The 60948-nt window shown below is 42.0% G+C and overlaps 5 protein-coding genes across 6 annotated transcripts in view; 2 read left to right on the top strand and 3 right to left on the bottom strand.

The window, feature by feature from the left end:
• Positions 1-3823: 3823 nt before the first annotated feature.
• LOC146633206 (CCN family member 1) lies at positions 3824-12473 on the top strand. The gene is made up of 5 exons (XM_085351379.1): positions 3824-4034; positions 5259-5472; positions 6156-6599; positions 7072-7250; positions 10078-12473. Exons 1-5 carry the CDS (start codon positions 3984-3986, stop codon positions 10381-10383), a joined length of 1194 nt encoding a protein of 397 aa, XP_085207505.1. The 5' UTR covers positions 3824-3983; the 3' UTR covers positions 10384-12473.
• Positions 12474-13020: 547 nt separating this feature from the next.
• On the bottom strand, positions 13021-18818 carry ddx39ab (DEAD (Asp-Glu-Ala-Asp) box polypeptide 39Ab). The gene is made up of 10 exons (XM_085351378.1): positions 18748-18818; positions 17672-17888; positions 17205-17332; positions 15258-15534; positions 15020-15138; positions 14754-14885; positions 14505-14614; positions 14203-14347; positions 13912-14059; positions 13021-13574 (listed from the first exon to the last, which is right to left on the bottom strand). Exons 2-10 carry the CDS (start codon positions 17877-17879, stop codon positions 13558-13560), a joined length of 1284 nt encoding a protein of 427 aa, XP_085207504.1. The 5' UTR covers positions 17880-17888; positions 18748-18818; the 3' UTR covers positions 13021-13557.
• Positions 18819-20004: 1186 nt separating this feature from the next.
• Positions 20005-23874, bottom strand: LOC146633204 (volume-regulated anion channel subunit LRRC8D). The gene is made up of 5 exons (XM_085352070.1): positions 23530-23874; positions 22309-22890; positions 21949-22199; positions 21233-21610; positions 20005-21127 (listed from the first exon to the last, which is right to left on the bottom strand). The coding sequence occupies exons 1-5, from the start codon at positions 23872-23874 to the stop codon at positions 20005-20007; spliced, it is 2679 nt and encodes an 892-aa protein (XP_085208196.1).
• Positions 23875-40137: 16263 nt separating this feature from the next.
• Positions 40138-42894, top strand: LOC146633203 (uncharacterized). The gene is made up of 5 exons (XM_085352069.1): positions 40138-40396; positions 40643-40812; positions 42186-42329; positions 42427-42592; positions 42698-42894. Exons 1-5 carry the CDS (start codon positions 40138-40140, stop codon positions 42892-42894), a joined length of 936 nt encoding a protein of 311 aa, XP_085208195.1.
• A 4814-nt stretch (positions 42895-47708) lies between these two features.
• engl (endoglin, like) overlaps positions 47709-60948 on the bottom strand; it is a 16424-nt gene continuing 3184 nt past the window's right edge. Inside the window, exons 3-16 of one of the 2 annotated variants that reach the window (XM_085352066.1) lie at positions 60364-60501; positions 60108-60282; positions 59672-59843; positions 57579-57723; positions 57146-57338; positions 56382-56551; positions 56124-56279; positions 53550-53630; positions 53205-53456; positions 52560-53048; positions 50979-51120; positions 50805-50906; positions 50341-50348; positions 47709-47810 (exon numbers count right to left, since the gene is read on the bottom strand). In XM_085352066.1, the coding sequence (XP_085208192.1) occupies positions 47709-47810; positions 50341-50348; positions 50805-50906; positions 50979-51120; positions 52560-53048; positions 53205-53456; positions 53550-53630; positions 56124-56279; positions 56382-56551; positions 57146-57338; positions 57579-57723; positions 59672-59843; positions 60108-60282; positions 60364-60501 (2325 nt within the window). Of the gene's footprint in view, positions 47816-50340; positions 50349-50804; positions 50907-50978; positions 51121-52559; positions 53049-53204; positions 53457-53549; positions 53631-56123; positions 56280-56381; positions 56552-57145; positions 57339-57578; positions 57724-59671; positions 59844-60107; positions 60283-60363; positions 60502-60948 lie in introns of both variants that reach the window. The other variant, XM_085352065.1, reaches the window with a different exon arrangement.

Below are 60948 nucleotides of genomic sequence, written 5' to 3'. Positions count from 1 at the left end.
AACTTGCTGTTCTGTGAAGACAACGTGAACACTGAAGAGTATATAGAAGGTTTTGGAGCTGCTATCCAGCCTCAGGAGGTAGGTCGTCTGCTAGCTGATTGGTAGTTTGATCCCCTGGCAGTATGTCCTCACAAGTGTGTGCAAGTGTTTTGAGTGCACCTTATACATCACTCATGCTCAATAAAGTTTTTGATACTTTGCTAAAAAAAAATCACAACTTTATTGCGTTATGCTGAAAAATAAACCGATTGCCCCCATATGATAAGAAGCCATGGTGACACAGGTGTCATCGCCCCTTTACACATTGAGGAAAGTTTCTGTTAAAGTTTCAAAATTGACTTTCCCATAGTTTTCCTGGCAGTAAAAATGGGTCTGGGCTCTTATGAGTTAAACTTATCAGCTACAAGTGATCCCAAATAAGTAGGAAAGCTCTACTCAAACTTCTAAAAGGGTACCTGATGTTAAAATATGCCAAATAAAATATGTGGAGCTGTGCGCTGTGGCGACTCCTTGTGGATAAGGTGAAAAAATCAGTCCATTTGCCATTCAGCGGGTCTCTTTTCAGAGAAGGCCTTGCTTATTTCAGCAAGACTATGCCAAATCCATATTCTGCATGTTTAATAATAACATAGTTCTGCAGTAAAAGAGTCGGGGTATCAAATTAGCATGCCTGCAAGGAGCCCCACCTGCCTGCGGTTTAAACCTTCTGTTTGAAACAGACAGGCAATCAGAAGGAAGCTGGCAAAGGGAGAGTAGCCTAAAAGGTAAAGGAATTTTAAAAAGGCTTGTTACAGACTGAGGATAAAAAGACGGCATCAAGGCCCAGTTTGAGATATATATGAAAATTTAAAAAAAACCATTCTGCTGGAAAAGAGCATAAAGGAGTCCCTGTAATACTCAGTTTACCGTGTTATTGAGATCAGACACCTTTGGCTACACCCTGAGCACCAGCTGTATCTCGAATTTCTTGGAGTGTGTATGTCCACAATTCTGTGAGTTGGCCGCGCCACTGAAAGAGTAAGAGGAATGTCGTGGCAGGTGTGGCAGGAGCTCTCCTAAACAAACACTCCACACCTGTCTTCCTCCCTCCTCGTCCTCCTCCTCCACTTCCATTCCCCTCTGTGTATAAACACACGCTTTCTCACAGACACAGAAAGGCGTTTCGTGGCGTTTCGTTCTCTGCAGCAAAGAATCACGTGTGAAAAGTGAGCTGCTTTTGTTCCACTGACCTCACACTATTATCCTGTTCTATCTTTTATTTCTCACTATTTAATATTTCCTTGGCCCTTTCCATGTGCCTTACACCTCTCTCTCTGTCTCACACACACACCCTGTCTGTCATTTATTTCCACTGAGTTGTTTTTGAAGGTTTGATGTGTTTCTCACCTGCCATGGCTTGCCTTTTTTTTTCTCTTTTCCTTATTACCCTCCTGTCCTTTTGCACCTTCCCTTTTTTAATAGCAGCGACAGGGAGCTTTTCCAGCCAACTCTTGTAGCAGTTTGGGTGGGTTTATGGGCTGACGTTCACCGTTGAGCTCAGAATACAAAGGTCACCACTTGCTTTGATGACTATGCCTTCCATCTCCAAGAGACCCAACAAGTTTGTTTATTACATCTGCTGCAGATGAGACTGAGACCAAAGTGGAAAGTACAGATTCTCTGATGAGTCAATGGAACCTAAAAATTCAGAACAACAACTGTATTTCTCAGACTGCAGCGCATATGTGTGTGTGCCTTTTTGTGAGGGTCGGTGCACACACAGAAGCTTCAGCAAAATCCCGTGTTTTTTTCCCTCTCTTCATTTTCTCTCACCACGCTGGGCTTGTTTACACGGGCCTGTTACATCACCTCCGTGCCCTGACAGAGAGAGATGGATTGTGTGGGAAGAGGATGGAGGTTTGGTGAATACATAATTTTAGTTTTCTGTGTAGGCCTTTGTGCGAGTGAGGACACACTGTGCATATGTATAATGTATGACAGTGCATGCTCCTGCTTTGTGGAACGAGCTGCTGACATACAAATGTAAGCACACTTGCACAAGGGGGTGCATGCAATATGTATAATCTACCTTAATTGATGCTTGAAGACTGAAATTGTGTTTTTTAGATGAGAGTTTTCTGTGTTTATAATCATATAGAGTGTGTAAAACAGTGTCTAAAAGGATAAGCTAAGAGCAAGCAGGTGCTTTGAAGCTGCATTATTTCTACTGGCCAGCAGGGGGCAACCCCTCTGGCTGCAAAAAAAGTCCAAAATTGTGGGAGTCTATAGAAAACATGACCTTACTTCTCACTTGATCTAAAAGTGCAGTAAACACTTTCCTGAGGAGTAAGTGTTCTAACTCAGTACTTTCAAATATTTTTGAATACATCATGATGTTAACTTTTTGAATTACGGTCCTATTTACACTAAAATAGACAATAAAGTACGGTATACTTTACGGCGAGCCTAGTTTCTGCAGTATAAGTAAATGGGCTGGTACTTAAACAGTACGTTTCTACTCAACCTGAGGACTCAGAGTGATTTTTACTACAAGCCTCATTCATCTGACCACACACAAGCATCTCCAGAGGAAAGGCATGCAGTGGTTCTACTATTGCTCCACCTATTGCTTGTGATGTTTCAAAACAGGAAAATGGCAACATGATAACCACGGTGATGTCGTCCATCGTTTATTTACAGTTCATAATGATAACGTTTGGCTTTCATCTATTTGGCTTTGACTCCTTGGAAAGGTGTTTCACATATCAATCGATAATTGATTATCATATTTATACTATTAGCACAAAGAGGTAACGGGACAATTTCTTCTCCCGCTGGCACAAATGACCACAGGTTTGCTTAACAATCATTGTAGAGAACAACAAACCCTTCTCACACCTTTCAACTAGCAACCTACTCCATGCATTTGTGTCTCCAGTGAACAGTTTCATGTCTGAGAATGTACTAATGTGGAAAATGTCTACAGTGCTTCTAAAGAGAACAGCAATGTGAGTCCCTAAAAGGGACTTGTTACCTACAAGTTCAGGTACTGAGAATGGCTGGTTTTCCTGTGTCAAAATGACACAGAGACTGTCCAGGCACACATCCCTGGCCTCTCTAACACTCTTACAGTGTACAGATACAGAACTGTTTTTTATTGGTACTTGCTGGTGCAAGTACCCATGAAAACAGGTTGTGTGTGGGAGACATGAGGTCTAAATAGGAACTGATGAATTACACTGATTATTTCAATGATTTTCAGACATCCCTCTCACTCTGTTATGCAGTTAAACCCAGCTCCTAGGAACACTCTGTTCTCCATGTGTTTGCATTTGATCTGCCCAACTCTTGTCTAATAGTATTTTTATAAAGTGGCAGAAGGAAATTCCTAGCTGTTTTCCATGGCTGCTCCCAGTATTAATGTAGCGCAGACGAGCAGCTGCGTATATTTATTTTACTCCTCACAAAGCGGCAGCCGGACAGAGGCTTGCGTGTGAAAAGGACTTTAAAGCATCGAAAATATTATTTTCGCTCGAACATAAATAAATAAACATCCCAGAGCCAGCTCCTCTTTGGAATGTAGTAATTCTGATTTTTTATGAATGAGTGCATTCATGGCTGGCCACGCCCCCTCCCGCAACCAAACCTGTGTTGGAGGTCCAAGCCCCGCCTCCTTCCAATGCCCTCCCGCCCTGTTTTTCTTTTTTTTTCCAACTTTGGCCGCGCGCCTGTGTCCTAATTGGTTAAAGGAGGACTGGGGTGGGCGTGGTTGCCATAAAAAGAAAGGGAACGATATAAAAACAAGGCTCAAACTTTTGGTCTGTGAGAACTTGAGAGATTGGTGGAAGACGTGTGAGGATACATAAATATATATATATTTTTTGCGAGTCGGATTTTACTGTTGTGGACCAACGCTATTGCTCACTTGAAGGATTTGGGCTTTTCCTGTCACAGAGCGCTGTTTTTAAACGCTCTCCCGTCTTCCATGTGAGCACGCTGACAGCATGGGGACGCTGCTATTATTTGCTGCCTTACAAGTGGTTACAGTCGCTTCGGTGAGTACGTGAAGTGTTCTCCCTTCATGCAAACGCACGAGCTCTAAGGTCTCACGCGCCCGTGCTGCTCTCGTGCTGTCAGGGTCTGCTCTTCATGCTGGTGTTAGCGCTGCGTGCCAAAATAATAATGGCCCAGTGGCTCCCAGCACTGTTAAGATTGTCATCGCTTATTAATACGGCGGCTACTGTGCTTTCTGGTTGGCTGGTTTCCAAATTGAGGCTTGAGGAGCAATAAGAGGTCTTGAGCGGTGTTTCAAGAGGTCCCATGTAAAGTCAGTTGAGTCATTTTACGATTTGTTTGGCGGTTTATTTCCATTACATTTTGTAATGTTACACTACAAATGTGATCACTAGTGTCCGAAGCATATTCAAGTAAAGGGGAAATATATGCAAACTATATAAATGTAATTGGTTACACTCTCTTCGCAGTCTAATTAAATTATCTGACAAGTAAAAGTAATAAACCCTACTATGTGTACACCGGCTTCCATCCAACTGTAGGTCTAAAATTATACCACAGTAATTTTATCCAATGGGTATAAAAATACACTTCGATATGAAGTCGTTCCGCTCCATAAATATCTCAAGGAATATTATGTGACTTTTGGCTGGGAGATGCTTTAACTTACCATGTTATGCACGGTGATTCACGAGTTATTGTTCAGTCTTTGTGTAATGTAATTTTAAACCCTCCCAGGAACCTCAGCAGTGAGTGAAAGCAGTGCCAGTGCTGGTTCTGGCACACCAGAACTTGGCCCGGGTTAAGAGAGTGGCGGCGGAGTCAGGAAGGGATCACTGTAGGTGATCTGACTGCGGACAGTCAGACTGACAGCTCCCTGTGATCCACAGGCTGTGTGATCCCAATAAATGCTGGGAGTGGTGAGAGTGGCTTGTGTGTGTGTCGACACAGAAGGGGGTCAGAAACAAAAGATTTAGAAGCCGGGAGGTGGGGGTCAGTGAACGTACCTTTCATCCCCTCTTGCCAGGCGAATGCCAAGCGGAAGGCGACAGAGGGCTACAGATACCCCTGTGGGGTTCAGGACAGTGCCGAGTATTCAGGCAATATTTTAAGCCACACACACACACGCATTCATACATACACGTTGAGGACTTTCTGTGATCTGGGTAACTTGAGTCAATCTGTTGTCCTGCCTGGTTCCAGTGTGATTTTTCTCTTTATTCCTTTTGGTGCAGAAGGTTAAATTACTCTGTCCCTTCCTGCAGGTGACTGCTGAGTGTCCAGTAGTGTGCGAGTGCCCAGCAGTGCCCCCATCTTGCCCCCCAGGGGTAAGTTCAGTCCCAGACGGATGCGGCTGCTGCAAGGTGTGCGCTGCCCAGCTAAACCAAGACTGCCATGAGGGGCGCCCTTGTGACCACCATAAAGGACTGGAGTGCAATTATGGCAATGATGTGGGCCGAACCCATGGCATCTGCAGGGGTATGTACCACAGAGGTGGCAGAGCAGGGATGGTGGGGGTGGGAAGGGTTGAGAAGTGGTGAATTTTTATTTTATTTTATTTTTTTTTATTTTTTTACCCCTGCTTTAGATCAGGCACAGCTTTGGGGGTTGAAGTAAGGCAATGTGTAACTTCAGGGTGGGGAATCTGGCTTCTGAGCCAGGGCGGCTGGGGTTTCTCTTTGATAGGGGCTTGAGGTTTGAAGCCTGTGCCACGTTTCAAAAAACAGAGCACCTTCATGAGCCTGTGACTGAAACCCAGCCAGCCCCGGTATTTATATAAGTGCTGCAGTGTGTACACAAACAGGCCCGTGAAACACACAAACACACATGCACAGACAGTGGTATTTTTATATGTGTGTTTATTTGGGGGTGTTGCTATATAAAGGGGGGTGGGGGTATCCGGGGTGTTGTGTGGGGAGTCCCACTCAGGGTGTTAAGGGAAAGGACGTTGTAAACAAGTCAACGTTCCCTTTCTGGTCTAAGAATAGTGTTTGCTTCTTAAATGTGGAGATGTTGCGACTGTTCTCTCTCTCCTTTCATCTGTCCACCACACACATTAAATACACAGTCACATAAAAGTCTTGCTATTTGATGTCTAAAGACTAAGTGTGTGCTATTAAAAGCGTTCTGACCAGCTCGCCTGTCTTCTCTCTTCCTCCCAGCGAAGGCCGAGGGCCGCTCCTGCGAATACAGCGGTCGGATTTATCAAAACGGCGAGAACTTCAGAGCTGGTTGCAAACACCAATGCACTTGCATCGATGGAGCAGTAGGGTGCGTGCCTCTTTGCCCCAGCCACGTGCCCTTGGCGTCACCTTCCTGCCCTGCCCCGCAGCTGGTCAAGGTGCCCGGGCAGTGCTGCCTCAGCATCGACTGCCACAAGGGAACCACGGTCGTGCCCCCGGTGTATCGCCGACCCCAGCCTCCCGCTTTCCCTCCGTACCCTCCATTCATTCCCTACCCAGTGTATCCCTACCCAAAGCCTTTCCCGAAGCCTTACCGGAAGTTTTACACTTACAAACACAAAAAGGAGAAGGATACCCTTGGCAACGAACTGGTGGAAGCGGTACGCAAGTGGGGCAAGCCACGTGGAAACAAGCACCTGGCAGGTGAGGAGTTGGTGACCTGCTGTGGAGTGCGCCTGTTTCCACTACACAGTAAAGTGTCCTGTTTACGCTTTATTCACTTCAGCCCGCTGATGCACAAACGGCCTCGCTGTGAGCCGTCTCCCCGGCGTCCATGCATGTGTTTTGGCATTTATGTGAAGCTTGTTTTCCACTGGCTCCTTGCACACCAGAGGTGCTCTTGGTCGCACTCACACACACTGCTCTTTCACAGCACATGCCTCCGTCACCCAGCTTTCCCTGCTCTGTAATCATCCTCTCTGTGCGTCAGTGTTGCCTGTTCAGTGAATAAGGCCAGTGTGCTGTGCATCTGTGTACCTCTGCTTTTCCCTCAAACTTCCCAGTAGCCACTTCACTCCCCCTGCTTAACTCCTGCTGACCTGGCTTCTCTCTGGCTCTCTCTCAATATTTCCCATCATCGCTCTCCCTCACGTGTCCTTTCTTTCATCTCTCGTAGCCTGGAAGCAAACAAGTGATGAGTGCGTGGTTCAGACCACTTCCTGGTCCGAGTGTTCCCGGAGCTGTGGGATGGGCGTTTCTTCTCGTGTTACAAATGACAATGCTCAGTGTAAAATGATCAAGGAGACGCGCCTGTGCAACATTCGGCCCTGCAGCTCCATGTCCATCCCAGTCAAGGTGAGGAATGCATGAGTGTGTTTGGATGCTTTAAAGATCCTTATAAAGGCAGACCTTCTTCTCATGACCCCAGCCACGGAGTTCCAGCAACCAGACTAAATAAGATTCAGGAAAGAAGCGTCTCTCGAGGGGCAGTTTGTATTAATATCATGGCATGTATAAAGCCCCCTCCCCTCGAATCCCTCTGTTGCTGGACCCCTTTTTGATCCATTCTGTCTATTCAAAGTCCTGTTGCTGTGTGAGATGAAAACAGAGGGGAACGAGACCTGTGGCTTCAGCTCGTTGTAGATCAGAGTATATCAAAGTATATCAAAGTGTAGCTAATTAGTTTGAAAGTTTTGAAAATACCATTTCACATTTCCTGCCAGAGGGTTGGTTGTGATGATTGACAACACTCTCAATACAGTAAATGTCTTCATACAGTAAATATGAAAACTAGAATGAAACTAGAGAGAACAGCCTGGCTCAGTTCAAAGATCATAATGAAATCTAATGAAATGAATCTAATGAAATCCTGCTTTACTGGAACTGAATTATAAAAGTAAAATTTCAACAGGGCTAAGATCAGAAAGCCTTGCCTGGTTAAACGGCAAGTGCTCAACGCCAAGAAGTAGGCCACAACACATCCTGTAGCTTCATCACAACCTCTGAAGATGCAGAGCGTCAACAGACATACTTAATTACCTACACTTTGGAGTCATTAGAAGACATTAGGAACGTGTAACTTGTAATAAAAAAGTAACTGGCAACGGCCCTATCCTGTACATGGTACAGCTCATGTCATCATCACTTTGATCTACCCAAATATAATAAACCTAATTGGCTTAATTACTACTAAATATGATGACTACTAAAAAAGTTAAAAGCGCAACTTTAAACATTTTGCTACAGGTCAGACACTTTAACTTTTGCATTAATATGAATAACAGGGGCTTTTAATTTTAAACACAGAATTTAAGATGGAAATAACTGCAAAGGCAAACTGTGTAAAACAAACAAACAAAAAAACCCCACCATAGATCATGCAGTTTGTTCGTACAAATACACAGTAAAAGAAACCAAAAAAACATCATGGTGGTGACCAAAATGCTAATACAGAGGCTTCAAAATGCATCTTACTGTGTCTGTTTTTTTTTTTTTTTTTTATATACAGTCTATAATTAATAGATTGATACCTGCTAATGCGACTTTCAGTTGCTCCTTTATTCACGAAGCTGCACTTTTTTTACTGGCTTCATGTTCACGTTTGAACTTTGACTACATAAGTGTGAATCGGAGAACTTTTTGCTGCTGCGACAGAGGAATAACTCTGTCTCCTTCACTGACGTGACACCGCGGCCGACAGCTGCACTCGGTGGCACTATGCTGTGTGATTTAAAGAGCACTTCGCCCACTCTGTTGCTCTCTCACATTTCAAACAAAACACTCTCAGAAACATTTTGCCCCCTGCCTCGAGCCACTCATGAAGCTGATTGGCTTGTTGTGCACCTGTTTCTCTGAGCTCTCCCAGTGTTTGCAGAGCTGCTGTGGGTGTTAATGGAAACAAGTGTCAATCCTTAACTATCGCTGGCACGCTATTCTCTCCGGCGCTCATCTGCTGTTCTGACCTTTTATTTCTTTCAGCCCATTAACTTTGTTTTTCATGTCATGAGCGATGAATAACAAGTTGCTTGATGCTGCTCTATGGTACGGTGGCAGCTCTAATTTCAAGCAAACGTGAAGCCATAAAGCTTTCACTGGAGCACAGTTTTAAACCGGCTACACACCACACCCATGCCTCCTGTGCCAAAGAAAGACTTTGTTAGCAGATTTTATGGATCACCCAGAGAGTCAAATTCTCTAAATATCTCGACAACCTTTAGACCTGGTAGAGTTAAGTATGTAAGGTGAATTTATGCGGTTATTCATGTTCCCCTGACTATTCCTGACATCACTGGATGTCAGGATCACTGGATCACTGTAAGGTTTGGTCCACATTCAGGGTAAACTGGAATCATAGAGTGTATATAAAAGATGAATTTAGCTCTATTAGCCATTAGTTAGTGATTGGAGGGTCTGACCAAAAACTCTGCATGCTCACACAATAGCCACTTGATAATCACAAGGTAAGCCCACAATTAAGCATACTATGTTTTATTAGCTATTTTGATCATAATTTATAAAACGATAAGACCTCAAATCGCTAAATAAAGACTAAAAATTCTGCAAGAAAGTGTTTAAAGAGCTCAGAGATCAAGTGTACAGTTGCCCTGAGAGGTCAAATGCAGTGCAACTTAAGAAAACACCAAGAAAATAGAAAAATGCTGCAAAAGTACACAAAACAAAGGAAGTGTTTTTGGGGGAGATGTGATGGAACAACTGTGGTAGATGTTAGGATTGCACTGGGACGTGCTTTAAAAAAAGAAAAAGAAAAAAAGCTTATGTTCTATCTACTTTGTCTTCCTCATACTTGTGGCCAATTTTGAAACAATTGCACCTGGATGGTTAAGATGCACAGAGACAGACTGGGGTTTGAACCAGGAACCCTCTTGCTCTGTTTGCTAACTGATATTGTTTATATACATGTCCACCTTTTATATACAGTCTGTGATTTTTGGTGACATTATAGCAGGATCAACATCAAGTTTTAAATTTGGGCACTACTTTATGTCAGTGCCATCAACATCAGTTCATTTACTTTTCACTGGAAAACATTCCCCTTGTGACAGGCTAAACCAGGATGGTGAACAGTACAGCCTCACAGCCCTGCGTGCATGGCTGTAGACACCTGGTGAAGCCTTTTCACTGGAAAAACTGAATTGCTTCTTTCTTCTTTCTCCGTCCACAGAAAGGAAGGAAGTGCTCTCGCACCCATAAGGCCCCAGAGCCACATCGTCTGTCATATGCTGGCTGTAGGAGCACTCGCCTCTATCGGCCCAACTACTGTGGAGTATGCCGGGACGGCCGCTGCTGCTCGCCACGTCGCACCCGCACAGCTAACGTGACCTTTGCCTGCCCTGACGGCGAACGCTTCAGCAGGTCCGTGATGTTCATCCAGTCGTGCAAGTGCAGCGACGAGTGCAACCATCTCAACGAGGCCGTAATGCCCCCACAGCTGTGGCTCTATGGGGACACGCACAAATTCAATGACTAGCGGCGTTACCCTGCCAAACCTACATTCCTTCATAAAAACAGACATTAACTCCCCCATCTCACCCCCGCCCCAGCAGTACCCATTATAGAGTAGTTGTCCTTAGTGGATCCATGAGCGGAACACACACCGAAACATTTGAGGATGAATGCGGAAAAGAGGAATGTGTCTCGGACTGGGCGTACCTCACAATGTGGAAACCGCAAAAGTGACCAGGCCCTGCTTTAGTGTAGATAAAAAGCTGTTTCTGGCCTTGCCAGACTTTAAACTGTGAATAAATCTTTGGGTGTAAGCAGACCCCATGTTAGTGCCCAGCTTCAAAAGTTCCCTAGAACTGTTTTTGGGAACAGCTGAGAAACACAGACATGCATAAGTCTTTCGTGTGCTGAAGGATTCACGGTGTGGATTTGACAAACCTGCTGGAATCACGTCTGCGCACTCCAGTATATGACAACTGATAGACTAAGTGACAAAGAAGAATAGGATGGCGTTGGTAGAAGATGGAAGTTTGTCTCAGATGTTTTGACGGGAATGTGGTTTGGGTCATTTTATGGTATTTATTCTCTGGTATTTATTGTCGAGACAGACATGATGACACAGCAGCCTGCCACTGGGGAAGGTGGCGCTGCTATTCTCGGAGAATCGATGTGGCAGAACAACAATATCAGGCGGACAATACTGCTGAGCCCAGAGAGAGGGTGAGGAACTGCCATCAAACCAGGACTTGACCCCGGGCTCAGATTTGGTCAGAAAGCCATATCTAATGATGAACAACAAATGATAAAGGAGGAAATGAGGTATATACAATGGATAAAGTTGGAGTTGAACTTGGTGGTTGGAGGCATAAGTGGGAAAAAATGTCAAAGGTTGTTTACGCAGCTGGACTCATCCCCTCGCCTTGCCTTCACAAGAAACTGAGACATTTCGCGAGCATCCGAAGAACACGCTCAGGATTCTGTCGCCAACAAGTCGACCACCTAATTTGGCCAGGTACAATCCTGACTCGTGATGGCAGAAGGAGACAATCGTCCACTCTGGTTTGTTTTATAAATGAATTTTGGAAAGCTGCGTGTGCCACGGTAAATGTGTTATTTGTGATTTGAAGGTGGAACTGCTCTGTCGTCTAATCTGGCTCGTAACTGAGCAGCCTCTTCGTGTTAAAGTGCATCCTGTTTCTGAGAAATGCTGTTGAAAGGCTGTTCAGTCGTTTCACACGGCTGTGAGAAGAGCTTTATGTAATTTTGTTTTCAGGGGGTTGAGGTCTACAGCTGCCAAATGTCAGCAGGAGCCTACCTCTAAGGAAACTAACACTGTCAAGTCTATCTTCAGGTTGTACGTTACGGATGGCTTAGCCCTTTATTATGATTATCCACCCGACTTGGTGTTTGGGTTGACGTTTGAGCACCTTACAGCAACCTTGATTCACAGCCTAATCTGGTATCCACATACAGATGAGTTGAAATCACGAACTGCCTTTTTTAAAATTACTGTATACAGTGGTAACTTCGTCTCAGTGGAAGCACCAATGTACTTTATCCGTTTGTGCCATAAATTACACATTTTTGCCCTGAGGTGAATGTTTTCCCCCCCTACCATCTCAACTACAAAACAAATGCTGCCCCAAATCCTTATCAGGGGTTCTTTTTAAACTTTAATTTGCTAAGAAATGTCTTGTGTTTTCCATTGCTATTTTGCCCATGAAGATGCTGTGGTTTTGATATTGTATCTTTAGTTTTATTGAGGGAAACTATAGTGCAGCTATGTACAGACACATTGTTACCTTTGTAGTTCTATCTGCTGTATAAGGGCCAATCATTATACTGAAGTAGTCCATGTATAGTTTAGCACTGGACGAGGCAGGGTTCAGATCGTTTATGAGCATTAAGTGCCAATTTTGAAAGCTTGATGACTGTAGAACTAGTAGTGTACATTAATAAGTCTGTAATTTTCTGTAATGAGTCATGCTTAAGATCTTATGCTTAAAAAAAAAAGTGTTCCTTGTGATTAACTCTTCTTGGAATCTGGTTAGTTTACAGTTGACTTTAAGAGCTGGAATGAGTTCATCGTTTCGCTTTTTAAAAAATAAAATTCTCTCTGACAATCACTGTTGAACATTTATCAAAAGAGGATTTTTTTTTGTCACGTAGGTTAAATTATACAGCAACTCTATGGTGTAGCGCTTAACACATCCCCCTAACATGCAGATAAATGCATCTGGTTTAAATTGAGTCAGATCAAACATGCAGATCCAGCTGCTGTGGCGGAGCAGCCAAAGATCTGCAATTTCACAGCTATGCTAGCAGCCCTGCAACGAGCCATACTATGTTAACATTTAGCAGGCATTTCATGTATTTACACATGTACACTACAGTCACTATTTGGTACTAAAGAAAAGTTACCTTAGTGGCAAGATAAATTTGTGTCTGCCCAACTGCACTTAAGATATCAACATCCAATATTGAGTTACTGTGCAGCAATAAAAATTGCAGAGAACCATCACTATGACTCTGCACAGTGATGTTTATCCAGTATTGAATTGTTGCTAAATCATCTAAGCAGATTTCCACTTGTTTAACACTTTGAATTTTTAATACTTAAAACAAAATACCAAGAAAAAAAAATTACAGTTAAACAGTGACATGTTTTGCCCCGTCAAAATCTGCAAATTCATCACTACCAGTTCATGTGGTGACTTCATTTATTGGAGGATATTCAGTTAAAAATCCATAGAAAGAGCTGCCATATGAGCCAAATTTGTGTCTTTACAACTTTTTGATTACCAGCCAAACAGCCACTTTTTTTGTACTGGGAAGGAAAACAAAACATCTCCTATACAAATCTTGCTTGGACATAAAGAAAAAGCACAGACTCCTATCACATGTTCCTCTGAAAGTTTCCCTGAAGCTCTGTCGCTGCTGAGACTGAAACCAATGAAAACTGAGCAGAGACAGCATCCTCATAAGTGACCACAACAGTAAAATGACATTTTATAAAAAGTTTTAATTCCATTAAGCAAAACAAAGACAAATTAAAACCAAACCCCCCTAAAAACTGACAATAAAAATAAACGTTTGGTGAACAGAGGAAAGGCAGAGCTTTCAAATCAATGGTGAAGTACGTCTACTTCCAAATACAAGACGAGATCCACGAAGAGCAGACTGCCGTTTGGCCGGGGACTCATCTGGACTGCTCGACTACAGAGGGGGAGAGAAGGAGAGACTAGTTGAGCACGCAAAACATCAGAACGATGAGCAACAGCTGAGCATACCGACGTTTCAGCAACAGGTTAAATATGTGAAGGATTTGAGGAGCGCTTCAGTTAACGTGACAGCACCAACTGTTGCGTCTTGTTGCCGAGTAAAGGTTTACTGCAATTTTCTGTGGGGAACGCTTCAGCATTAACGCAATGATTTAATAATAAAGTGCTGCAAAACTCTTTAATCCACAGATCACAGTGGTTCTAATGTTATTAAAGACATCAGTATGCTTTTAAGGAGGCATTCAGAAATAAGAAAAACCAAAAACACTTACTGTAAGATGAGATGTCAATCTCATCTGGCAGCTCGGCCACATTGACTTCAAAGCGGTCCTGCACATCGTTTAGAGTCTTGGCATCAGTCTCGTCTGACACAAAGGTTATAGCCAGGCCTTTGGTCCCAAACCTACCAGCACGGGCAACCTGAGGGGCGCAGAGAAGGTAAGAGTAAGTCCAAACTGCAACATGGACTACCACTAGCATTCACACGGTGCTTGATGAGCAAATAAGACAGCCAACTTTCCTGCATATGAAAAAGGAGAGGGGCTAAGAAATTCATTTCTCACCCTGTGCAAATAGGTGTCAGAATCTTCTGGCATGTCGTAGTTGAAGACGATATTCACTCGCTCAATGTCCATCCCTCGGCCAAACAGGTTTGTGGCCACCAGGATCCGCCGCTGGAAGTCTTTGAATTGCTGATAGCGAGACAGCCTGAGAGAGGGTAAGAAGGGGAAGGAGGACAGAACCATCAGGAGGATTATCAACAAGCACTCTCTGAAGACTAATGCGTTGAGTTGAAGGATGAGGCCTCCTGCTCTCAAAAATACACAACACATTTGAAGCTCAGCAGAGCATGTTTATAAGTCACCTTTCCTCCTGAACCATTCCCCTGTGGATGGCAATGGCAGGGAAATTTTGCTCCACCAGTAGCTGGGACAGAGCGACGCAGCGCTGAACTGACTTGACGAAGATCACCACCTAGAGGCAACGCACGGGCATTAAGGAAGCACCGAGTTAGACCTCTGATGCAATTTTTATTACAGCTTTCAATGAGTATTTGGGACCTTTTGAATACAAACATTAGCTTGCAACAATATAAAGATGTATGTTCCCTCACCTGATTGAACTCCAACACATCAAGCAGGTCAAATAGCTTGCGGTTTTTCTCGCTGTCCTTCAGCTTGCAGTAGTACTGTTGCAGGCCGTGGAGTGTAAGTTTGGTCTCGTCATCCACAAACACCTCCATGGGCTGTACATGAGATAGCAGGTAAGTAAAACTTCAGTGCAGCAGTTTTCAGTACAGACCGAAAGTGGTGGAGATGAGTTGTCTCACAAAAAACAACAGACATTCAGAGGTGAAGCAGCCCTCCGCTGCTTACTTACATCTTGCATGAACTTGCGGCACACTGGACGGATTTCCTTACTCAGTGTTGCACTGAACATCATGACCTGCTTCTCATGCGGTGTGATCCGGAAGATGTCCTGAACATCACGCCTCATGTCTGCCATGTGAAGAAAGAAAAAGAGTGAAAAAAATGACTAAGGTAAGATTCTGACTGACTACTGCAGTTTTGCTGCCGACTTGGTGAAAACTGGGAAGACAAAAGCAAAGAAAAGTCACCTAGCTGCTCCAGCATTTTGTCACACTCGTCCAGGACAAAATGCTTGACGTTCTTCAGACTGAGCGTCTTGTTCCGGATCAGGGCGAGGATACGGCCGGGAGTTCCGACAACGATGTGAGGGCAGTTCTTCTTCAGGACGTCCTCGTCTTTCTTGATAGGCAGGCCACCAAAGAATACGGCTGCTTTTATGGTGGGCATGTACTTGGAGAAACGCTCGTACTCTTTGCTGATCTGGAAGGCCAGCTCTCGTGTGTGACACATGACTAATACAGACACCTGGAGACAAGGAAACACAGATTAAATCCAAAAATCTATCAAAAAGTCAAAGGTAGGCAGAATAATTTGTTTAAAATGAACAGTTTTACATTACAAACGACAAGATGCATTTAATGTTAATGTTACATTTTTAGTGTTTTATGATCATCTAAGCATCTGTCCTTGAAAGAAAATTACATCCCACTGTAGCTATAACACCTTAGACTTGAAGGTCTGCAACTCTACAAGCCAGAACTGAGCCATATATCAACTCTTTGGTGTATAATTTCCACATAACAAGCACAACATGAAAATGCCACTTACAATCAAATAGACTGATGCTATAATACACAACGAATGTCATCCATCCTCTCAAATCCCCAAATTCCACCAGGATCGGCTGCGCTGCATTTCAGCACTGACACGAACACTTAAGCCAATCGACCCTTATGCCTGATTTATGCTTTAGCAGGAAATCTACATATTAAACGGAAACCCCTCTTAACCCGCAAGCGTAACATAGAAAACCCAACATGTAGTAACATTTCTCTTGTCAAGTTATGTGGAAGGTTTTGGTGCAGCGTTAAGACGGGTTTCTGATTACGTCGTAGATTTCCCGCTAAAACATATTTTATTGTTGTCCTCAAAACTGCATATCCCAACAAAGAAACCTGCTGGTTATAAGTCACCTATGAAATCTGTTATTTGTATATTAATAAGGAATGTCATGATCCCAGAAATTCATCAGTTGGTACCAATACCAGTAGAATCACACAGCTGGATAGTGAAACAAAATGACTGGCTGGTGCCAGGTACTTAAACTGTTACTAAAACGTTTTAGAATTCTGATCATTTATTTAAATGTTGACATCATTTTACTGACAAGACCCAGACTGAGATGTTAGGATGGCTGCCGAGTAGCCCATTAGTGTTACTAGCAAGTGACTGTAACTCGTGTTAGTTACATTAAGTGAGCACAAACATTTCAAGGTTATTTTACAATGGGGAGTCTCAAACAAAATAAGCAGTAATCTGTGATTCTGGATAAGATTTGTAGGACAAAACTTTGGATGTCACTCTTAACTTATTCGTCCTCAACGTGAACCACATAAATAGCTCTGGATACCAGTCTTTCATGTGCCTTGCTAAATTGGAAGTCCAATTATTGTTTGCATATCGCCTCTTGCTAATCAATTATCTCAGATTTTGCAGCCACCTGAATGCAAAGTAGCTGCACAGCCGACTGCCTTCCTTAAAAAAAGAGACAGAGCAGAAGTTTGTTGCAGTTGCACGACTTTCCATCTTCCACCTGTTCTTTGACAATAGAATACTTTAAACCACATCCTGCCTCCTTTAGTTTTGGAAGGATTTCTGCCTCCCTGCATAAGCTGATGACGAGCACTGCTGCATCTCATAAATCTTGGTATCAAAATGGTACCATGGGTATTGATTCTGTTGGCATTCCCTAGCTCTGACTAAGACTGATTTTGATCAGTCTTGTTTGTGCTCTCTCACAGGTGGCTCTGACTTCAGCTAAGTTAAAAACAAAAACAGGACAACAAAAACATTTGGACCTCTATCAGCTTTTATTGGCTTGTTCATTAATTACCAGACTAATAACATTCATTGCCGATAAATGAAAAGCTCAACATTGAAGGCACAGTCAAAGCATGTTAAACACACATACTAACCTGTCCGTCAACGGGTTCGATCTGTTGCAGGGTGGCCAACACAAACACAGCCGTCTTGCCCATACCAGATTTGGCTTGGCACAGGATGTCCATGCCCAGGATAGCTTGTGGGATGCATTCATGCTGCACTGTGTTTTTAAACAACACAACACAAATATTAATGTTAAGTGCAGTCTTATTATTACCTGCAAATCAATTTCTTTGAACTGCTATAAAGAGCACAAGAGGAGTGGCAGTCCTGCTGGGAGTGGTGCATTTTTTTAGACGCACAAAGCAAGTCAAGCTATTCAAAAATTCTTAATGTATGCAAGCAAGATAAGGTAAGCGCTGTTGAAGAACATGCAGACTTACAGCTTTTGACTGGTTCTACCAGTGTAGTGCAAGGGTATGCCATAAACAAACTCAATTGCCAGTTCCCCACTAGTCCCATTTAACAAAAGGTACCAGAACAGTTGAATGCGTCTCACCTTCAGATGGATGCTCAAAACCACAGTCAATGATGGCGCGGAGAAGCTCCGGCTTCAGAAGAAAATCCCTGAAACCAGAGCTGTGGATGGAAACATAGGAACCTTTCACCTCCTTCTTGCCTGCTGGGGTTGCACTCTCGGGGGCTCCTTGAGGCTCCTCATCCTCTTCATAATCAAGGAGCTCGTTGTCAACGTCATTCTCAGCCATTGTATTTGTCTGGAACAAAGAAAATACAGCTGAGTATTAATGATCACTGTCCTTCATCTGTGTCTGTAAGAGAGGGCTCCCTTTACTTAGATTATATGAAGCGAGGTTCTTATTCGAGCCCACTTGTTGCACATATTTTAATACATTTAAAAAGTCTTATTTTATTCTACCATTACAAGGCGGGTTTGACTTTGTGCAACTATGAAAATCGTGGTTGGTTATAAACGTGACTCCAAACATTAGCTCTATTGTGTATAACTCGAACTGAATTTTAAAGAGTAAGCCTGTGGTTAAGAAATGCTAAGCAAGAAAACACGCAACAGAGCAGGCCTAAATATGAATACTCTAGTGTTTTGTAGGCAGAAAATATTCTGTACGACCACGTACACTCAATATAACAAACAAGGTCAAAACCGTAACCGACGATGTCAAATTGACCAAACCGGTTAGCTTCTAAGCGCATACAACACTAGAAAGCCATTGTGTTGCATAACCATTGCTAACGTGGCAAGCTACTCTTCTACACGACAACAACTAATCCGCTACGACCAACTAAATATTCCCAACGGCATAAGAAGGCGATCTTTTCGTAATTGTAACGGGAGTGTTATATGGATGACAAAAAGGCGGCATATTTCGTGTAAATAAGGAAATCTAAGTGGCGATTGCTTTGCTAGGCTATCAAATGCTAGGCTACAAAACGCTAAGTAACACCGCCCCCTGAAACAAACAACGAAAGGTTATTTTTAGCGATAGCAAACACTACTGCAGCCCAAATTAAACAAATATAATTCACAAGCTTCTTTAGGTGAAACGAGACGCGGAAAGCCGCCCAAGCGGGACAATGAAGTAGTTCAAGGATTCCTACCGTTTCGGTGTTAGCTTCGACTGCCCCGATAGATCACAACCGCATGGAGAGGCCTCAGTTAGTTTATACCACCAACCGGAAGTTCCGCCTCGACTAAAGCGGGTCGATATCATTCGCCCGTTTATGCGACCTCTGTGAAAAGCAGCCTGTGATTGGACAAAAAGTGTGCCGCAGTCCGTCGCAGTTGAAAAAAGCGGGACACAGTTGTAGCTGCTCTCCGTAGGGGAGCTCGGGAGGGACACTCGAAATAAATTAATACAGTCACGTTTTGCTGCAATATAAGTATAAAATTAACCGGGATGTGTTTGCGTATGATAATGCAGGCCTGTGACCTTAAATATAAAACAGCTTCCTGGAATTGATTCAGGTTGGATCAATTTTGTTAGTTTGTTTTTGTTTCACAGAAATCGTTAAAATTGTATGAAATCTAGACGTTCAAGTCGCGCGAGGCAAAACTCCTCTCCAGGATGTGATGTTAACAGTGTGAAGAAATTCGGACTCCATCAATAAAAGTATATGTAACTGTAATTTCTATGTTTCCTTGCACAAGTCTAAATCAAGCTTTAATTCTGGAAACATTAAGCACTGAGAATTAAAAGTCTTTAGTGCCTTCTAGTGGTCAATGAACGCATTAGTGTTGTACAGCATAAATGTCGTTGAAGCATTACTAACGTTTACAACCTTTTATTAAAATCAGAATTACGAATAACAAACGGGGCGCCAAAGGCCGATAATACGGTAACTGTATTAATAACGAGAAGTATCAGTATTTCCAACTATCCAACATGGATACACTGGCATCAGGTCTCAGCTTTCATAATACTTTGAAGAATACTTTTATACAGGAAGCAATCAGGAAGTATCTGCAGATCTGCAGAAATCTTTACAAAAGAATAAATTTTATTGCTCTGTCATCTATAAAATCTCACATTCTTTAACAGGAAAACTACAAATACAGAATGACAAGTAGTGTTATTTAAATATATTAATGGAGATGTCCACACTCATTTGATTTTAACTCACAATTTATGCGTTCATCACAGATGTTCTTATTCAAAAATATTCCAGAAATATTTTTCAATGCAATACAAAGCAGTCCATCTGTTAGTTCTGCATTTTCTAAAAACAAAATGGACAATAAGGGCAGATTGGTGAAGAATTTGCCTGATGTAGTAGTTGAAGAAAAACCTTCTAAATTGTAAGAAACTCCATCAGTGCTTTTATTTTATTATGTCACCAGTCTGATAGCTGTTGTCCTTATATCTGTGATTCCAGAGCAGAAGAGAAGCTCCACTGTGTAGGAGAGAAGTAGGGAAAACTGTCAGACTCGGGCCTGGAATGCTCCTCTGTGTGCGCACCACCTGGGGTGTAAGAGCGGCTCAGGAAGTCTCTGACATGCGGTGGCAAAGAAAGAAAGAGCCAGTTTTCCACCAGGAGACCACCTCCATGCAGCCCTGAGCAGCAGCCCAGTTCAGCAGGCAGTTCTTCCAGATTGTTGCTGCGCAAGTCCAGCCTGCACAGTTGACTTAGAGCTGCAATCTCTCTGGGTAAGAAGCTAAGAGAGTTGTGAGACATATTCAGGGTGCGCAACTCCAAACAGCAATTGAAAAGCTCAGTGGGTAGCCTCTCCAACCTGTTCCCACTGAGGTCCAACTCTGTGAGCAGCTGCAGTGCCTTCACCTCAGCAGGCAGCTCCTCCAGCAGGTTACCGGCAAGCAGGAGCCTCCGAAGGCGTCGAAGAGTGAAGAGCGCTGGAGGAATGCTCTGGAGCTGGTTGTTTGACAGATCCAAGAGCTCGAGGCCTCTAAGCACACCCACGCTGGCCGGCAGTACCAAAACACGGTTGTAAGCAAGTCTAAGACAAGAGAGACGACGAAGGTGAGCCAGACTAAGCAGCTCCTCCAGAGTCCTCAGGTTATTGTGCTGCAGGTCAAGCACCCGGAGGTTGGTCAGTGCTAACAGAGCAGAGGGTAAACGCTCCAGCTGGCAATCCTGCAGATGCAGCTCTGTCAGGTAAACCATCCGCTTCAGGCCCATCAGCACAAGCAGCCTCGTGCCCTCATTCTGGATCTCCAGTCTCACCAAGCTGCTTGCCACCTCGCAGAGCTCACCGGGGATCCGCTGCAACATGCCTCGAATCACCAGCACACGTAGGTGTCGCAACTGGCGTAGGCTCCCCAGTGCCCAGCTACGGCCCACCCCACCGTCACTGCCTAAGCGACCAGAGAGGTGAAGCTCATGAAGGCCTCGCAAGGAGAGGACCCAGCTGGGGATCTCTGATGCCTGAGTGAAGGTAAGCTGAAGGACTTCTAGACGTTCCTGGAGAAAGGCAAGCGCGCTGGGATCCACAGTTGCTGTGCAGTGGTAGAGGTGCAGCTCCCTGTAGTTGGAATGCCACATAAAAGTCCAAGTTAGAGTCTAAAAAGAAGTGAATACTTTAAAAGAAATACTTTCAAAGACTACGCCCCTGCACTGTACAACTCACCTGAGTGAGGTCATGCTGGTCATGTGTGCAGTAAACCTGGTGTCTGGGATGAGCTCCAGTTTGAGGACCTGAAGCTGGCTGAGAGTGAAGAGGGCTGGAGGAAGGCGAGGCAGGGCCACCAGCTGCAGCCTGGAGCGGCCGTCTGCATCCACGCTGATCATGGCGTGCAGCTTCTCCTCCCCCCAGCGCCTCTCTAAGCTTTCCTCCAGCAGCCTGCTCTCACTGACAGGCGACAAAAACACAAAGAGACGCTGGACCAGCAGAGGGTCGTACTGGTCTAACATGTGTATAAGAAAGGCCAGGTCGTTCTTCAGGTCAGGAAAATCTCTCAGGGAGCTCAGCTCCTTCAGTGAATGGAAGGAATATTGCTGCAGAGAGCTGAATTGACTCAAACACACCAAGGCAGAAGAAGAAGAAGAAAGAAAAAACAAAGAGAAACATCAAACAGGATATTTTGTAGCCAAAAACACAGCACTACATTTTTTACCCCTGTAACTAGTTTTCTGATATGCTCATCATCAGGAGCATCATTTATTTATTTATGCTTTTTACATTTAGACTAGTTTCTCTCCTCAAAGCCTGTTAAAGCCTGAAGTAGCACTCATACATACTCTAACTTTCTTTGGGCAAAACTATCCACTTTAAAAATATATATTCCTACCTTTTCTGCGATAAAAACACTGAAAAGTGCACCTTTAACATTTTTTTATTCTAACCTGCTTAAAATCCAGGTGAGAGTGTAAAAATTAAGCAGACCATACAGGCCCAGTAAGGTCAGGTAGGCCGCCAGCAGTTTGCGGAGAAGTGAGGAGAGCACGTGGATACACTCGAAGGTGGCGTAGCCCACCAGGGCCCGCTCCTCAGGGTGACAGGTGTGGTTGAAGGACAGGGAGCCGAGAAGAGGGACTGTGTAACTCATAATCAGTGTTACAATCAGGAGTTTGAAAACTGTCTGAGCCAAGTAGACCTGAAGAGGGAAAAATGGGCATCAAGACTAAACGATTCATGGAATTAAAAAAAAATTAAGGTAGCAAAGAAGTTGATCTGTAAATCTAGCAGACTAGAGGATCTCTTACCTTACAAATGACAGCTGAGCTTTCACAGTGGGACCTAAACTTCCTGACCCTTTCAAACAGCGCCCTCGCCTGTTCCCCATCACTTTTATCCAGACTGATTACCTGGCTGTGGCTGTCAGCCATTACTGATGGGCTGGAAGAAGGAAGTTGCTCCCGGGAGTCAAGAGATACACAAGACACAGTGGAGTTACAGGACAGTGTGGAGGGACAAGGGGATGGAGGGGTGGCAAATGCGCTGTCTATCCTCTTTAAAAGTGGGCTGTCTGTGCCCGAGTCTATGCTCGAGTGTCTTGTGTGGGTCACTGTCGGGGAAGTGGAAGTTCGGTGGTGTGGTTGTTGTGCTCGTCTTCCCTCCTCCACCATCTCCTGGATGCTCTCTTGGCGGGCGGCATGAGACAGGGCCTGAGATGTCCAGGGTGACTCACAGCACTTTGCCAAGATGGATAGGAACTGCTCTATGCGGGATGAGGTGTGGGGAAAGTGGAGCCAGAAGGAGCCACTGGCTACCAGGACGAGGGACTGAAGCAAGGCCATGTAAGGGAAGAAGCGGGAGGACAAAGGCAAAGCTTCATGGTAGCACACCTATAGAAACAGGCAAACAGCAATTGATTGTTTGACCACATGGGGGCAGCAGACATACACTGTGAAACATTAATAACAAAGGGTTACCTGTTAACAAAGGAAGAGGATTAGTATAAAAACTGAAATGGGTGCTAAAGTTATTCTTTTTAATTGAATTGATTTGAATGGGTAAAAGCTTAAAATACAGGATACACTGTAAGCCCAGTTCTGTGAGTATGTCTACTCACAGAACTAGACATACTGGTTCTGTGAGTAGACAGAACTAGTATATACTAGTTCTGTCTACTAGACATACTAGTAGACAGAACTACTAGTATGTCTAGTAGACATACTAGATATACTGTTTGCTGGTTTACTTCTATAGGTTGGCTATAGGGGTAAACCATGGTTCTATCTCCGAGGGTTAGTAAGGCTTAAATAAGCAACACCATGAGAGCTGTGAGTGAGCACTGAAACAGTCAAAGTGTGAATCAGAAGAAACTGGGAGATTAAAGTTCCACTGTAGAGCTGAGATAAGCGGTTTAATAACCTGTGGGTATGAGCAGGTCCTTTTACATAAAGGTTCAGAATGTTAAATATAGCTCACTCTATGCTTTCACAGAGTGAATAACAAAAACAACAAAGCCAGCACTACTTTACCTGGCTAATATAAATGTACTGCTGGTACACCAAGTGCGTGCGCCGACCCCGAGGTGCAGAGTGAAGATTTGGGCCGATTTTGTGTGCGTGGTGTATTTGAGGCTGTGACGATGGAGACAGTCCCACATTGGCACTTTTTGAGTGACTGTGATCACTAGTGTTTGTAGTTGAATCCAAAGGAATGCACACTACTCGGTCCCTGGACAGCTGCTCCGTACAAGCCAGGACAGATGTCATCAACATCAGGACCACCAGGTAGTCCATAAAGACCTCCCACCAGGGCTTCAGCAGTTTAGACCTGTTCTGATGCTGATTCAGAGGCGCTAGCTCTGACAGGGAAAACATGGCGTCCTCTGGGTCCTGCAAGATTTGCTTTAAAAATGAGAAAACTAAGAGAGAACTACAGCACTGACCAAATGTGGAAAGTTGTATTATAGGATCACATCATGAGCTAAACTGCAGAACTGAACTACAGTGAATTTTGTGAATATTTAACAGTCAATTTGATATAATACATAGAAAATCTTTTGAAATTTCAAATAGATGTATTCCAGAAAACTTTGAAATGCTGTTGCTAACTAAGAGTAAACGAATTATATATATATAAAAAAGTTCACTTAAGTTCTACTTGGCAACAATGCAAATTGGATCATAACAGTCCTTGTTGTTTTATCCACAGCTCTTCACCTACCTGTGCAAATAACTTCTTCTCTTGCTGTTCTCTCTCTACTTGTGATCAACCCACAGCCGCATTACAGAAACTCCAAGCCGGCGCTGTCTGGTTTAGCAGTGAAAAACTTCTGAAACTTACAAAACAAACTCCTCCTGAGCTGACTGGCACAAGGCTTTTCAAAAGTTGCCATGGCAGCAGAGGATGTGTGGCTGAGAAATTTAATTCAATGCTAGAAGCCTGCTCAAGACCCACAGGGGGTTTGCTTGCTCCCTTTAACTCCTTCAGAACTGAAGTAGACAAAAATGTGACACACACAAAAAAACAGTGGAAAAATGTTTCCACTGGACAAAGTGAAAATACTTCATATGCATAATGACGGGAACACTTTACCAGCTTTATACACTGTTGGAAAGTTCAATTGACAACACTTCACAATACAGCCTGGTGAAATCTGCCTCCATAAGTCACCAACAGTAGTTCCCAGTAGGCTCAGTAGAACAAGGTGATAACCAAGAAAAGCAGACAGAGTACTTATAGCTCCACTTTCTTCATTCTAATTTTGCAGTACTAGTAGGTATGCGGGCTGTATTATAAACTACCCTAAGCCTTACTTTTTACATTGTAACTACACATTATTTTAGGTGTCAGCTGTAATATATGTCAGTTATTGTGTTTGCAGCTTCATACTTAAAATCCTTATATGGATTAAAGCAAATAATGTCTAGTGCGTCAGATAAAAGAGGTATAAGGTTGCATAACAACATAAACTACAGTAAAACAGTTAACTGAGAGCATTGTCCAGCAGAGGTCGCTGAAGTTACGGTACCGCTCTGACTGCACTCAACTGTAGTCGCACACATTATCTGTGAATGCTCCTCTTGTGCCGCTCTCACCACTTAATTACAAAACCCGAGCTTCTGTAGTGAGACCTTAAAGGCCAAAGAACTTTGATGACCAAAGTTTTGAAACTGACTTGTGAGTATTTTTGTGTGTGTGTGTGCAAGAGAGGGTCATAATGTAAATTTCTGGTGTGTCATTTCCTTGATATTTAGGCCACTAAACAATCTGGAGCAAACACTCAAACTGAAAATGAACCACAAGATGAGCTACTCCACACAGCTGGTGTATGTGTGTAAGTGTGAAAACTGTGTGTGTGCGCGCGCGCGTGTGTCTGCATATGTGCATGCTTTTGAGAGTGGGGCCTGGTTTTACAGAGCAGAAACGAAAAGTGGTGTGGAAGATGCAGCAGTGGTGGCAAACATTATGTGTGAGCGAGAAATGCATTCACTCATGCCACAGAGAAAAATCTCAAGATAAATTCTGCAACTGTGACTGACGAGGACAGTTCTTCAGATAACATGCTCAGCTTCTCTACGTAAACATTCAAACCCACAATACCGCCCCAGATTGCTGAGCGTTTATTAAATCTAAAAGCTTTACATAGCTGAGAATTGCAGTGCAGTTTTACACCGACTGCATTAGATTTTCTTCTAAAGCTCTCTTTCTCTCTTTGCTTGTATGCATATGTGGGTGTGGGTGTTTGTGTACGCTTATGCTGACAATGGTTACATGAAGTGCTGTATTAGTACCCCTACTGTTTACTCATAACAATCAAAAAAGCTGAATTTGGAAGTCTGTACACTTCTCGCCTTCAACCGTTGCCATCTTGGTTACATAGATGAATGGCAAAGACCGCTAATCGAAGAAACTTCTGGGATGAAGCAGAGTTAAAACATCTTCAAGAAACTTAAAGAAGTCCAGTCGCTTTTCTTTCTAAGCTCCTTAGACCTCTAATCTTTCCTCTTTCTACAAGTTTTAGACCAGTAGAAGAATAAATTATCATTGGTGTTATAACTATGGTCTCCACTAGTTAACAGTGCTAGATTGTTCTACCTTTTAGCTTTGCTCTTTTTGCCTTCATAGCACACAGTTTGCAAATGAATATATGGAATCCTATGAAAAATTAAGTACTGCTGTACTCCCCACCATTCAATAGGTTGTAGAACCACATTTAGCAAGTTTAACTTAAAATAATTAATCTCGCTGAGATTTGGGCTGTCTCTAACATTGTACTCTTCTTTACTGTGTTATGCACAGCTCTCTTGCGCAGCATTTCAGTTAGGCTGAAGTCCACAAACCGAGCTCAAATCATCAAGACTCTACCACTGTGCTTTAAGAGTTGGTAGGAGGTGTTTGTGCTGGTATGCTGTTTGCTTGTGGTGGTGTGTATCACGGCCAAACATCTCTACTCTGGTCTGGTTTGTCCAAATCCAAGAAATGCAAGAATTCTTATGGTTTGTTCAAATGTAACTGCCAACCTAAGCCGTGCTGCCATGTTCTTTTAGATAGAAGATGCTTTCTCCTGGCAGTTGTTTCAACTCAAGCCTTACTTGTTCAGTCTTTTCTAATTGTGCTGTCATGGACTTTAACATTTAGCATGCTAATTGAGGCCTGTAGAGGCCAAGATGTAGTTTTGATTTATTTCAGTTTTTCTGAGCATTGGCACCATCTGACCTTAGGTTGAGTTTGCTGGGAAGATTGTTTGACATAGACGTGAATGTTTAAAACCAGCAAAGTCCACAAACATCTGCTGCTACTTTCGGCTGATTTAGACTTCTGCTATGAATCTTTGTATAGCCTACAATGTAATCTACGCAAGTAGTTGATGTCTCTGGTATTTAAGCTTTATGTGCTAATTACTATGTGATTGTTTTATATGCCGTGCCAACAGAAAGAAATGCTGTGACTTCTTCCTTCCTGGCCAATCACAGCAGTTGTGGGCAGCTTTGCAGTTTGGTTGGCATACGTCAGATTACGCTGTAGTGTTTCAGAGGGGTTTCGCTTTTCATCATACACACAGTTGTGTGAAAATGTTTCCATGTAACTGTATGTATGACAGATGCAACACATCAAATTATGGCGTTGCAATGGAACTTGTGATTTAGCGAACAACAAAGCTCATTATTTTCTCCAAAAGCTCCTTTGCTTGCTAACATGTTAAAGCTGAAATATCTGATTTCCTGGCTATTTAGAGTCAGCTCACTAAGCATTAAATGTACTATTGACCTTACATTTCTGCAGCATGTAAAGCTGTATATTAAGGGGTATATGCTAAAAGTATTTGACAGATGAAAGCTACACTTTAGCTTTAGCTGAGGTACCCACCCCCAAGAGTCTGTCCATACTTATTTAAATGGGAGGGCTATCAGTATGTGCTAACTCACAGGAAGAAATTAATGCACTTCCATAAACGTCAGTCTACACATTTAGGGTAAATGCTTGTGTATGTGTAGTGGCCAGCCTCAGCACAGCTAAATGTGATAAACAAAATAATATTTGAACAAAAGTCATTGCACAGAGAGCTAATCAACTCAAGTCTTTGTATTTTTCTCTTGTTTTCAAAAGAGAGCACATTATGGTTTCCATGATCTCACTGCAAAATAAACTGAGGTTTTTCTATCTCTTTCGGGGAACGTGGCTACAAAATTAGAAAGCAGGGCTGTGGTGCGATGAACATTACAAGGGGCTGCTATCCTATAAACACCCTCGGTTTCAAAGTTGTGCTCTAAACCCTGCGGCTTCACACCTTTTCAACTGCAATATACACACACACTGTGACGCACTCACACACCCTTGCCCATAGGCAGGGATGTTTTGGGTGGGGTTGAGTTAGGTGACAGGATTCACACGACCATGTCATGAAAAAACATCACAAGTTTGCAACAAACCTCACACATCAAATGGCTAACATCTTTAATCACAAGCAAACAGCTCAGACACCCTTCACAATGATGGCGAGTTTATGGTAAATATTCTGTAACTCCGATGGAATTATTAGAATTAGTAGCTGACTTATGATCAGAAGCAAGGCCCTTTCTGTAAATGTTCAAGACTTTTTAAATAGACACAAAGAAAGTACACCCGCTGTTCAATCTGAACTTTATGTATCAGGATGTAATAAAAATAATTTAGCTCTTTAGCAAGTCTTAAAATCACATAAATACAACTTTTGATGAACCACAAAGCATGACATATTATACCGTGTCTTTGTTTATTTATCTAACAAACACTAAGAAAAAATGTAGGCGCACGTGTGAATAAATAAGCACACCCTTAATTCTTTAATAGGAATTAGGAGGGCAAGAAACAGGCAGGTGCTACAAATCACTTGATTAACTGATCATCGCCAAGTGTGAGCACCTCTATAAAAGCTGACGCTTTGGTTGTTTGCTGGTCTGGAGCTTTCAGGTGTTTGTTAACACAAAAGCGAGGAGGAAAGACATCAGCAGTAACCCTAAATAAGCAACTGTTGCTGTCCATCAATCTAGGAAAGGTGGTATATGAGGTGTAAACAATTTGAAGTCCGTCATTCTACGTTCAGGACAGATGCCAGATCCCAGCAAAATCACCCCAACCCTGGCGTTTTGAGCCAGGCTGCCCACCATGATCGGTCAAAACAGCAATGCTAATGATGTATATGCAAAAAAAGAGAGAAATACAGTATTTAATCACATTATTTTCTCTTTAAAAATGCATTGCAAAGAATAATTGAACTCATTTTACTACTTTTTGTTCGTGGTACCACTGATGGTGTAGCTGAAGGGGAATTCTAGTTTCTTTTTCTCGCAGAAGGAAGGTAGGAGAGAGTTCATTGGGCAATCCAGTGTCAGTAATGAAAACAATGCTAGTTCCTGTATACTGTACTAGCAACTTGGTTTTGGCGTTCGGTGTATGCTCTGCCTGCTAGCATCTTGCACCCTGGTGTTATGTGCTGGACTGTCTCTGGAGCATCTTTGCACAGGGTGTGGCTGAGGTCTTGTCTTGTCTGGTGTGGTAGACCCCAACCTTGCTGGAGCTTCTGCTTTAAACTTGTTACTGTGCTGCCAGGATTAGTGCCTCTGTTCAGTCCAGGATTTCTCAGTATCAGCCACTTCCTCTATCTGCCGATGCATGTCGTGCAGGGGCCTGTCATTTCATGACAATTCCTCCTCTAGCTCCTCTTCTTTCTCAAATTTCTGCTGCCTGAGGTATTCACTAAGGGCATGATCAGTTTTGGCCATTTTCCTGATGTACTCATGGATGTTTGCCGTTTCGTCCTGGAAAGTGGTTCTGACACTCACTAGCCCTTCCTTCCACTCAGCAGTGGCTTCTGTCTCCTCCTTTGGTCAGCGTATTATCCCAGTGGGCTATCTGATGACTGGCAGGGTGTAGGTGGTGATTGCCCAGGTCTTGTTCTTCCCATTCAGCTGACTCCTCAGGACTTGCTTATGTGGTGTTGCAGCTTTCCTAGGTACGTGTTGTTGTCCTCAGTGTTTGCAGTGCTGCCTTCTGTTAGTACAATCTCCTCAGTTCTGACTACCTTCCCTCTCTTTGTTGCCATCCGACTACACTTTCCCACCTTGAATGACATTCCAATGTTATTGCTATAGATCCTAGTGGTATGGATCAGGGAATCGATGTCTCATTCACTCCTGGCATACGGCTTGTTGTCATCCATGTAGAGGAGGTGACTGATGTTTGCTCCATTCTGTAGCAGGTATCCATTGGTGGGGTCCAGGCCTGTGCAGAACATCAGCAGGGACAGCATCTCCTTGGTAATCCAGCACTCGATGGTCACTTGTGCTTTTGGCTTGAAGTTGGCCTCTAGTGTTGTCCGCCACATCCCCATCAAATTCCTGATGAAGGCTTTTAGGGTACTGTGGACAGTTCCAGGCATTCCAGGATCCATGGATCAATCCAGTTTAATGGACCATGAGGAGTGGCCATTAAAGCTGCCCCATAGCCTGTATGATTATATCGACAAAGAAAAAAAGTTAGTTTGAACTACGTCTAAGCCAGATTACCAGTATGTCATTTTACCAATCCAGCCTGCATGTAAGGCTCAAAAAAAAAGAAAAGAAAAAAAGAGCTACATCTCAGAGTCTACAGGCCTCAGTCAGCATTTTAAATGTTAAAGTTCATGACACCACGATTAGAAAAAGACTGAGCAAGTATGAGAGAAAGCCTCTTCTCTCTAAAAAGAACACAGCAGTACAGCTTAGCTTTGCAAAGCTGCATCTGAACAAACCACAAGACTTCTTTGGACAGATGAAACCAAAGTGGAGAAGGTGCCCACATGAACCTGGGCACATTGCTGTAAGTGAGAAAACCATGAACTCCTCTGTGTACCAACGTATTCTCGAGTCAAATGCTTGGCTCGGTAAAGCTTGGCTAAAACTGGGTCATGTAACAAGAATAAGCAGAGGAGCAAATTTACCACAGAATGGCTGAAAAAGAAAAGCATCAGTGTGTTGCAACAGCCAATTCAAAGTCAGGGACATTAAGATAGCTGTGCATAAACAAATACCCGCAAACCTGTAAAGAACAGCAGGCCAAAACTCCTCCACAATGATTCATGGGACTCATAAAGATACACAGAAAATGTATTACTGCTAAAGATGGTTCTACAAGCTGCTGAATCATGGTTTGCAGTGCTTTTGCATTTGGTTTTTTGTTAAAGAAATAGAGACGGTGTAATATACTCTAAGATTGTACATAGATAGCTTTAAGACTTGGAAAAACCCAGATAATAAATTTTTTGGTATGCCTGTAATCACAGGTCTATTTCCTTTTAGAGCTTGTGGTTATATATTTAGAGTCTCTCTGGGGATGTAGGCAGCAGCTGTCTTGGGTACCTTGTCATTGATGAGTTCTCACACCCCCTTACCTTTCTGTAACCCTGCTCTGTCATAGTCACGCAAATCTCAGTTGGATGAATGTGTAGGAGTGGGGATGCCCATTTGCTCGCTAAATTTGAGAAAATTTCTGTCTCCAATATTGTCATAGTTACCATAATTTGTTTGTCCTCCTTACACAGAGTAGTGGCAGCTATAGTTAGTTTAGTGGCGCTGCGTTGGGTGGTAAGACTACAAACTCTTCTGGTTCAGTAATTTGTTAAATGAAAAAATGTGAAAATTTGGTTTTAAATTGAATCTGTGGCATTTTCAATCTGACAGCAATTGATTGAAAAGAGTAGGAGGATGTGATAAGCGGTAACACAGAAAGAAAATACCTCAGCAAAATACCTCCTTCCTGTTCAGTGGGTGGCACAGGCCTGGTTGGAAGTATTGTGGCTTTGCTTTTGTACATGGCCCTGTAATATAGTATAATATTGAGAGCTACAGCAACCAGTTCCCATGGCTATAGATACAGTGTTACACAACATAAGTGCATCATATCGTAAAGCACATCTGGTGTTTTTCCTGCCACTGCTGCGGCCCTTTTATGTTACTGTATATAGCGCTTTGTACTTTGACGAAGCGCTTACTTGACACACACTCAGGACATTACCAACATCGGCATCAAATTCTCACAAAGCTGTTAAACTTTTACGATTTCCTCCCCTCAGCTAAAAAAGAAACTCCTGAACTGTCCATAACCTTTGCTTTTTTGCCAACCAGAGTGAGAGAAAGTTGAAAAAGTTGCGAGGAAATGAGTGTAAAACGGGTGGGTGGGGGTAAACTGTAGACACAAGAGAAGCTGTTGGCCGTGAGAAAGTGGCATAGCGCTTCATTCGTCAAGTCCCCTGACTGAAACCACTGCAAGCCACCAGCCACAGCAGCTACACAGATAAACAGCAGCGAGACTGTAGGCTGACCTCGAGGCTGCCTGATAACGTGAACCTTCTCTTCCTTTGATCGTCGATAACGATTCATTTGAAGTAATGATGTCATTAAATGTGCTAGATACACCCACTCTGTTCTTGCCAGTTATAAAAAAGTACAAAGACTTTTTTCGTAATTAAGTTGCTGCATATGCAGAATATCCAGAAACATCGCTGAGATGTGCTGTCTGGCTCAGTGGCTCTGAACATCACATATTATGGAAAGTGATCCATCTTAAGCTGTAGTTTTTAAGCTCGACTAACCTGATGTAGGTGTGTTTGCTCACACAGCTGACTTTTCTCACATGGTCTGGTGCAACTTTGAAGGATATAATGGATTTACTATTGGTGCACTGTCAACCTGATGTATAATAATTAAAGATGGAGCTCAACTGCATGCTAGATTAAGCTGAAGAATAATCTGTCACTTGTTGTTCTTGCATTTTATCTCACTGCTAAGTGTTTACTTAAATCATCACTATCAGAGACTTTGCAACCACCATGTGATAAAACCAAATGGATGACATCAGCGCCCAAAACGCAACTTTCTGTTCAGCGTTCTCCCTTTTGTGGTACTGTTTTTACCCATGTGACCAATTAATTACAATATTTATTCCCCTATGTAGCAGAAATACAAATCTTAGAAAAATATCGCTTAAATGGCTTTTAAGGTCACAGAGGACACTATCCAAGTGTTTTCAGTGGTGTCTAATTATACAAAACTGACCCATAAAATAAATAGCTGGTGTAAAACATTTCATAAAGTAGTATCTGTTTTGAAAGAGTTCTGAGAACTATGCTGCTAAATATCTATCCATTCATTCTCTTCTACTTATCCAATCCAAGTTCATGGTTCTGGCTAACATACACACACACACACACACACACACACACACACACACACACACACACACACACACACACACACACACACACACACACACACGCATACATACTGTATGTGCGTGTGTAATGACCTCTTTCCCTTGTTTTAGTAGCTGCTGGGGTGTGGAGGAGGGTAGTTGGACTAAGACTGAGAGAGTGACAGTCGGAGTGTGACAGAACGGAGCAAACACCTCCAACGTGTGTGTATGGAAATATAAATAAGCACAGAATCCAAATGTGTGTGTGTGTGTGTGTGTGTGTGTGTGTGTGTGTTTGGGGTCTGTGTGGGGTCTGTTTTCCTTGTGTGTTTTGTTGAGTTTAGCTTCCCTCGTCTCATTATTCCAGATTTGCTCTCGCTGTGTTTCCCACCTGTTTCCTCTCTGCCCCGCTCTCCCCTGTGTATCGTCTTTGCCAGAGCGTACTGTTCAGTTCACCAGCATCATTTTGTCCCATGGTCTTTGTACCGATGTGTCTCTTTGCCCTGTGTCAGTTTATTGGTTCAAACTTGGGTTCTGTTTTGATTTCTGTTTTGTCTCATGTTGGTTTTCAATCAGTTCAATAACGGGCTCGCCTTTTGTTAGCCTCCATCTGCCTCTGCGTCTGTACCTTGCATCCTCCAGCAACACATACTGACATTTGGCCCACTCTTCTTTGCACAAGTGCTTTAATTCAGGCACAATAGAGAGTTTTTGAGCATGAATGTGTGATGGTCCTGGGTTTTTGACCCTGTCTTTATCTTTTTCGACTTTCAGATTCTGTTCATTATTAAATATCTTCCGTAATTAATTAAATCCCTTGAGTTTCAGTTTTCCTGCCATCATTTCTTCCCCTGTCTAATGTTTCCAGCTAACCACCCACCAGCTGCAGTGATAGCTAGCCACCTTTCTGAGCCTGCTTTATCTGTTTTGCCATCCTCAAAGAGCAAATGTGTTCGCTGGTAACGCCTCGGTAAGCCTGAACACTGCAGCAGAAGTCAAGCACCGAAGGTCTTCCCACCTGGGTCAGTCAACCAGGCTGTGGCTAGCTCTGAGTGCAATCAATGCTAGGTCCACTCTGAGGTTCCGTCCTGGATTGATTAACACAAAGACTGAAGACACTAAAGACAAGAGCTGCTAGGTGCACATTGTTTTTGTAGCTGTGTCAGTCAGCACTGGGCCCACAGAGTGTTTCGCTGCTAGGTCCCAGTGAGAGACTGAATGTGGGCTGGCAAACCCAGAGACTGAGCACACTACACCTGTTCCAGCTGCGAGGGTGAGGGCAACCAGGCCACAGCCTCAACCCCAGCCTCCAGAGCTGCCTGTTGCCCTCTGCAGCCCCAGCCTCTGCAACCAAAGCATCCTGGACCAGCCTTTCTGCTTGCATCTACTGACACCAGGCTTTTCGCCATTGTTGACAACAATGAACCTCCTGAGGTATCCTGTCAAAACGTGAAAGTTGGTATCCCGACTTGTGCCATACAGATGATAGAGGGGAGAGTATGATAGTGCAAGGATAGAAACTGGAGCAAGGAAATGTAAGTAAGAGTTAATTTGAAGTTTCTCACAAGGGAAGTATAAAATGGACACACCGCTGAATAGATTAACTAAAAGACAAACACGGGAAAATAAAAAAAAATCACATAGAAATATAAATTCTGGGTAAAGAACAGAATTCATGGTACCATCAATACAGAAAGTCATCTAGATACTGAAACCCCAGTCTGCCATCACACTACCAGCACCAGGCGTGACTGTTGGTATAATGTTCTTTGTGTGAAATGCTATAATGCTAGTTTTATACCACATGTAATGAGACTATATATGTATGTGTGTGTGTGTAGTCACTTGAGGTACTGTAGTACTTATGTCATGTTTACCTTATAATAAAGGACAAGTAAAATATAAAGTACTATACTCCAGACTATCACAGCGAGTAAACATCTGGATCAAAACAAAAGGAAAATGAACTTTTGCCTACAATTGTTTTTTCTTGCCTCGCTCTGCTTCAGGTTTCAGGTTCCTAGAAAGGCAGTTTTCTGCCACCATCGGGGGAACGAGCAGCCCCTGAACCCCCCAAAACAAATGAAGTTGAAAACCCACCGAACCCACCAGCCCGTCTCGGCTCCCTGCACTCCTCTCGTCTGCTCTCCCTGAAAGCCCCTGGGAAAAGGTTGCCAGCCCCCCACCACATCAACCACAGTGCTCTGACATGCCTGTCTTTGTGCACATCAAGGGGAACTCAGCTTCAGTTTGTGCTGCTCACACCAGGAGTCAGATGAGTTGCTTGCAAAAAATACAGCCACACGGAGAAAAGCGTTGGTTTCAGTTCATGTGCCTTTGATTTGATTTCAGTCTGAGGTCAGATTCAGGCTCCAGAAGATATCTGTTCAGAAATGCCATTTTTTCCAGTTGTGTCAGTGAGAACTTGCATTGGGGAATTCTGACAATTTTGCTGACAATTTGGCAAAAAAGTCAAAGAAATTTCAAAGTCTTCTTTGTTGTTAATGACAGTCGAACTCTTAAGCAGTGACTAACATACCTTAGATACAAAGGTAGATAGGATAGATGATAGAAGATGTTTTCATCTTGTACATTTAATTACTCTTTGTGGCTGACATTTCCAGACAAACAAGGGTATTCATCTTGTAAAATGATAAGCAATAGTGTAAAATTGAGAGGTCGTGTGGAGTTTATGAGATATGAAAAGTGTGGTACTTTTCCCAAGTAAGTTTCAGAGAAACAGCCGAGAGTTCGTCATGCCCACAGGGGGCACGCTGTTAAAAGCTGTACAAACAGGGCAAGCTAACATCTGGGCTAATTATAATCTGCATTTGATCAAGTGCTGTGGCTTCTACTAAACTTACATGCCATCTGCACATATGCTGATTGTAAGTGTTTTTTATGAATAGTAACATCTTGAAGCCTGTAAGTAGTACAATTTAAGAATTTTTCTGCTGTCAGTCAAGGGGTTTGAACATTTTTGGGGCTAAAATTTGGGCAAAGATTCAAGAGATTCCGCTTTTGCTTAGCATTCGCACATGCAAGCTGTAGAATGAGCTGTGAAATTCTGATCTATTTCTGTCTGTGCCTTCAGTTTGATTGGTTAATGTTTTTCTCTCTTCTGTCACTCGAAATAAGCCCGATCTTCCCTGGGAGGGTGTTTTTATCAGACGTGGTATTTTTATTATGATCAAGATAAATGAAGAACTGATTAGTTTATGATACTGATTTCTGTGATATCAGTACAGATAAAGTAGATTATTTTTTTTCCAGTCTTCTTTAAGCGTTTTAGAGAATAGCAGACATAGATTATGCTGTGCTGGGTACATAAAGGGTAAAGTACTTCCCCTTCAGTTCAAGGAAGGTAGGCTGTGTTTGATGTACAGTGAAAAGCACTAGTTTTTGCCTTTGCCATATATATGCATATTTATTTATTACTTTTCTTGTAGATTGTAGATTTGGTTCTGGGAACCATAATTAATATAATTTGGGATCATTTTTACACCGAAAATGTCACATGTTTGTAAAGTGTGTTCAAATGTTGGGGTATTTGTAAACTATAAGAACTTGTACATTTCCATGCTGGAGTTTAGTTTGGCCTGTTCAGGCATTTGGCAAACTGAGACAAGTAACAAAGAAAAACACAAAAAACAGGGGCAGCAGATGCAATTTATATGATAAAAACAAGTCATTTTAGCCAGTTGCTAGGTGAATGCTAGGCAACGAGATGGTGTCATAATATATCCTGCATAATTCAGCTTTTGTGGATATGAAACTAAAACAGTAGGAGTGTCTAAATGGTAAAAAAAAATGGATCAGATGATTGCCAAGCAACATGATGACATAGCTGATGTAGATGAGAACCCTCAGGAGTCTAAAGACGTACAAGGAGGAATCGTCTCATGAAGCACCGAAACACATACAGTGGGGCAAAAAAGTATTTAGTCAGCCACCGATTGTGAAAGTTCCCCCACCTAAAATGATGACAGAGGTCAGTAATTTGCACCAGAGGTACACTTCAACTGTGAGAGACAGAATGTGAAAAAAAAAATCCATGAATCCACATGGTAGGATTTGTAAAGAATTTATTTGTAAATCAGGGTGGAAAATAAGTATTTGGTCAATAACAAAAATACAACTCAATACTTTGTAACATAACCTTTGTTGGCAATAACAGAGGTCAAACGTTTACTATAGGTCTTTACCAGGTTTGCACACACAGTAGCTGGTATTTTGGCCCATTCCTCCATGCAGATCTTCTTCAGAGCAGTGATGTTTTAGGGCTGTCGCCGAGCAACACGGACTTTCAACTCCGCCACAGATTTTCTATGGGGTTGAGGTCTGGAGACTGGCCAGGCCACTCCAGGACTTTCAAATGTTTCTTACGGAGCCACTCCTTTGTTGCCCGGGCGGTGTGTTTTGGATCATTGTCATGTTGGAAGACCCAGCCTCGTTTCATCTTCAAAGTTCTCACTGATGGAAGGAGGTTTTGGCTCAAAATCTCACGATACATGGCCCCATTCATTCTGTCCTTAACACGGATCAGTCGTCCTGTCCCCTTGGCAGAAAAACAGCCCCATAGCATGATGTTTCCACCCCCATGCTTCACAGTAGGTATGGTGTTCTTGGGATGCAACTCAGTATTCGTCTTCCTCCAAACACGACGAGTTGAGTTTATACCAAAAAGTTCTACTTTGGTTTCATCTGACCACATGACATTCTCCCAATCCTCTGCTGTATCATCCATGTGCTCTCTGGCAAACTTCAGACGGGCCTGGACATGCACTGGCTTCAGCAGCGGAACACGTCTGGCACTGCGGGATTTGATTCCCTGCCGTTGTAGTGTGTTACTGATGGTGACCTTTGTTACTTTGGTCCCAGCTCTCTGCAGGTCATTCACCAGGTCCCCCCGTGTGGTTCTGGGATCTTTGCTCACCGTTCTCATGATCATTTTGACCCCACGGGATGAGATCTTGCGTGGAGCCCCAGATCGAGGGAGATTATCAGTGGTCTTGTATGTCTTCCATTTTCTGATGATTGCTCCCACAGTTGATTTTTTCACACCAAGCTGCTTGCCTATTGTAGATTCACTCTTCCCAGTCTGGTGCAGGTCTACAATACTTTTCCTGGTGTCCTTCAAAAGCTCTTTGGTCTTGGCCATGGCGGAGTTTGGAGTCTGACTGTTTGAGGCTGTGGACAGGTGTCTTTTATACAGATGATGAGTTCAAACAGGTGCCATTCATACAGGTAACGAGTGGGGGACAGAAAAGCTTCTTACAGAAGACGTTACAGGTCTGTGAGAGCCAGAGATTTTCCTTGTTTGAGGTGACCAAATACTTATTTTCCACCCTGATTTACGAATAAATTCTTTACAAATCCTACCATGTGAATTCATGGATTTTTTTTTTCACATTCTGTCTCTCACAGTTGAAGTGTACCTCTGGTGCAAATTACTGACCTCTGTCATCATTTTAGGTGGGGGAACTTTCACAATCGGTGGCTGACTAAATACTTTTTTGCCCCACTGTAGATAGAGATTTGGTGCATGATAACAATGTGAAAACCCTTTTTTCACTTGTACTTCAACTAACCTTTGCAATGCTTTAAAAATAAACTGCCTCTAGTACCTTTTTCAAACTTGTTACTTTGGTTATTTTAGTTAATTCTGGTAACTGTATAGATGGGCGGGGGTGCGTCTTGTCTTTGGAAGAAGAAGAAGGAAGTTGAATAAGCGACAGTGACTCAGCTATTTTGCCTTTATTTTATTTACAACATAATTTATTAATTATTTACATGATTAATTCCTTCTAAACATTTACAAAGTGTAGCTTACTTAAAAAAAATATGATTACACATAAAGTGTACGATTATACCATGTAATGGAAGGTTTTTTTAAGGCTGAAAATGTTAGCTGTATGGGTTCAGGTATAATTTAGGGAAGAATAAAAAATAAAAATATAAACTAAAACTGTGTGGGATAGGGGGACACCACATAAAACACTCCCACACGCTCATACACACGACAGGTAGGTCTACTGTGTAACTGCTACCTCAGTGTCTCAGAAGTAAAGGTTCAGATGTTCACATGAGAACAATGAGATATTCAAACTTTCCAGAGAATGCTTGGTGTATTTACAAGTACGCCCACATATATAGTCATTAAATCCAGCAGTGACACAAGCAAATTTCTCCCACATTAAATAAGGTTTCATCGTGACTTTGGCATCATGACAACTTAACTGATAGCCCCAAGACACCAGCTGATCAACCCTTTCTTTTATAATTTTACATTTTTATTTATTTATTTATTTTTGTTTAGGTTTGTATTTTATTGGGGTAAAAAAAAAAACACAACAAAAACAAAAAACTCCTATAAAACTGGCTGTTAAAAAGATGCTTACAGTGAAAATAACTCATTTTTTACTAATAGATGCGAACGGGTCAGGGCATTTTGCCACCTCGTGCCTCCAGTCAAACAATGTTCAGCAGCCTTTCAAAATCAAATCAAATCTCCTTGTGTCATGTCATCAGTCGATGGGTGTGAGAAAGTGAAAAGAGGACGTTGTCAGCTACAAGGACACAAGAAACACTTCAGCTGCGCAATACAGAGGTAAGAAGAGCAATTTATCTGGTATCCACTTGTTACTGTGTCATAGTTAATCTCAGCTATATTTTTCCACATTTCTATTTGCACCTAAAACATGACAAAAGTAATCATCTGGTGCACTGTGACATTTGTGCAGGATATTATTTCAGTACATAGCGAGGTTAAAATATTGTTACCTACTGTCACTCAGGCTAAAGCTAGCGGAAGATTTAGAGGCAACATTTTTTAGCAAGTTTAAATAAACTAGTTTTACATCCATGCTGTTGCCTCGCCTAGTTGTCTTTTCTGTTTTCATTTTCAGGATCTTCTCTTCCTTGTTAAATAAATGAAATTTTATAATGCTAAATTTCAGAGCTACAAATATTCGCCCCTTATGTGGTGACTAAAACAAAAAAGGTCGGTCACAATATGAATCAGTTGTTTTGTGCACGCACTTGTTTCATTTTGAAAATGTGCGAGTCAACATGCGAGGTCAAAATCCTTAATGGCGCCGCTGCTGTTATTGTTCTTAAAAAAAGAGAGAGAACATCTAAATATATTGTTTGCACTTCAAATAAAAGTATAAAAAGTAGCAGAAGTGTCAGTTTAGAAGATGTATGACACCACAACAGGGTTATCCTCACTGAGGGCTTTGTGCAGGTGGCAGGCTGTATTTCTTAAGGAAACCTCAAGCTTTGGCATTGTAACTGAACACGTACAGGTGCACGACATCTAAGTGCACGAGGCTCTAAAAGTGACATGAAAGAGTTGGCTTATCAGACTCCTGCAGCTTTCTGATACATGATTTTTTTTTGCCTCCCATCAGTTCAGTCGACACTCTGCCATGCCAAGATCGTTCCTCGTCAAGAGTAAAAGGACTCACCTCCTCAGCCCGTCTAAGGATGCCTTTAGACAGCAGTGCCTATCCCAGAGAGATGCTGAGGTGCCAGTGGCTGGAAAGGACGGCAGACGTCCTGAAGATGCTGCGCAGCCTTCGTCCCCCATCTATGGGGTCAAAGATTTTGCGGCCGAAGCCTACTTGCCGTGGAGTCGGGTGGCGGTCCGATCTCACAGTGACCCCACGCAGGACCGTTGGCCTTCAGGTATGAATATTTCTAGCATTGTTTGTGTATGTCTGTGTATACCTGAGCTTGAAATACTACCACAGTAAATACGCAATGTGTGTCAATGTGGCTTGTTATTTAAAACAATACCAAACGGATTCCGGTTACACCAAAGTTCTTTGTTTTTCTTGTACTCAAAGCCACAAAAAGAAATGCAAAAATGGTTCAGAATGATTCACACATCAATGAACTAATGACATTTGTATTCTCATTCTTAAAAAAAAGCCCCCTTGGAGAAAATAAACGCTCCTCTGCTGGTCTCGCCGTGGTTGGCAGACAGACACCAAGCATCTGAGAGAGAGCGAGAGCTGGAGAGACTGGTCTTCATGTTAGTCAACCACACATCGCACACTGACCTCAAATCCCCCGTCAGTGATTGCCCGCTGTGCGAGAAGGTAGGAGGCCTGTGGGTTGTGAGAATTATTAGTCTTTGCTGTTGATGTTCTTATCAGTGTCACAGAGAAAAAGAAATCACAAGTGGAGAGAATACTCTGAACCGCTTCATCTGTCTGTGCGTTCTCATGAGGAGGAATTTGAAATGAGTCCTGATCTCTCTAAAACTTTATTGATAAGAAGGTTTTGTTTGCATTTAGAATGCACGCGTTTGTATACGATCATAAGCTGTATGCTAAGTTGGAAGCTCATATCCAGAAAAATCTCTCTGCTTTTTGAATCAGCATCGATGACAGTCTAAAAAACGTTTATGCTGTTTAAATTGAACATCATTTGTAATCAGCTGTCCTGTTTCCTAACTGGAGCTGATGTTGGATTTTTGAGCTCACACTGATTTCAATAGTCTATAAAAAGACATAAAAGATTAAAAAACAAAACAAAACAGGATTTTGTTGTTGACCCTGTTTGTGTGAGCTGGAAATATTTGCTAATGCCCTCCTGGACAGAATGATACGGAATATTTGAGGATCTTTATAATAATTTCTAAATATGACAAATGTATTTTTGGCACATCTTATTATTGAACAGATGACACATTTGCTTATAACAGCGGTATGTGTTCACAAGTTTTAACTATTTATTGTGATTTCTAGCAGCATCGCAAATACAAAAGGTTTATTATAATAGATAATTAATGCAAAGCTGGCTGACGCCTAAGCCGCGTGTTCTCCAAATATTAAGAAAAGACCTTTTATTACCTTTATTCAAATGTTTTGCTGAAGATGAAATTCAATTTAAACAATCGAGGTGCTTTAACAGGCGCCGTCTGGAAACAAACGAAGAGTGAGTGCAGTGTTTGCAGAGCATGCTTAGAAAGCTGAAAGTAACAGTTCATGCAATATTGCATCAACCTACATGCGCCAGTCAGATGCAGCCTGCAAGGAATATTGCCATTTACTTTGGTTACTCACAAAAACAATTGCACTTTTAAATGATTGTGCACACTGTTTGAGCACCACTGGAGAATTGGCACAGCTGTAGCTCATCATGTTTTGTGAAAGCTTTGACATTTTGGGAAATGAGATAGATGAGATAAGTTATAACCCAACGACTGGAGACGAGAAGGAAGCAGCCAGCCCAGCTCTGCCCTCGGTGCCAAAATCAGCTTACAAGTGCCTCTCGTTGTTTTATTATGGATCGAACAAATGAAATGCAACAGTACACTAACATTAGACACTGATTACTTGTTGCAATCGTATTTCCAAGGCAATGGCGTTTTGATACAAAGCAATTTTCCATACTGATGAGCTGTTTAAATTCCCCTTATTTAAATAGCTTCTCACTAGTATTCTTCTTCATTGTCTGCCTCCCACAGTCCCTTTCAGAAGTCTTAATACCAGGAGGTGGTCTACAGGTTTGTAATGTTTTCTCTTCTCCACTGGCAACATCCCCCACGGCCACAGACATCTCCCACATGCCCTTTGGCTTCAGAACAATCAGCAGCTATGGTAGAGCTAAGGTACAGTAGCCTGATAATACTCAGACTCATAATAAGCTGAACCAAGCTAATCAACATGGTTCTTAATAGCTGTGTGTTTGTGTGTATAAATGTGCAGGAGCGTAGTTTTGGCTGCAAGGTGTGCGGAAAGGTGTTCAAGCGTTCGTCCACCTTGTCAACCCACCTCCTCATCCACTCAGACACTCGACCCTACCCCTGCCAGTACTGTGGCAAAAGGTTCCACCAGAAGTCAGACATGAAGAAACACACCTTCATACACACAGGTGGGTGAACGCAACAGTTTGATTTAAACCTTGCTCTTAAATGCTCCAGCTCTGAAAAAAAAAAAAAAAGTTCTCCTGCCCCCTTTTTTTCCCTCATCTGCTCAGGTGAGAAACCGCATGTGTGTAAGGTGTGCGGTAAAGGATTCAGCCAAAGCTCCAACCTCATCACCCACAGCCGAAAGCACAGCAGCTATCGGCCGTTCAGCTGCCCCCGTTGTCAGCTCAGCTTCCAGCGCAGGGTTGATCTACAGCGCCACCAAGAGACGCAGTGTGGTTACGGGGACATGTACACTCAAACCTGAGCCCATGAAGCAAAGAAAGTAAAAGTGGGCAGGGTGACATCTGTTGTAAATGTAAAAGTCTGAAAAATATGCTTTTAGTAATAACATGCTTAGAAGGGAATAAAGGCAGACTGGTTAGCTTGAAGAACTCTACAGGGACATCTTTGATTAAAACTCCCAAAAGTCATTCACAAATGATGATAAGGTTATTTTCTAAAGATTTTTTGCAAAGCAAACGTGTTCCGAAGGTAATGAGATGTTATTTCCATTGCAATATACGTGCGCCTGTGCGTGATTGTCCCATTACTGACTGAAGAGCATGCTTAATGTCCTGCTGCTGGGTCATGACACAGATGACTCACAGTGATCACTCACAGGATTCCCCTTGACTACTGCATGCACATGAAGTCTAGTTTGAATTTGCTTTATAAAAATAAAATAAAAACACTTTGTTACCATTTCAACAGCACATTTGGTAAAAGTGTTTAAAGTTGCAATATTGTTACATTAAAGTGGTCAGTCGCTTAAAAAAGAACAAAAGACATCCTTCCTGTTTTGGTATATCAGCCGCAGAGTTGTGTGCCTTATCTTTAAGCTAATTGAAGTAATTGGTGTCTTGCAGTTTAAAGCAGCAGCAATGGCTAATTGAGAAGAAAAACCAACAAAAATCACACAGGAACTGTTTTCTTTCTACACCAACCAGCCATCTATCTTAGCAGGTAGCTCCAAGACAGGCCGTGCTTATGTGAGCACATGTGTATTAAAGTGTACTGAAGATCTACCCAGAGTTCAAGTTTAAGAATGATCACATCCCACCCAAATGTCAGCAGGTTCAGCAGTTTAGTTACAAATATGAGACACATATTTGTAACACAGGCTGCTGGGCTGAATTGCAAATGTGCGTTTTCATATCAAAATGTCAATGTTTCTATGCAGCTGCTTTCCTGTGATGTCGTGCTTTAAACTATGACCATAAGACATGAAAGGAGGCTTCCATCATTAAAACCATTTTCTTTATCACATGAAACGAGAGCTGCTGAGTCTTTAAGCTCGGAGTCTGTCCCTACACAGCTCCTGTCCATGTCAGTCTTCCGTTAATCACGTATTATTTTTTTAAATGTATCAAATCGGACAATAATAAATATCAAAGTAGACTGAGAGCTCAAGTCCCCTGTAATTAAATGTAATTTCAGTGTATTTTATTTAAAACTACAATCTAATTATATTTAGCTACAAAAGCTTAAAGGCAGTGACACTGGTATAAGGCGGTAAAAAGTTTATTATACTGTAAGTAAATTTAAGTAAGTTTAAGCAGATGTAAATATTGTGAATGAATTCTGGATAGCGAGCAATTTCATGGTAATTTTGGGAAAAATAAGCAATATTTTCCAATCTTAAAATATGCTGTCCTTTTCAAGGCTTGGGCCATATTATGGAGTTATTATGTTCTTTACATCTTTATTTCATATTCATTATGTTGATGTGGATGATGGATTAATTATTATTAATTATTAAACTGTCCTTTTATTTTACCACTATAAATGTGACAAGGACTGATCTGCCTTTCCAACTTACCAAAAATACAGTTGAAATTTGCAGGCTTATATGATCCTGTAACGATAAAACCAAGAGCCAAGTCTAACTTTTTTCACTATGACTGTTTAAACATAACTTTGAAAATGAGTGTTTGCTTTCCTGTCAAACACTGGAAAATTAGGCAAAGTTAAACCGCCCCCTAATTCAGCCTGTGTCCCAAAAAGGAAAGCGTACAATGGAAGATACTTTTCAAGAAAATGATCAAGATATTACACAGTGCTTAAAACTACTTCGATGTCATTTCTGTCTCCTTCGCTGTAAAGTTCCAAGAATTTGGTCCACTTTAAATGAGTTACAGTATCATTATTGCTTTGTTTCCTGTAAAAACCTGACTTGTTACCCCCTTATTCTAGTGTGCCTACCTTTAAGAATCAGTAGGTTAATACACTGAATTATTATAATTTCAAATAAAATACATCAAGATTCCATTTAATGAAAGGGAAAATCCACCCTTAATTTACTGACTGTATTATAAAGTGTTACCAATTAGACTTTTTCCAATAAGTGCAATACTGTTAAGTTACTGCGTTCCATTTTCCCCTGCTGCTTGATAGTGTCATCCTCTGCGTGTGCAGATGGTGTTGGAGAGAGGACAGGACGGATGGGACTTAACAGTGAGATGTTTATTTAGGATGGGTGAAAAACCAAACAAGAATACAAAACAAAAGGCAAAAGGAGACTCAGACTAACTAAACTGGGCAAAAGTAAACACTAGGAACACAGAACATGGAACCTGAAACATGGAGGGAGGTGAACTGACGTCCCGGCGAGGGACAAAGAGGAACTGACACAGTGAGGGTGATTAGGGAAAGCGGCGGCACGTGGGAACACAGGAGGGACAAATTAGGAATAACAAGACAGAGGAAACCAAACTGAACACAAACATGAGACGAGGGACTGCCAAAACAGGAAGTAGCACGCCCACCAAGGGGATAAAAAAACATGGAAACACACGACAGACTGGGGGAGACAAAGGATGAAACAGGGAGAAGAACGTGGAGAGCACAGAGTCAGGCTGTGAGAGACAGGGCGAGAGACATGACAGATGGGAGGGGACACCAAGCAACAAACCACAGACACCAGATCATGGGAGCGGGAACATAAACCCATAACCCTAAAGTAACCCTAAAGACCTCGAATAATATAGCAGGGAAATGACCAAACTCTACCATTTCTAGTCACAAGAACTAAACAAGAAAACCAACTTAATAAAATCAAAAAATACATTTAACAAGATTCAAAAGGTCCAAAACACAGAACACAACAAATCGATCATTTCTTGAACTGAAACATCAAAAATGGAGAAACAAGTCTGGTCTTTTTTGCACGGTAACTGCCACAGTCTGAACCCCTGAGCAAGGCACAGAGATACATTTCACACCCAGATGCTGTCTACATCTCTTTGATGACTGCAGGATGTAAACATCAATGGCTCCGTCTCCGGTTGAGCTGCGAAACAGCCCAGCAGCACTTCTCAGTTTTCAAAGACAAAATTAAGGTTACTGCACCTTTCAAAATAAATCAGCACAATTGTGTGAAAGGTGTTACTTTTGTTACTTCAAACCCAAAGATAACAATCAGCCACGGCATGTTTCCCTTAAGCTTTACTAAGCATGTTTTGTCTATGACTTTGACGTTATGGTTATGCTGTTGAGATGGTTACATTTTTTTGAGACACGAGAGAGAAAGATTGAGACAGATTTTAGCTTTAATACGTTTTATGTTTCCCACATACACAAAAGATTTCGCACACAGATAAACGCAGTTTTAACATCCAGCTGATTCACAACATAAATAGTGAAAACAAGTGTAAAAAGCTGACTGTTCAGACAGGCACACTGTGACCTCATCTTTGACCTCGCGTTCGCTCTGTACGGGCAAAAAAAATAACGTGGTTTCAGAGTGACTCGCTCGACCATGTTTAGGTTCTGTCAGATTCATATATGTGCCTCCACATGTGATGATTCGCTGCTGCTTTTGAAATGACTCTGCATCGAATGGTTGACAACACCACACAAGACAAAGAAGCTCCTTTTCACTTTGAGTCAAAACTCTTGACTCTTCGCTGCGATGAATAAGCGGCGCTGTATTCACGTTAGCATATACAGTATCAGTCTCTTACATTTCGGATGCACGGCAACGAGCCGTACTCGTGAGGAGAAATGCCCACACATGCACGCACACACACACACACAAAGAGAGCGACAAGGCAGCTGCACACACAGAAGTTGTTGAAACCTCTGTCCCAGTTCTCCGTTCTCAGATTTGCAGGAGGAAATCCTGAGAAAGAGATAAAAGAATAACACTGTTCAGACCTATCGGGCATATCAAAGTTGAAATCTGCAGGTGCTCGACATAATGCTGATATATTTTCTGGAAACGACGGCGCTTCTAACCACAACAGTTTATTTTAAATGCACAGCTTTGACATTAGGTCTTTGCAGCCCAGCTGGAGTAAGACGTACAGTTCAACGGCACGGCGGTAGATCCACACTTCTTTAAGTGAAACATAGTTAGAGTTTATAAGCTACCAAATGCCACTGTCGCTTTCACTTTAATGGTGGTTCAGTCATCACCCTAAAATAACAAGTGGTCTTATTAAAGTGGTGAAGTATATCCATGAAATTGTATTTTTGCACTAACAAGCTCATTCCCAAAAAGGTATCAGACAAATACTTGGGATTTCTCAGTATGGTTTGCAGTGTGTCCTCAAAAAAATTGAGGAAACTGGACAAGTCGAACGCAGCCACAGCCATCTGTAAAACACGGCGGAGGCTCTGTCGTGGCTGGAGGTGCATTTAAGCCAGATGTGTGGAGGATATTGTCAAAATTGATGGAATTATGGAATTTTCCTTAAATACAGCATCTCCATGCATGCAAGCGTTTCATTAAATTGCTGCACAATAAAAGAAATTAAGGCTGACCCAAATCCTCAGCACAGCAATGTAGGTTAACTGTTGATTCTAGATTGGCTGTAAATATGGATCAGTGTCTCTCTGTGTTAACCCTCCCTGGCAACCTGTTCAGAGTATACTCCTCCACATGACATGTTCCCCCAAAAGGCACCCTGTGAACCTCATAGTGATGACCAAGTTTTATAATTCCCCCTCAAACTAGAAAGTCGCACTGATAGTGAAATCAGAATATGTTCACAAAATGTAACAGTAATAAAATGTGTGCTTGACACAGTGTAACACATTTAATTCCCCTTTGAGTTACCTTCACCATCAGCTCTTACCTCACACTGAGCTCGAGGACTGATCAGACACTGAAGGCGGGTTCCAGATGTTTTGTTCTCCACGAGTCTGGTCTGTTAGATGATCTCTATAAGATGCTGGCCGCTCCGCTGTGGAATAATACAGAAAATATGCAGATAATAAGGTGTATCCTGTTTTCCATCTTTGAAATGAATTTGGGTTTACTGCTAAAACTGCTCTCTGTTCAAAGCACACGATGAAATTTAAGTTATGATAATTTGGAAGTTTCTAGCAGCGTGAATACATCCACAGATTGATATGCTTTAATTTCTGTGCCTTCAAACTGAAAATGTGAAATATGTAGGGATGGGTATCGTTTAGGTTTTATCCGATACCGGTGCCAAATCGGTACTTTTGAAACGGTGCCGGTGCTCAAACGGTGCTCAAACCTGTGCTTAAAGAATGGAGAACACAAAATTGGTCCAAAAACCTCTCATGTTCAGCTGGTTTTTGTAAAAAGATAACAATGTTAGCCTTTTCTGCAGCTATGGGGCATATATGGTATCACTCTTGGCTGGAAGCAGTGCTTAAACAATGGAAAAAACACAAACTTTGTCCAAAAACCTCTCATGTTTAACTGTTTTCCACTTTTTCTTTGGTCATTTTAGCCTTTTTGGCCAGGGTGAAGGGAGTATCTGCCATCAAACAAGAAGACAGCCGCATGTAGCTATGATGATGTTTGCTAGTTCACCTTACATGCATTAATGTAATAACGTGGTTAGCCTACTCAACGTAAATTACACACGAACAACATTAAGCTACTCACGCAGAGAAGAACGGCTGCTGCTGCATCATCATCCGTCATCATTTCTGCTACACTGGCAGGGCTAGGGGCCAGGACTCTATTCTTCGTGTTTTTGGGGGATGTTGCATAACAGGCAACCCACCCGCAGTAGATGTGCTCGGTGTGAGGTCTCGCAGCAAGCTATGTCACTACCCGATCCGTACCGGAAACCCGATCGGTACCCCGCATGCGCAAATCTTACGTCACTTCCTCTCTTTGCCAACATTGCGACATTCAATATATTTGATTGATTTCCTGGTTTAAACCAAATGGAGCTTGTAAATCTAGAATAGACTATTGGCTAGGAAGTGACATCATTCTTAGCCACACTGTAAAAGTTGCAATGTCAAATGCACCTCTATCTGATCATTGCTTTATTGAACTGTGCTTAGAATCGGAAATTAGACAATCAAATAAAAGAACTTATTGGAAGTTCAATGCCAAACTTTTACAAAATGAAGACTACTGCAACATAGTCAAAAAAATTATAAAAGATATTATGGCTGATCATCTAATTGTAGGATATATCAATAAATGGGAATTCATTAAATTCAAAATTAGAGAATTTAGTATTCAATTCAGTAAAAACATAAGTCAAAAGCAAAGAGAATATGAATGTAAATTATTCCAAGAAATTACTTATTGCTGTAGTAAAGATGATCTAAATACCCAAGAAAGGAGTAAACTTATGGAGTTGCAAACTAAATTAGATCAGCTCTACCTAAATAAAGCAGAAGGAGCTTTTGTGCGTTCACGGGCCAAGTGGATTGAGGAGGGGGAAAGAAATTCTTCATATTTTTTTAATTTAGAAAAGAGCAGACAGAAAAGAAATTTTATATCTTCTCTGTTAATTGATGGCATTGAATGTGACGACCCTAAAATTTTGGAGAATGAAACTTATACATTCTATTCCAATTTATACTCCTCACAGTTCTCCCAAGCAGATTGTGATGTCTTTTTTGATCAAATAGATAATCTGATCCCTAAAATTGATGAATCATTTAAGGAATTATGTGAATCTGACTTCAGAATTGAAGAGTTAGATGCATCTGTTAAGAAAATGGCACTTAATAAATCCCCTGGTCCAGATGGGCTTACAGTTAATTTCTTCCAATTTTTTTGGGAAGACTTACGGGAAATTTTATTCAAAGCTATACTGGCCAGTATTGAAAAGGGAGAATTGATGTCTAGCATGAAACAAGGATTAATTACATTAATTCCTAAACCAAACAAAGATAAACGACAATTGGATAACTTAAGGCCCATAACTTTATTAAATACAGATTATAAAATTTTCTCTAGCTCAGTTGCAACAAGGCTCAAACAAGGGGTTTCAAGTATAATTAGTGAGACACAATCAGGGTTTTTGAAAGGGTAGACCCGATTTGTAGAGAAGGATTTGTACGGTCAGACTTTACACATGCGCAGTAAGGATCGGAGAGTCCTGATCCGTAACTTTCTTTTTATTTTTCGTTTTTGTCTACATTGTACTGAAACGCTTCATTATTGCAAACATTTTAAGATATACTTGTTATTCTTAACATCTTAACTCTTACTCTGACCCATAACTATCGTAAAACGCTACGACCGGAAGTAGAAACCTTTCGCGCATGCGGGGTACCGATCGGGTTTCCGGTACGGATCGGGTGGTGACAAGCTATCAAATACGGCGCATTTCTGGGCTTTTAAAAAAAACGCTATGCGTCGCCAGGTATTTCATCGGATTTGAGGTGTTACCTCCTTTGACAGTATCACAGTATCAGCTTAAAGCACTTGTTGCAGGCTGCTGAGTTTGCATATTTTGCTGTGAAGTACAGCCAGACTTTTGACCGCTTCGCCTTGGGCATTTTTAATCTGTAGCTCTGCTCTAAAAGAAAGTACGTACCTGGACCCGCCTACTATCCTCGGAAACGTAAAATGATTGGCTAGAAGTGTATCACAGCTCAGGAAAAAAAAGCACCGAAATGTGCGCTGCTTTTCGGTCTGAACCGTTTATGTCAGAACCGGTGCACACCGGTACCCATCCCTAGAAATATGTGAGGTACACAAATGAACAATGCACGCACAATAAATATGTTTTAGATTCTGATCATCAGGAAATACAATGATAATTCTGTTACTGCTGATATCTGATATAAATAAGTGAAAATAACTAAAGATATGATTTCCTGTGCTGCTGTTTCTTTCATAGACTTTTATAGAATAGTCTGGGAGCAGTTGGTGTATAAACCTGTATTTAAATGAAACTTGATAAGATGACAACATACAGAGAACGCACAAGCTGCCTTTGTTACCTGTATAATTATAGATGAACCACAACCCCCCCATCAGACCGACACCCATTACAAAGGCTGCAAAGACAAGTCCCATCACTGGTCCAGTCTCCACCACCCGGTCTAGAGTCAGAGGGTGATATATTTTAAAGACAAAGACAGTAACATCACCAAAATACAGTAAATGATACTCACTGCTGTGCTCTGGCTCTGGTCTGGCCGGCGGAGTGACGCTGAGTCTCTTGATTCTTTGGCCAGTAGGGTTCCTCATTTTAGGTGACAGTGAACTAATCGGGTGGGTGACCACCATGGGTCTGGAGAGGTTTCTGATCTCACACTGAAGTGGGAATACAGGAAAAGGTTTATGCTTTAGTTATACTGGCTTCACCTTCCAGTGCCATGATATCAGAGGAAAACGTAAGTGTTAAAAAGCATAAATCATAATAAAGTAATTTTAAAAAGAAACTAAACCGTTTCAGTTCTAAGGTTTTATATATCAGGGTATATTAAACATACTCTGGTCCTTGGCAGGTATGAAATTAGGTAAATATAACCTCAGAAGTACAAAACAAGACATGAACCTGTGTCATTATTTATTCAACAAAAATTAGAAAATTAAATGTTGAAGCTGTGTGAGTATATCCCATAATTCATTAGCTTCTGGAATCACCTTTTGAAGTCAATTCAATTATTTTTATATAGTGTCATATCAAAACAGTTGCCTCAAGGCAGTCTGGTATAATAATAATATGTTTTTTGTATTCTTACAAAGTTACTTCAGTTAATTGAGGTTTGCAGGCATTGATTTATGCACAGCTCTCTTAAGGCCCCATCACAGCATTTCAGCCAGGGTGAGGTCTGGATTTTGAGCGGGCAGTTGCAAAACCTTGATTTTTTTACTTTTTCAGCCACTCTGTAGTAGATTTGCAGCTGTGCTTGCAATCATTGTCTTGTTCCATGACCCAGTCTGGGTGAAGCTTTAGCTGTTGAACAGATGGCCTACTGTAGAACAATTTGGGATACAGAGGAGTTCATGGTTGACTCAGTAATTACAGAATGCTGGAAAACAAACCCAAATCATGAGGCATTTGGTATTCACCAAACACGGTGTTGTGCATTATAGCCAAACATCTCCACTTTGCTCCTGTCCTTCCAGAGGACAATTTTCCAGAAAATTTGTTCAGATACAAATTTTCAAATCCAAGTAATTCTGCCATGTTTGTATTCCAAACAGGTCACACCTATTCAGTCTTTTTCTAACTGTACTGCCGTGAACTGTAATATTTAACATGCTAACTGAGTCCTGCAGAGTCCGAGATGTAGATCCTGCGACTTTTGCAGTTTATCTAACTATAGGACCTGAGGAGGACCAGATTAATTCCCCTGATATACAAAACGATGTCCTGGTGTTTACCATGACTCTACTACAGAACTATTATATAAGGTTGCACATTCAAACGTGTTTTTAGCAAATATTTGGCTCTTTATTGTTTTAAATAAAGCTGACCTACTTTCTTACACAGCTTGGTGTGAAGGCTAACACGGTTCACTTTACCTACATTTTTTAAAATCTAAGACTAGGTATGCTAACTGGCTCCTGGCTTTAGGTTTCTCAGTGAGCTTTCAAACACATAATGGTTATCAATCTTCTCATCAAACGCTCCACAAGGAGCCTAACAGGCAGTTTTTACAAATGACCAAGCTACAGTTTCCCTGCTCCATCTTAGTGCTTTTGACAAGATGATTTATTTGCTATTTCTTCTGGGTTTTTTTTACCTGATGCCCGGGTGATCTAGATAGAAGCAGAGGCATGCGTGGCCTGCCCTGACAATCATTCTTTATAGTTTCCTTCATGGGTTCCCCTCCAGTTGTGTCAGAGACACAGAGGCGCAGGCTGCAGTGGAGGAACTGCATTGAGTCGTTATAAACTGGTCGTAGAATGAAGCTGAATCTTAAGGGCTGTATCTCCTCTCTCACACTCATGGTCCTCTTGTCTCTCCCTCCTCCACTTTCTGCTTTTTCACCTGTTTGATCAATTCTGCCATTTCCCAGGCCCTCTGTCTCTTCCGTTTCCTCTACTGCTTCAACGTTATCTTCAGTCTCCTCTTGCTCATGTTTTGACTTCGCACTGAAGGTCAGTGAGGGGTCAGAGGAACAGCCGTTACTTATCACAGTCCAGAAAGGCGATTTTTTGGGGTCTGAGAAAGAAGAGACTACACATGACTTCACTTCCACGACATCTGCGAGGGGTGCTTTAGCTGAAATCTGCAGCAGAAAAAAATGATGCAGAATATATCATAGTTATAATTAAGTAGCTTTCATGTTCATTAGATGTATTTAAAAAAGTAAGCTGTGAAGAAGTTAGTGCGACAGTTTACACCACAATATCAAATTGAAGCAGAGAAAACACATGAAAAAGACCTGGACATAGACACGCTGGTCAGCGGTGATGACACACGGACCAATCCGCCTCTGCTCGTAGCTGTCTGTGACAAAAAGCTCCAAAAGAAGAACAGGCCCAGATCTGTGTCTGGGTGTTGGGAAGTGGCTTAGGTCTGGGGTGGGCCACAAGCCCTCTGGCACCCAGGGGACCAGTTCTGTCTGCACAGTGTTTACATTCTCATTAGCAGCAGCGCTGCTCGGAGGGCCAGGGACAGCAGAAAAACAGCTGAACTGAAAGAAAACAGCGCAAGGTTATGTATGAAAAATCTTGCATGAAAACTGTAAAATATAAGATGAATGTAAACAGACACACAGACGTCTCACACGTATGCCAAGTGGACCTTTGGACTTCTCAGTCTCATTGAGTGAAAGGATGGTCTGAGGTTTGTCCCTCCATAGTAACAGCTGGTCAAAAAGGACAAACAGAGAAATCAAACTCAGAGTCACTCTCAGTCTCCTTCTCCTGGGGCATATCTTTCCACTATGAAAATGAGTCTTTCAGGTGGTGTTTTCCACACAAAAATGATAAAATATACAAATAGTATCAATACCATCATAATGTATAAATTACATTCATCCTGTGGTGTGTAAGCTTAGTTTCATGCCCTCTGCTATTTTCTGTTTCTGTTCTAAATTTTTACTCTGATGAGGCACTAATGATTGGTCAGTATAGAAACCTGCTACTCTCATTACCTACTTTGACTTTACCAAGTCTCGAATGTTCCCAAACTTGCTGCAACTACATGACAAAAATCTAACTTTAGAAGTTTGTTCCAGCGTCTTTGGCTTTATTCCTTGATTAGACGTCTTTCAGAGAGAGTTGTAAAAAAAGTTGTTGAATAATTTGCAGATTAAAGTGACTATAACTAAGGACAGATCTACTGAATTTTCAAACATAGTTGCGCTAAAGAGTACATTGAAAATGTTGGGGGTGCAGGTACCCCAGACCCCTCTCTTCAGCTACACCCCTGCTTCAGTGATCTTGGGCCAACCCATTTGAGAAAACCTGACATCAAGATTTTCATGTTTACAACCTTTAGTCTTCTTTAAGGCCCATTTATTTTTCTGTGACTTTCATCAACGTAGCAAGAAGGTTATATGTGTCATGATCAAGAACGTAAAGTAGATGGAGGAAGCTGAGGGATGTTCTCCCACAGACTTCTACACAACCAAACTTTTCTGAAAACCAGAAGAACTGCCCCCTGCTGTCCATTAAAATTAATACAGGTTTAAGGTACATCCCTCTAATATTTGCAGTCTATGTTCTAAACGTTCTCATCTTTTCTGTCTAGCAAGGTTGTTAGAACAAATGCAAGGAAGAGGAATCCTGGAGAAGATTGTTCACACTCAGCTGATAGACTATCTAAATGATTTTCAAATTCCAGAAGCTCTTCAGTTCGGCTTTAAGCCGTTTCACAGCACAGAGACAGCTCTCATAAAGGTTAAACATGTCTTTCTTGTTTTGTTGGATATGACTGCTGATTTGACACAGTGCAACATGACCTGCTGATCTCTCGACTACAGCATTGTGTAGAAATTTCCGGCACTTTTGTGGATAAAATCATATCTCTCTAACAGGAGCTTTTGCGTTAAGTTGAGTTCGGCTTCATCCTCTGTGGCCCCTCTGCCATGGGGTGTAGCGTAGGGATCTATTCTTGGGCCACTAATGTTTTCATGTTTTCCTGCCACTCGGTGCGATCTTCCGAAAACAAAAAATTGAATTTCCAGGCCTGACTTGGAAACTGTCATCTATGCTTTTATAACCTCACGCTTGGATTACTGCAACTACCTTTTAATAGAGGTTGGCCAGGGCCCTCTGTCACTCCTGCAACTGGTGCAGAATGCTGTGGCATGGTTTTTAACTGGTAAAAGAACATTTGAGCACATTAATTTGCTTCTGGCCTCCTTAAACTGGCTTCCAATTGAATTTAGGATCTATTTTAAGATCCTTTTACTGGTTTTTAATTTGTTTTTACTCATTTTTAATTAATTTTTATTAGCTGGCCTTTGACTTAGTGGGTAACTGACAAGTTATTTTATTGTTATTTATTTTTTGTATTTATTATTCTTATTGTATTTTTTATATTTCTGCTGTACAGCAGGGCCATGTGTTGTTTTTAAAGTATGGTATGCTAACGAAGAGACACGAGGACGGATGAGCTGAAGCTCGCTCACCTGCTTCATCAGCTTTTCAGCCTTCCTGCCCGAATTCAAATTGGCCCAGATTGCCTCTTCACCTGCCTGACTATCTCCAGCCAAGTCAGCCTCACCAGCTCCAGCGTCATCATTACCTCTACAGTAATAAATGTGGTTCAGCTTGTGGGTTCAGCATTTGGACATAATTTGAGTTCACTGCTTCAGCACAGTGGCCTTAAGCCTGTGTTGTTTGTCTGTTTTTCAATCATGTTTCCATCCAGCCTCCCACCTCTGAGGGGACATTTGCTCTCACTTAATTTGCCTCTGCGCAAACACCCATTTTAGGCTTGACCTCAGCAATGTTCTGGTCACAATGACCTGGGTCGCAAGTCTTACCAGGACAACTTCCACTTAACACAAATTCAAGTGGCTGTTATGCACCACATGCCTTTTTTTCCTGTACCATGAGTAAAGGACATTTGTTTTTGTTTTGAACGCAGACGCTTTCCTAACTGTGTTCTGAACGTTTTCCTGTTTGTCCTGTTTCCTCCCTTCAGATTTATTTATTTCTTTATTTTCTGACAGCTTGTTTTGAATTACATCCACAGCGATGCAGATTTTTTTCGAAGACAAGATCTGTATCATTCTTTCCCTCGTGTGACAGAAGATATAGAGAGGAAAGTTAGGGTTCAAGTAACAAACAAAGACAGAAAATTCTCCAAAGTTTCAATGTTTTGTTGTTGTTGAAATGTCTTATCTCACCATGTTTTTGTACTGCACCCCTCTAGGCTCTCCCAGGAGCAGGCCTTCTGTCCCACAGGAAATGACTGGGAACACTAAAAGGAAATGGCTCCCATTGGACTCAGCCTGGCAAGTCAGGTCACGCAGAGTCACGGCAGCCACCGGGACAGACAAGTTCTGAAAGAGAGCACTGATGTGAGGCACTACAGAATATCACAGTGTGAACAGCTGCTTTAGGTTTGTCGCTGCTTCTAATTTAGATTTTAAAAAAGTTAAGACCTGCAGAATGCTTCTGTCCACCGTCACGCTGAGGCGTCCGCCCTCACAGTTCACTGTGAAACCCTCCCGGCCTTCTCCTGCTCTGCTCCCACCATTCAGCCACTGCCTCAACCTGCGCTCCTCTGCCTCAGGAGGCCTTGCAACCAGTGGATTCGTCACTGCAAACTTACCTGTGATACAGAGAGGAGATCAAGAGATACAACCATTCACTCAAACATCAAAATCCTTCATTCAGCTGTAAATACTATATGGAATAAATACTATGAGTAAATACTATGGAATAATTTAAACGAAAAAAGACCAAACAAATGATATATACTTTCTTTTGAGTGAAAAAACGAAATTCAAATGTTCAGTTTATACAGCCCATTCTCACTCCTGAGGTGTAACATCCTGACGATTTGTCACGTCCTGCGGCGTTCCTGAGGAACGCGAAAGTTGACCTTCTGCGTTCTTATGCTACGGTTATGGGTGAAATCCAGTAGAATTACGGTCCCGCGGTACTACACGTTCCAGCCATCCCTAACCTTAACCAGCACTTTAATGGTGTTAAATAGTGTTTGCCAAAGCGATTTAAGCAAAATGAACGAACATGTGTAGATTGATTCCAAAAGGTTCTCATGTTTCCTCATTTTTTCCGATCTTGTCATTAAGGGATGTGTTGGGTGCCCGGAAGCGTAACATGTTGACGATTTGTCACGTAGCGTAAAATATTACGCTTTGGAAGTGAGAACGTGTTGGTTCAGACACAGAAGAGTCCCGACCTGCTTCTCCCTCAGCCAGCCGGATCACAAAGTGATTGGCCAGGTCGGCCTCAGTGTATGAGGTCACCGTGGTGAAGCCACTCTCACGGGCCCAAAGGAGAAGGTCCGAGATGCTAGACAGGTCAGGGTCGAGTGTGCTGGCCACTGTTAGGCCAGGCTCAGGTGGGTAGGGTGGAGACACGCTGTTGGAGGACTGTGTAGACAGCAAGATGAAGCATAATACAAGTAAAGATCAAGTAGAGTCAAGGACACTGTGGCACAGAGCAATACAATAAAGTATTTTAGACTATGGCCAGTAACGCTAGGACCAGTTCTTTTTGGATTTGGTCACAATGAGAATGATTTGTAGCCTTAGATTCCTGTTAGCTGTGTGTTAAAAAAACAAAACAAATTCCACCACGATGGTGATGTAAATGGCAGCTGATGCCCTTACATGAACAGAGATGCGACCCTGGACGCCATGAGCAGTAATGGCCCAGTTGACGGGCACAGAGCTGCTGAGAATCAACACAATCTTGTGCGCTCTTGAGTCGGCCACTGGAGGCACAAGCGATACAGTCACCTCTACCTGCATGGAGCTGAAGAAGAGTGGACAGAGAAAACAACGTTTAACCCAAACGGCATCATCTGGGGCCAAATAATTGAAGTAGTACAGAAAAAAAAAAACCTGCAGTTCCTTGAATCACCACAGGGGGCGACTCTAGAGTTGTTCTATGTCAAATTATCCAACTTTAAACTAGTTTCAGTACCCTTCATAACTACTCTATGATGGGTGAATGTATTTTAAACTGAGCTTTTTATACTGAATTAAGCCTTAAGCTTTATATTATTAGGGGCGTTTCAGGGGGGTTAGGGGGGTTATGACCCCCCCCCCCCAATAATCAGACCCAACCAATATAAGCCCCCCAATAAAATTATGAATTATCTTGCATAAATAGGCTGTTGATTTTCTTTACTCATTTCAGGTATTACCAGCAAATTAGTTGCATGTTTAATCATCTCGGAATTTGTGTTTGTGCTGTTGGTGAATTATCTGATAATAATATTAAGGCTTACTTTGTGGTTCATTGTACAAATATACTGTACACTCTGAAGTGTTTTTCTTCTTTGTTAACCAATGTGCAGGTATGTGTAGCAGTGTAATGCAGCCTCATAACCAGGCTTGATAAAGATACCTGACAAATAGAGGTGGGTTTAGAAATTGATTTCCCCGATTCAAATAGATTTTAGCGTGAGTAAAGCAATATCGCTTCATGAAATCCTGAATCGATTTTTAAATATGAATGTATTTTTCCAGAAACACCAGAATCTCAGCTTAAAGCCCACAAAACAATTTCAGCGACCACCAAACAGCTAAAACGAGAGCAGAAACGGATTCTGCAAAAAGACGTAAACACAAAGCACGGATCGTTCAACCGACGTCACGTACACGGACGGTGCTGAAAGCCGACATCTCACAGATTCTGATGCTGCAGGTTTTGTCGCTGAACCAGCAGCAAAAGATCAAAACTACGCTTCACGTTTGATAAACATCGTCACTAATTCCCTCTTACTTTTGCTGTTTTGCTTCCACTACGATAAAATCCCACTTCCTGCACAGCTTTCTCTCCCTCAGTGTACTTCAAGAACCGTTTCCCATCTCAAATCTCGGTTTTCTGCATTATTCGCTTCCTTATTATGCACCAGTCTACTGTTTTGTTCAGCGCTGTTGCACATTGCTTTTTCTTTTATCTTAAAAATAACCTCCGACAAGAAAGCCTAATTTCTGATGTTCATACCAAAGAAACTTAAACTTTTACAAAATATGCCAAATTGCAAAACGCTTAGCTGTGTCTCTAATAAAACCTCTGTAACTTTGCTCAGCCTACATCAGGTAATTTTCATATCTTGATTCACGGTTTTCTTCATCTTTTAATTTTCTGCAGAATATTTTTAAGGCGGTTATCTGCCATAAAAAGCCAGGCCAGGAAAATCTGCATCATGTTTTTCTGTATTTTATCCTCCGTTACTTTTACACGATGCTTACATCTCTGATGAAGTCTCACAAGTATCAGCTTTCTTTTTATACATAGATATAAAAATGTGGATATGTACTGATAAATGATCAGAATTATAATATGAATTATAATCATAATATTACAGAATAATACAGAATTATAATATTATAATATGTCTGAGTCAAAATTGAATCAAATTGGGACCTTGTGAATGAGAATTGAATTAGTTATAGAAATCAGTGACGATATCCACCCCTACTGACAAATATCATCATTTCTGCCTAGAAAAAGCAAGATGGAAAAACCCAAAATGCTAAAATAAAAAATAAGATAAGATAAGATAAGATAGAACTTTATTAATCCCTCGGGTGGGTTCCTCTGGGAAATTCGACTTTTTTTTTTTTTTTTTTTAATGGCAAACAGTGAAACAGAAAACATTGGCTACCATCATTTATATACAGGCTTTGTGGCTGTAAATAGATTCTAATTTCTGCTTTTGCCAGGACATCAAGTGGTTGCTTGTTCTCACCCACAGAGGCCTGAGCCTGATGAATGGAGCTTGATTACGTGGACCTCAGGGCTAGCTCCACCTACATTCAAGTGGGCACAACCGTGCACTTCCTGTGGCTGCAAGTCAGAGGTCATGTAGTTGCGAGAGATGAACATGGACTGCAGCTGACACACAGCAGGCAGGTTTGGATCTGTAATATGGAGACAAAGTAAGAGAAAGTTTAGAAATGGAAGCTGACCTAATGCAAAAGTCTGGTAGAAGCAAGAGGGGAAATGACTCATCTGACTCATAAGCCATCAGATGCTTGCAGATGTTTGGATTCATCATTTTTTTATTTTACCGTAAACTATTTTTCATTTGTGGATATTTTTGTGTATAAAAACTGCAAAGCTTAAATACAAAATCACCACTAAATTCGATTTTTGAGCACAGGAATGTGGATTTGGTGGCTCACCCTCTCCCAGTTGAAGGTAGACTCGATTGCCATGTGATGAGTGTGTCAGAGAGGACAGGTTGCCATGATGCTTCAGAACCCAGCGATGCAGCGCACGGGGACGAAAAGGCAATGAATGCACCGTCTGGACGTGCAAACGCAGGGCGCTGGACTGTACGCTGGCGTTTGAGGACACCTAGCAGTTGAAGGCAAATTTATAATGAATGAAACTGCAGAGTGCACTCAATCAAAACTGCTCTTCTGCACAATGACTGACCTGCACCAGGACCTGGAGGTTGGAGGGCAGTCTCTCGGCCTCCAACCACCAGGTAACTGGGACTTTGGAGATGAGCACTAGGTGGACAACCCTCATAGGAGAAGGAGACAGAGACAGAGGCTTCATCAGCACTGTCACCTATAGGGAGGAGAGGAAAAGGCAGTCCGCTGTACGTTCAGCACTTTAAAGGATAAATGTACTTCAGACAGTTAGGGTAGCTCCAAAGCTAACTACATGTAGCAAACTTAACTTAAAATACACCAAACACATTTACAGCACTTGTACAAATAAAAATGTAACAAATAGAATAAAATAAAACTTATTTGTTAGTCTTGTATTTGTGTGCCTGTGTAAGCAGCTAGAGCAATTAAATACATTTCAGCATTTTTGGTTGGGAAGCTAACGCTACTTAAAATGTTTGGTAGCACTTTATAATATGACCCACAACTAACAGTGTAATTATATGTACCTACAAAGGCTTCCCAGCAGATACAGTAGAATAAAGGGGTAGAAATTCAAATTTTCACAAGAGAGAAGAAATAATTCTATTGTAAGAGTCGAGGTTTCCTCACTTTACAGCGTAAG

Source organism: Diplotaxodon limnothrissa, linkage group LG4, assembly GCF_057381915.1.
Source record: "Diplotaxodon limnothrissa isolate DT_005_m linkage group LG4, D_limnothrissa_male_GT1.1, whole genome shotgun sequence".
NCBI lineage: Eukaryota > Metazoa > Chordata > Actinopteri > Cichliformes > Cichlidae > Diplotaxodon > Diplotaxodon limnothrissa.
This window is presented reverse-complemented; position numbering and strand designations above follow the sequence as displayed.

What these genes read in the sequence shown, in the direction of transcription:
- ddx39ab (XM_085351378.1), bottom strand. Translation starts at nt 17,879, where the DNA reads ATGGCTGAGAATGACGTTGACAACGAGCTCCTTGATTATGAAGAGGAT. An exon ending in CAAAATGCTGGAGCAGCTAG is followed by an intron (nt 15,139 to 15,257) that starts GTGACTTTTCTT and finishes TTCACATGGCAG; the next exon opens with ACATGAGGCGTGATGTTCAG. An exon ending in ATGTGTTGGAGTTCAATCAG is followed by an intron (nt 14,615 to 14,753) that starts GTGAGGGAACAT and finishes CGTTGCCTCTAG; the next exon opens with GTGGTGATCTTCGTCAAGTC.
- LOC146633206 (XM_085351379.1), top strand. Translation starts at nt 3,984, where the DNA reads ATGGGGACGCTGCTATTATTTGCTGCCTTACAAGTGGTTACAGTCGCT. An exon ending in AAGTGGTTACAGTCGCTTCG is followed by an intron (nt 4,035 to 5,258) that starts GTGAGTACGTGA and finishes CCCTTCCTGCAG; the next exon opens with GTGACTGCTGAGTGTCCAGT. An exon ending in CCATGTCCATCCCAGTCAAG is followed by an intron (nt 7,251 to 10,077) that starts GTGAGGAATGCA and finishes CTCCGTCCACAG; the next exon opens with AAAGGAAGGAAGTGCTCTCG.
- LOC146633204 (XM_085352070.1), bottom strand. Translation starts at nt 23,874, where the DNA reads ATGTTTTCCCTGTCAGAGCTAGCGCCTCTGAATCAGCATCAGAACAGG. An exon ending in CTCACCTGGATTTTAAGCAG is followed by an intron (nt 21,611 to 21,948) that starts GTTAGAATAAAA and finishes GAGTCAATTCAG; the next exon opens with CTCTCTGCAGCAATATTCCT. An exon ending in ACCAGCATGACCTCACTCAG is followed by an intron (nt 21,128 to 21,232) that starts GTGAGTTGTACA and finishes TTCCAACTACAG; the next exon opens with GGAGCTGCACCTCTACCACT.
- LOC146633203 (XM_085352069.1), top strand. Translation starts at nt 40,138, where the DNA reads ATGCCAAGATCGTTCCTCGTCAAGAGTAAAAGGACTCACCTCCTCAGC. An exon ending in GCAGGACCGTTGGCCTTCAG is followed by an intron (nt 40,397 to 40,642) that starts GTATGAATATTT and finishes CTTAAAAAAAAG; the next exon opens with CCCCCTTGGAGAAAATAAAC. An exon ending in ATTGCCCGCTGTGCGAGAAG is followed by an intron (nt 40,813 to 42,185) that starts GTAGGAGGCCTG and finishes TGCCTCCCACAG; the next exon opens with TCCCTTTCAGAAGTCTTAAT.